Source organism: Photinus pyralis, unplaced genomic scaffold (assembly GCF_008802855.1).
Source record: "Photinus pyralis isolate 1611_PpyrPB1 unplaced genomic scaffold, Ppyr1.3 Ppyr1.4_LG6, whole genome shotgun sequence".
NCBI classification, from domain to species: domain Eukaryota; kingdom Metazoa; phylum Arthropoda; class Insecta; order Coleoptera; family Lampyridae; genus Photinus; species Photinus pyralis.
The window spans coordinates 5,394,705-5,466,793 of record NW_022170663.1 but is presented as its reverse complement, the minus strand read 5'-3'; the positions used below and the strand labels follow the sequence as shown (position 1 = coordinate 5,466,793).

General features: G+C 34.9%; 1 protein-coding gene across 1 annotated transcript; it reads left to right on the top strand.

Moving 5' to 3' along the window:
- The first annotated feature begins 46,485 nt into the window (after nt 1–46,485).
- On the top strand, nt 46,486–47,736 carry LOC116173506. The gene is made up of 2 exons (XM_031491008.1): nt 46,486–46,674; nt 47,410–47,736. Exons 1-2 carry the CDS (start codon nt 46,486–46,488, stop codon nt 47,734–47,736), a joined length of 516 nt encoding a protein of 171 aa, XP_031346868.1.
- The last annotated feature ends 24,353 nt before the right edge of the window (nt 47,737–72,089 follow it).

Sequence of the window (72,089 nt, the reverse complement as noted above, 5' to 3'; positions counted from 1 at the left end):
TCGCAGAAGGAAAATTCATGTCGTCAAATTTAGTACCTTGTATTGTTGTCTAAACGGAGTACTTCGAAGGGTACCACAGCTATTAGTTTGTAAATATATTATATCTAAAAGGAATTTTCTGTCAGACTTCGACCATTCACCCCTAAAACAAATTTTCGCACATACATACTTGACGAGACGAGACAGCTTGAGGTTGTTCTCTACGAACTGCTAAATGGGTGCACATATAATGATCAATAATTATGCTACCACTAAAACAGATATAAATTACACAACCTCTACATTGCAATTAAAAATTCATGTTTAGCATTAATCTAATCAAATAGAATAATAAAACGATTTACTCTCTCATTCAAGTGTTGAAAGAAAAACCGTAATTAAATTGGAGTTGAATTCTAACCATTTCGCTAATTAATGACCTGAGTTCGCCTCAATTTTTTTACTATTCAACTCTGTGGCAAATTATCTCATTATACCTACATTTTACATAAATAATAACGGTCCTAATTAACGATCCCTCAAGTATAATACAATGTAATTCTTAAGAAGCTCTTGAAATTAAACCCCGATAGACGATCCTACTAGTCGTGGAGAGAGTATGAAATTTCACCCCTTCCGCACCGCGCGCGAATTTATCAGCGCCTGGTATCTCCGATTACTGAAAAACGAAAAATTACCGGGCATTTATCTTATAAATATATAGGAATTGTGTAAACACAAAGGGGAATTTATTAAAGGAGGAAAGTTTGCGCTTCGGTCAATATTGCGAAAGTCAATCTAATGAAACGCCATTTAAGAAACCTTTACGAAATTAAAAACATGTATTGAACTAACTATATCTAGCACAGTATTAGGTTCTTTCGGTGGAAACGTGCGCGGAAAACTTTATAAGCAAAACAAAAACGGGTGTGGTAGAAGCGTGTAAAGGGAAAGATTAAATCCCAACGGAAACTATATTTTCAGCAAATTGCGTTTAATTACGGGGAAATTATGTGACTGTCATATATTAAAAATATATAATATTCTGAATGGATATTGGAAGCAGGCCGAGAACGTGGTCGAATGCAACATCTGCTTGTGTCATTAGTGTAAAGCAAATATTAAATTGGCGTTCAACGTTGAAAGGGCCTAGTACCTTACATGGGAAAATGGAGGCGTACATAATTTATGAGTAGCGAGCACTATGATCGGAGTTCTGTTGAGCATTACTACAAAAGTACAACGTGCATGTTTCTCGTGCCATCTTACAACGATCGTTTTAAACCAAGGAGATATTTATAAATAGTGAATTTCTCAAGTATGGAAGAACTTTTTTCGATCCATTTGTTGGATATTATCCAAGGGAGGTTCAAATGAAGGTCCAAATTAGTAACTAGCGGACGTTTGTATACATTTTTGTGGCACATAAATTAGCTTTTCTGCATCACTACAAGAACAAAGTGAAACACTACAACTTCTTTACATGATGCGAATTCTTACGGAACAAACTTTCTTATGGTGGTGAAAACTGGAAATTAAGGTCTTTAAAATTTTTCTCTTCTAACCAAGCAAGTCAATTATTCTTTGGGGCTATTAGAGTATTGTACAAAATTTACCAATGGCTTTGCAAAGATTTCTTAACCATCCGGTAAAAAAGATGCAAAAATATACGGTTCATAATGACGTATTTTTAACGTACTACTTCCACTCTCAATGGAGCTCTCGCGTTTATTTTTCCGTTGACTTTGTTTGACGTTATACCTATACTGATGTCATCTGGAAAACGCTGAATGCACAACTTCCACGAGAAAGATATGCAATTTTATAGCACCGCCTAGAACACATTTGACACAGAGACCAGGAGCCCACCCACCACATATTTATTAAAATTTGAAGAAAACACACCTTCGTTTAAGTGGATTCTGGGATGCCAACCCTCGACAATTCGACAAATAAAGTTATGGTCATGGATGAAATTTTGCAGCAATGCGATGTTCTCAGAAATGCCAAGAAGCGACATCGTAATAAAGACTCTCATCTGAGCGACTCTGCGATCTCCTAAAATGAATATTTATACCCCTGAAAATAACACATTGTAACGAGAGCGTTAAATTTGGGTTTAATTTTATTTAATTTTTCTGGAAACTTTTAACCTGTAAAAAAGATTCTGCAGTGTCTTCCCAAACAAATAGTGTTCATTATAACGTAGCGAATCTACCTGGGGGATTTATTGTTGATTTGGTCACTGAATTATTTGTCATTTTTACGCAGTTATCAATGCTTTATTTCTTTACTGGTCTCTAATCGTCAGTCGCGCCACAAAATCTGCTAGGTGAGTCAAACTACATACTTTCTATCAGGGATATAACCTTAAATGTGTGAATAAGCATGAGAAAAGGCCACCGTGGAAATTTTTGCTGCGTGAACAGATTTAAATGGTGCAGGATAATTAAATGCCGTTCGGTATGGGTTGAAAAATGGGCACCAACCAATAAGAAATTTAGATATCGCCATTTTAATATTAAACTATTATTTATTAAGTTAAGCATAGCTTAAAATTATGACAAATTGTGACAATTGGTTGTCATACATTTTAAGCCACACCTACATAAGCTAAGCTCAGCTTAAATTTGTCGGTGCAAACAGCCATAATTAAGAATTATAGTAGGGCACATTCATCGTCTGATAGCCAGAGTAAGCCTTATGTAGCCTAGAAGAAAAAATTAGCGTCGTAAATACGACCAAAAAAGCAATAGTTCCGGTGTTTCTCTAAACAATTCGAAAGGAGCGTTTTCCATCTCGATTCAACGAAAATGGGATAAGAGTTGTTAACGTTCGAGTCAAAATATCCTTCGAGTGGGAAAAGTTCCTAAAAAAACTCTTATAATTCAATCGGACCCAATTGTGAATCTAAACCATCCGGGAGGACACAGAGACACATAAAAAAAATTCATGAAAATCAGCCCAGTGGTTTGGGAGGAGTTCTGTCACAAACATACGTACAGAAGAATTTTCTACACCGTGTCCAAGATAAGGATGTCTATCATGGAGATCTCCGAAACCATAGAAGATACGACGATGGTTAAATTAGAGAAAAGATACGCAATTAAAGAGTTATCATCATGCTTTAAAGAAAACCAAAAAATTCCGTTTACTTCCGAAGATATGCTAGAAAAACCGAAATTTTCCGTTTTGGCTGTATTGAAAATCTCTCAACGAAATAGAGCTCAAAAAGTGGCAATAAGAAAGTGTTCTTTTGTATATGTCCTAATAACATCAGAAATATCATCAAATCAGAAAATAAAAACCAAATCGTGAAATTTCGGTTTTTCTAACATACCTTCGGAAGTTTTTGTAATTTTCTGGTTTCCTTTAAAGCATGATGATAGCTCTTTAATTACGCATCTTTTCTCTAATTTCACCATCGTCGTATCTTCTATGCTTTCGGAGATCCCCATGATCGACATCCTTATCTCGGTTGCATTGTATATAAAGATTTAAATTTTTTTGATAAAAAGAATCCACATGATGGTAAAGTAAGAGAGTTCAAAACCCTTCAATAAAATTGGAAAGCCCTGTCCTTCCCCATAAGATGGAAACCTTCGTCAGAGTGTTTTTTACTCTGATAAAGAGGTCCCTAGTTCAATCAGAAAACTTTTGTTTTTGTTTGTTACTTAATAGTTATTAGGTTACTACTAATAATTCATTCATTATCATATCCAATCAAAATGCAAGAATAGGAATGGTATTTTACAACTTATCCCGTGGGTATAGGGTACTCACTGAGCTCCGCCACCCCCATTAAGTTGTCAGCGACCTTTCTTTGTCGGCAGCCTGTGGGCAGATGTGAGATGTATCACGTTCTCCTTTATAGTCTCAATATTAGATATTCATGATAAAAACTAATCATATACGAGTGTTGTCCAGAAAGTAACAGACGTTTTGAACTAAAAAATTTTAAACTTGTAAAGAAAATCTATTATTGTATACATTTGGGGGCTACACTCTTGGGCTATTTATCAACACAAGCGCCATTCAAATTGAGGCACTTATCACAGCGTGGCACAAGTGTTTTGATTCCAACTTTTATAAATCCGCCGCCTGAGATTTTAAGCTGCACCTTACATGTACACTCCTCGACTTTCTACAATCGTTTTTCTACGGGGATATACCATGATGGGGACGCATTTGCCGCCAGCCAGCCGGCCAGACGGCCAAAGTGAGATTAAAAGCTACTTTTTTTTAATTAAATTGGCAAAAACGGGTTAAAAAGGTAGGTGTCAACCGATACAAATCGTCAAGCGACGACGGTACTTGATTTTCATCACCTTAAATACTCCCTTATTAATATCACAGACATGTTTTAATCTGTGTTAATATAGTTACAACCGGCTTTGTCTAATAACAATCGACTCAACCCTATTATATTAAATTAAATGCCATTATTCTCCGACACTCGACCATGCCAACAATCCTCGAAACTGTGTTCGTCCTGTACATCTTCGTAATCTCGGACATACCGTCAGGGCACGAGGCATTATTTATTTCAGTCTAGTCGTATCTGTTAGAAAACTTAAAATTGTTTCACTTTCATGTTTTTTTAATAGTTTCATCTCACGCATATGGCAATGGATGCTACAATTACTTTAATTTCATATTTTTTACCCCTAATTGTATTGACTACAAAGCTCGAAACTGCGGCGTTTTGTTGTTACCCGTACGCATATGAAACATATTCCCTAATTAGTAACTGGAGCTGGAGACTTACCCTTTTATCCATCTCACAGAGGAAGGATCATTAAGAACAGAAGGGAGGAAGCACGCGTTCCACGACTGGGTCGTCCAATCTCCATTGCCCTTCAGCAACTAAAAAGTAAAAAAGCATCGTATATGAGGTATATTGACGATAATTCGTGAATATTGTAAAAATAATTATTGGCAATAAATTGGTATTGAAAAGTTTTTTTTTGGTATTATTCTTTTAAATTTTGAGTAAAATGGGTAAACAAAACATGTAGTTCACGAACTTCATACGTTAACGCAGGAATGGTTAAATTATTTAAACCATTTTGACACTTAAATAATCTAATCAATAAGAACCCTGATTACGTTAGTTTCAGTTTTTGGTTTTTACTTATCTGATCATTTGGTTATTAGTGTAACGGGGGAATTTAGGTTTGGATTGTAAATGTTTGAATTATTCTCGCAAAAATAAGCAAAATAGTATAAGCTGTAAGAAAATGTCAAAGTTCTGCTGTATTCCCAAACAGATTTTGGTCACGATGATTTATCTGTATAATTGCGGTCAACGAAATATGTGTTATTACTACTTATTCATGTTCAATGGATTTTTGTTCCTTAATATTACTTGAGGCGTCAAGATTGCGGCAGTAGAACTTGAATTACATCCTTTTTAGTAGAACGATAGGATTATATTTCTTAGTTATTATGAAATAAATTCACCATGGAAAAATTTGCAGGGTCAGAAAATTGATGAACGTGGAGGAGAAGATTTACGACTCGTTTTAGGATTCGAGAGGAGTGGACGTACCCTAGAAAAATTATAATTATTAAGCGGCAGAGCAAAGCAATGCAAGCTTTATAGAAGAGTCGATGGTGTCCGTCCCTCCGTCACACGCTTGGGCCGATTCGATTCAAACTTTGCACATAGCAATAATGGAACGCTTAAACATTAAAAGTGGTATGATATACAAAACGAAAGTCAATGCATAATAGTATATTGAAAGACAAGTGTTACAATGCGACCTATTGTAATACGACTATATTGTGGCACGAGTGGCGACGCGAAGCGTAGCCACGAGTGTCCGCATGATAGGAGTATTAGGTACAATAAAGCATTGTAACACGCGTTTTTCATACTATTTTTTCTATTTCGGTACTTTAATTTAATTTAAAAAATCATTATCAGAAACTAAATAGGGAACATTAGAACTAACATGTTTTATGTTGGGAACACTTTTTATGCCGTTAAGTTTTAGGTTGGCAGCGTAGTAAGACTGACATTTTGAAGTTCAAACATGGAAGTACCCAACGAAGTACCTACTTGTACTAATTAGTAACTGCCAACTTAAGATATGAGTTACCAAAAAAAACGACTATAATCACTGTCTTTGTACAACTGTTTTCGGTACAAAATCATCATTGTGACACCGAAATAGAAAAAAGCCATTAAACTTCTTCGGCAATACTGATTCAAGATGTAGCCAAACGATTTTTTGAGGCGATTTGTCAATATTAAGAGACATGGATGCACCACCACAAGTCAGAAAGCAAACAGCGATTAATGCAGTGGGTGAAAGCCAGTGGTTCAGCGTCAAAGAAAGAGAAGTTGAGCGCATCTGCCGTAAAGGTCATGCGACATCCTATCCTATTAAATGATTACCTTGAAAAAGGCAGAGCAATGAACAATTATTACCGAATATTAGTCTAATCGTCTTGACTCCCCAGATTTCAACACTCAAAATTCGCGAGAAGATGCCTCGCAAAAAATCATTTTTCATTAGGATAATGAACCTGGTCACAAAAGTGTGTTGGCAAAGGGGAAAACTGTGGGATTTGTAATTGTGGGTTTCATATTTTTCTAATAATAATTATTTTTAATTTTTTCGAAAGTCTCGTTTATACCTCTCTAATGGGTCTTACACGAGGTCTTACCTTCGTGGTAATTTTTGATTTTTGATTAATATTATTTGTTCTTCTGGATCTGTTATCGTACCATTTTTAAACAACGGAATAATTTGAGGCCTTTTTCTGAAAAATTATCTATAAATACTTTACTGAAGTCTTCGTACAATTGCTCTGTATGAAAGTACACGCAGTATGTTTTTCCTGACATAGTGTATTCTTTGAAAGAATCTAAAATAAATCGATGATTGTTTTTAGGCCGGATTTTAATTGCTACTATCTTATGATTTTCGTAATTTGATAGCTAAAAGTGAACATTTGGATATACTCAAATTTGGTTTACTTTGTTAGTGGTTTTGTAATTGTAGCACAATCTTTTATAAATTTCATGTAGTATCCCACAAGACCTAGAAAACTTGTAATCTCTTTTTGGGTATTTGAAATTGGGAATTTTTTGATAACGTCAATTTTGTCTGAGTTTGGATTTAGTCCATTTTTAGTGATTTTGTGTCCTAGATAGCCGACTTCTTGGTGTAAGAATTCTGATTTGAAGTTGTTCTTTAAGGTTTAAGGTTGGATTGTCTACGTTTTTTTGGTATTATCCAGATTGGCCTGGAATAAGGTAATAGTTATTTACATAAAAGTCAGGAAAATGGCACGTTACTGGCGAGGAAATAATGAAGTACAAAGCCCCTTCGGGGCCGAGTATTTTAATTTCCGAGTCAAGTAATGTCATTTTACTAACGAGTTTTGTATTAAATTTTACCCGAAATCGTATTTTAACATAAAATTTCAATTTTCATATAGAACTTTTGATTAATGCCAATCTGCCATTCATGACAGGAGTCATTATAGACATTTAGCAATATGACAGGTGCGGCAGGAAAAGTGACAAGTGCGGCTGGTAAAGTGACAGGCGGCAGGAAACTGCCTCCGTCATGGAAACATTTCCCTGACATAAAGTAGGCATGAAAATGAAGGTTTCATGACGATTTTGGGTACAGTTTTTATTATGCCTTACTCGAGGAGCATTTTTTGAATTTGAGATTTAACTCCCTTTAACTGAATTTCTGGGTATCGGTAACTTTTGGTAAAAATAGGAGTTTCGTCAGTTCAATTTAATTTATGTCTGATTTGAATTGTAAAGTAAACAAAAAGATCAGTAAAATACATCTGTGTACTCGTAGCATAATTTACGAATGGCTTCGTTTTCTTCACGGTTGCAATGATTTAAACGGAGGATTTTTAATTTTTGTTTTTGTAAATTGTCAATATGCTGAATTAATTCAGTATTACTATTTGCTGTTTCTTATAGATACTTTAACTACTTGTTTTGTTCTACTGGATAATATATAATAATCAGTTTTATTTTTATTTGACAGTGTCGATGTTTACATTTAGAATTTGTTCGTCTTCAAAATGATAGGTATCTTAACGCATGGTACAAGTATTTTTGGATTGATATCTACATTTGTTTTAAGTTGGTTCAAAGATCCATACCAATTATACCATCGTATTTATTACTAAAGTTGAACAGATAATATTTATGTGTTTCTTTTAAACTGAAAATTTTTAAGATCGGTATTTTCCTTACTTCGGTATGATAGGAGACTTGTTATAGTCTCTGGTTATGATACGCTATGATGTGGGCGGTTTGAAGTTTTGAACAATGAAACCTTCGTTATAAATAAATCTACGATAAAAGATGTAAGCTAATTTTGAATTTATCATATACTTCTCGAACTGCCCGTATCTATTAGAAAATTTGCATTTGGTCGATTATAGTTTTATTTAAATAAGGGTTTCTCTTTTAGTGAGTCTGTGTAGGAAACGAATTGTTTTGTTTCCAATTCATTTGAGTGTTTATAGGGCGTTTCGGTGTAGTGGTTTGTAAATTATTCTGTCTTGGCACATTTTGGAAATTTTGGTGTGGTTGAAATGAACTTGTAGGGGGTCTACAATCATTATTAGTGTGTGCTACATAGCTAGTATTGTTCTTAAAGGGTGATTTATAAGATTGATTCGAGGGCGTTAAATACGTTGTGTTGGTTTTAATATGCTATGCGTATTTAAAAGGTTACCTCTATTTTGGCTGTATAAAAAGTTTTCTTCTGCAATAAATAGGACTATTGCTTTTTTTAGGTCATCGGGAATCCTAAGCCTAACGTTATTCTGAATTTGGTCACTTAATCCAGGGATAAAAGTTTTTGAAGCTAATTCGTCAATACGAAATAAACTCAACTGAATACAATAAAAAAAGTGCATACAAATTTTTTGGGTCATTTTGGGACGCACTATATGTAGTTAAATGTAGTAAACATACCTACTGAAAAAAACAGTGCGAGATATACACACGTGACAGACAAGGCAATTATTATTGTATCTTAGGCCCAATATAATAAATAATATTCTTTGGGACACATTTTATTTTAACAATACAATGCGAACTGTCACAAATTGTAGAATGCAACAACCGAGGCAGAAAACAACTTGCAAAATTATTTGTGGAAATGATTTGGAATATCTAAAGAAATACTTATTGATGGAGCTATTGGATTCCATATTGCATTTAATACTACAGTACACACAGAAACACGATTTAGTTCTTATGAATTAGTGTTCGGAAAACATTGCAATTTATACCTTCCTCGTTAATAACCAAAATACAATCATGTTGTTATTTTGAAGATTACCCATTAAAATGAAAATAAGATGAGTGCCACACAAAATGAAGTAAGAAATATTTTAAAGTAGGCGATACGATTTTATTGTATTAGCAGGTAAAAAATTAAGAGGAGTAATAGTCAAACTGAATAGCTACTAATCCAAGAAAGAAATGTGGTGTGAAACCTCTATTTACACCGTACTTTTGACTGATTGAGGTAAACACGCACATGAAAAAATTTATTGCAACTAACATTTAGGAAATTAAAGGGTGGTATCTGCAAGCATTGTTTCTGCAAGTAAACCGAATCAAATCAATGTTAAATATTTGGAAAACTCTCTACCCCTTCCACTGTAAATACTCATGATTTCAAAATGCAGAAGCTTGCTGCGACCTACAATTCGATGGTTTCAAATATAAAGGTAATTTAAGGAATAATGATACGGCCCAATCTGCAACGTTAATGACAATTATTTCAATGGAGTCATAACCCCAGATTACTATACTACAGCGTTTCGTATTCACATACCTCCGTGCTAATCTAATGGCGTATGTACGTAACTAGGTTCATTTTAAATTCCACAACGTTCTAAAGCCCTCTCCAATCCAAAATGGGGTATACGGGTTAGTGTTGTCTGCCGAAGCTCATATTTTGCATAAATAAATAACAGACTCCTGCATCTGTGCAAAGTGAAATCTCTGGAAATACAAAAAAAAGCTTCTTTTAGCGTGATTATTGATTTCCAAAGTCCAACCTTGTTTATCCGTCCGTCAAGTAGTTAATGGTTTTACGTTGGATTTGGACAGCTGTTGATGTAGGTTTCGTATTCGTCGTTGCAAATTCCCTAAATGTTTATATACTTTACGAAATCTCAGTCTCCGACTCAGTGTCCAGTCGAACTTGATGATGTGAAAAACATGCCAATACATTCAGACTAATTTACTAAATTTGACATAAACATAATAATTGATGTAAATAATATATAAATTGTTACATGTTGAAATTAAACATGTATAATCAACGGCGGCGTACGTAATTAGGAAATTAATTATTTACGTCACACCGAATTAATACAGCTGAAAGCGTTCGCAGTTCAAAATACTGATGGAAGAGAAGTAGGTCGTGTAAGCAAAAATGAACAATGAAATGACCTAATAAACGAAAATAAACTTATACAAAGGCCCAAATTGTATTCTTTTCGAATGGAATCGGGGAATAAATATGGAATTTCAGTTCAGCGTAGCTTAGAACGAGGTAAGGGTTTTTCACTAACCGTTCAGCACAGTAGCGTATTTTCGATCAAATCAAACGGAAACTGCCGTTGTAATGCAGATGGAAAATTTTTGCTAAATCGTTCTTTCCAATTTGGGGTTACCGTTTTGTATGAGTTAACCATAATAAATTATTTTATGTGACAATCAAATTAAAAATTTTTGCGGAATATTTCTAGTATAGCGGCTTATTAACATGGCATAATATAAATTTGGGAGGAAGCGTTGTGCTCTTCTGTAAAACTTAATCTGCGCAAATAAATCAAAGCAATTTATCCTAATTACACTTTACCAAACATTAACGGAACGAAAAATCAATGAAAATTAACTGTTGGTGCATTACACAGCATCAAAAGGAGTTACATTCAGAATGCAATAGACACAGTAGGTTTTGTAAATGCAGCAGTTGCCACGATGAACTAAAAGGGAAAGGACTGGGTAAACATAAATAAAACAAACCAAGTTGGAAATTGAGAACTAACCAAAGAAAACCAATCTGATAAAGTAATATTATAATTTGTGGCTAGAGTACCCCGACGTAAATACATAATACATTAATAACAGCAGTCGCATGGACTGATTATCGAATAATTGGTTACCTCTAAATGAATCAAAATAAATATGTAAAACATTATTGTAAATTGATTGTTATCATCAAGGCAGTGATTTTATGCAAATGCATGTTTTAAATTAATAATATGCCATGTGTGTATTTTTGGATCTGGGCTGATCAACTTGAATAGAGTTCAAATAACCCAATTAATTTTTGCATATTTTGCATATTTCAGTGTCCTTGTGCATAAAATATTATCAAGAGCATATTCAAGCATTTTTGATCCCTGTGTAGTTATTTCTAAAGAATTTTTGCCTCTGGCCTATTATAAAATTGCAAATCAAGAAACTTTTGCGCTTTCTTGTTCATAAGTCGACGCCACGGGTTTTGTGTATCTTAGTGAGTCATAAATTCCGACGATTGCATAAAAAGCTTGGAGTTTTTACGGCTGCATTTGTAAGTGGCTGCCGTAATTATTAGTTTTTTTTTGGAGTTTTACGAAGCAGTACCTACTTAGTAGCATGTTCCTTCTCGTTGGTATCAAAGGGTAGTGTAAGTTGAAATTAATTAGTTTTTAGTTATATTTTGTGCATTTTTTTTTTTAAATTATACTATGAAGTTGTTGTAACCTGTTGTTTTAAATACTTGGTGCATAATTATCACTATTTTTGTGCATATATATGCGCATATTTCTACATGTTGAAGTGCATATTATTCCTTGCCTTGGTTATAATGAATCGGTGCAGTTTGGATACTTGGTTTGTCAGTCCAAATACTCTCAACCCACAAGAATTTAGAATCATTAGAATTTTTCAAAGTTCCAGAAAATCGTAGCTACATCCACAATTCTTTCAATATAATTCAAAATCTATCGTTTAAATTGCTTACAGCGCTATTGGTTATTATACCCCTTAGGATTTAATGATATTTAAATGTATTGTGCCATCTCTAAAGTGATGAATTCAGCCACACCTCCGCTTAATGGGCAAATTTCAGGGGAGCGCTATGTTTAAGAAATAAGGTGTAGGCCGTCTTATTATATTGGTTTATTTTGATGTTGGGAATTTGAGTAATTTAAGCATCATCGAATACCGGTTGTCAAAATGTAGAGATTCGAAATTATTTTCCAGATAAATAGTGGTGCAACGAAGGTGTATTTGTATCTACGTTTTATTTTTCTATAGGGTCTGTTTCTTAATTACTTTAGAAAGCTGATGCAGTCTGGGGTTTATACCATATTTTAGTTTTTTAATTAGTACTCTTAACAATTATAACTTGGTGAATAGCGATTTGTAAAATCAGCAAATTTGAGAAATGAGTTATTGCCTTAGCTCATTGCTGACTGGGAGAGCGGGACTTGACTAACGAATGAACGATTAAATGTGTTCAACTTTGGCTACCAAAAAGCCATTTTGTAGATGTGGTTAACTAATAAGGAATAGTGGAGCTTGAAAAATTTTGAGCTTAAGTTTTAGTCCAGGCGACAAGTTGTTTGAGATAGCAAGAAGTCGGAAGTTAATGAAACTGTGGGATGTTGTTCAGAGATGGTTATTTAATATTTTCTAAACGTTTCGACATTGAGGACCCTATGCGAAAAGGGGAGGGAGAGGGGCTGCAACGTTTTTCTCTATAACTTTTTCTGGTACATCCGACAACAACAGCATCTATATACTTTTTTTGTAAAGCATTAAATTTCCAAAAATTTTCATAAATATGTTTGTACGGCAATTCGTACGCTTCGAAGAACGTCATTTTTCAAAATTCACAAAAATATCTAAAAAAAATCAATCAAAAGAGTGGGTACACATAGTCTTATCCACACATCCATCAGTATTTATTAAAATTCAACACTCCACAGTATAGAAAAGCTTTTTCCGTAAGACGCAAGGGAAACCAGTTATTGACGAAAAACTGCAGGACGGTCAAAAATCCCCCTCCTATTTTCGCACAGGGTCCTCGATGTTGAAAACTTGAGAAAATGTTAAATATCCATCCATAAACAATATCCCCAAGTTTCATTAACTTCCGACATGTTTCCACCTAACTGCACTAGTTTTTCCAACCTGTCGACTGGACTATACAGTGCGTTCGAAATAAGAGGGTCAAATCGATATCTCTTTTATTTGACAAGATATGAAAAATTTGTCAAAAATAGTTTTATATGTGACATTAATCCGATCGCATATTCCTAAACTTCCGGCATCACTTCCGATTTAACCCGAAGTCGATGCAACTTTTGTTTTTCAATTGCAATGCCTATGTAAAAAACATATATAATTTTAAACACTTTTTTTGTGACAAAGTTAGTCCGACCTTTCACATACAGCGTGGTAACTTGAGGAGAGCACCATAGAGACTCCAACGTAAAGTTTGATGATATGCCATGATTGGCTTCTCGAATTAGTTTTGAAACGTTTTATTCGTAGACTGTCTATTTACAGTACTACTTCTTCATTTTTCTGATTATAAGGGCTGAAACTAGTAGAACTGTCGTTTTACGCTGAAATTGTATGAGAAATTCAATTCCATTATAGCATATATACAATTTGTAACAAAATTTGGAATGAAAATAGCAAATACTTAGTTTTTCTGATGTATAATATGCCAAGAATTTTTCATGGGGGTCACCACCCTACATACACTTAACATTTACAGTACAGTGAACGAATTTTAATTACCTAGATAAAGAAGCAATTTCTAATATGTAATGCAGAGAACGTTTAATTAGCGGTGCCTTAGGTAATAATCAAACTATGTGTTGATTCATAACTCTTGGCAAGTGTTTAATTAAAACAACAAACTTCAATATAAGCTTCAGATTAAATGATAAACCTCTATCAGTGATTGCCTGAAATCGTTTTAACGCTTTATTGATTCGAACAATATGTCTCCCTATTCAACAAGTGGAAATGGAATTAATCTAGCAAGTAAAATCGCACAAGAACTTGGAGCGTAATATATGGGGCGTAGTAAAACCGCCAATGTGCGTTTCCTTGGCAACATCAACAGACACATGAAATTAATAGCTTCATTTAGGGGCATTGAAAGTAACTTTTCGACAGACGTTAAACTTTATTAAACATTAATATGAGCCTAACTAACACAAAACCCTAAGAAATTTCCTTGGACATAAAATTCTAATTGAAACATTCGCTAAATTAATCGCTTCGTCTTATGCGGGTTGTTTAAAAATATAGGCGTCTAGAATGTTAAAACACATGAAAACTGCTAGTACAAATCAATGCAAGGGCACATTTTTATTTAATCAATGTAATCTTGCACATCACCCGTAGTTTAAAAGTTGTTAACTCTAGGCAAAGAAAAAAAAAGCTTTAAGATAAATAATAGAAACCCAACAAATGTTTCTGTGTAATTTTGGGACTTTTAGAAAAGTTTTAGTGAAGTTAAAACGTTTGGATTGAACATCGGCCATAATGCATGTAGATGTCTAAAGTTTACTGCTAAATTGACTCGCGGAACTTTCCCAACTTGAAATTACCATCAAATAGTTTCAATACCAAGTCTAACGTGTGCGATCTTCTTTGTCGCGCGTTCTAAGGGCGAAGTAATCCGCTAGTTAATTATATTAAAGATCCTCATACGTTCTTCACGCTTGTTTTGATACTACGTTCCGACGATTATTAAATGTTAAAAGTACCTTAAAAAACGACAGAGAAGAGAATTTGTCAATAATCAGAAGATGATGGCAATTATGGCGACATTGCCAACAAGCAGTCTACGTGTAAAGAAGAGGTAGAATAGAGGAAAGATTGAAATTAGTGAAAGTAGTCAAAATGCTTGAATCTAAGAATGAACCTAAACGGCATCCAGCTTGCTACCGTACACGGCACATAAGAAGGCGCAAGATCACGCATACTCACTATTCATATTCTATTAATGTTCCTATCCAAAATGTATAGAGACAGAACCCAACGACGATCAGTGTACTAAGTGGTATTTAAAGAAATGACGGACAAGGCTACTGGGTATAATGACTTTTGTACTTTTCTTTTATGTTAAGGACAGGAAATAAAAATGCAGGTAAAATTGCCGCAAAGTTCTCTAAAGTGCAGGCAGGTGATTATCACATCTCGACTGAAAGCTAAAATCAAAAGGTTAATAAAACTCAATTCAAAAGCAATTACTTTTCAGAAACGTTGGTATTTCGTATGACAGCTCAATTGTCTCTTTGGTTCTGGACTACAATGAGAGAAATCTCATCTCCACTGATTAGATTATTGTTTCTATTACCATTTTCATGTACATTTACTTATTATTTTCTTAATTTCTCAGTAAAGTTTAATGTAGGACCATTCTTTATTAAACAACGATAAGACCGTCAATATTCGATCAGCGGTCATAAATAGATGTCCGTTAGAACTCATTTTAATTTTAAAAGACATTTAACGGAAATTGGTAAATATCTGGATAATTAGAAATATCACAGTTATATTCGGAAAGATGTGGGGGAGTAACCATTTTAGTCTACCAAAATTTACCCTTTATCTCTGTCACAATTGTTTTAATAAATGCCAGTTGCGGTGCAACTAAGCGCTTAACTCGGCTTTACAAACCCCCCTAATATGTACATATCTGAGGATTAATATACAAACCCATTTTACCCATTTGATTCGAACTATAATATGGGATATCAATGCGCATAACTTAGTCGTCGAATCATCCATTAACTACAATACTGGCAACATTTTGATGTAGTCATTAATAGCTTAGATTGTACTTTTTGGAACGACGGGTCACCAGTGTCTTTGTTTTTTTAGTAGTCTCTAATGGCCGAGGGCGCCTCGAAGTAGACGAACGGATAGGGTTACAGTCTGTTTAATAGAGGTATAAAGTCACAGTCCTTAGTTCATCATAAAGATAAACTAATCGTTGAAACGTTCTGGGAAAAAAATGGCATTGGCTAAAGACCTTACTACTAGTTCGGGATCGGTTAAAAAATGAGGCTTAACCAATGGAAATTAATTAATGATTGTCTTGATTAACACTCTGCCATTTTGAGTGGGTTTAATAATCTAAAAATTCAGTAGGAACGAGTTTTTAGATAGCCCAGAAGGGGTGTTGAGAGTGAACGGTTTCGGTTCCGAAAAATAAAAAAAATTTGTCGAGTTAATTACCAAAAGCGGACATTTCTCGCCATAAAAAGCAATTTTCTCAGTTGAATTATTTAAGTCAGGTGCTTTCTGTAGAAAAAATTAGTGCGATATACAGTGTGCCCCCAATCGCGTGGGTTTGCATGGGCAACTTTCTTATTATTAAAGATAGAGAATTGGTTAAATGGCGCGAAGCCGTTCTAAAGGCGTGTTACTTATAGCATCAATGGTAACACGTTGCCTAAAGTAAACTGTCTTGAAGTGTGTTTCACTAACAATGTCCAGTATTTTAAACATCTGATGTAATTATTTTCATTGTTTTGTTGCCTCGAATAGATTTTGTTTTGTTTTTTTAAATTTTCATAGGCTACTTGATTAAAATATAATAGGCACCTCTAAAAAGCATTATGCGGATCACTCTGTAATTGGGCGTAAGTCTGTCGAGGGCCTAAAACAAGAGGGACAATAAATAAATAAAATAAATAAATATAAAAACCGTTGATATAACTCGTATCTTATTTGCAATCTTATGCTATGATAGCTCGGTGAAAAGGGAATTAAAAATTCTATTAAGTAATCTAGAAATCCAATATGGCGCCTATTTAACTTTAGGAAGTTGGTAAATGTTCCTCAAAAGTATAGCCATCTTGAATTTTGTTTGACATCAATTCTAAATTAAGAGTAGCAAAGACAGTAACTCTTATATAAAATATAGACGTAGAGAAAAATGGATGCTCAAAAAGTTTTTTTTGAGTATCAATTTTTCTCTACGTGTATAATTAATTACTCAAACATAGTATGGGTAATTTGTTTTATTTTTAAATATGACAATTAGTGTAAATACAGTAATGTATTTTTAGCACAAATATATATTATTATTATTATTATTATTATGGAGTTCTTCATCAATAAAATTTTATATAAAGCTTTTTTTATATCTCTTATACTTTCGATGATATAAGACATCCAAGGAAATGCGCAATTTTAGTTTTTTTAAAATTTACGTCGAACCTACTCGACATTTTGAACTTCCACAAGCAAATTTTAAATAAGCATCTAAAACTGCAAAACGTTGTCCATTTAACCAATTCTCTATCTTTAATAATAAGACAGTTTACCCGTGCAATTCCACGCGATCTGCAGGGACACACTGTATAAAAGGATTGTAGGTACTACAAGGTTAGTTTCTACTTATTTTTTTAATATTTCAAACAGATAGATATCTTTAAAGGAGAGAGAGATAGTAAGAGAGTTAATTGCCAGTGCAATTCAACAAAACAAATTTAAAGTAGAATTTATATTGGAGGATCTACCGAACTTTAGAGATTGGGTTAATGCAAATTGTCATTTTTAACAACTAATGAATTTGGACTATCTACATAATTTCGGTTTCATTTTCATGATTTGATTCTAAACGTTTCAGAAATAATTTACCACATTCTTGAGTCTTTTGTAATAATTACTTGTCATGTAAATTATAATTAAAAATTAATTCAAATGTGTATCGCTAGGGTTACAATTGCTAAGAAGGATTTTGTTTAATAAAGATTTTGTTTAATAAAAGTGACTACGATTAGTTGTCTAGTTGCAATTTTTTGCTTTAATATAAAAAAAACAATTATGATGAATTTCATGTGTAACACTAAACAATAAACATTCTAGATGAAACAGCAGGAATTAAAATCAAAATTTGTCTAGAGGCATAACTAAAGGTAGTAATCAAAATTGCAATTGGGACACAAGTCAAAAAATACTACATCTGTTCATATTTTTAGTTATAATTTTCCATTTTTCAAAACCGTAGAAATCGACAAAATAAAAAATTACATTTTTATAAATCAGTGATGCTTTGGAATCTTTTAACAATAACAAGCGCATCGCATCTAAATTATGGTTGTTTGACGTTGAACGATTTTCATATTTTATTCTGTTACAACTATCCGATGCAAGAAAAAGCGGCAATTGGGTAATGTTTTTTTAGAGAATGTATGCTGCATCTGCATCAGATACTATTTGTTTATCAGAGAGAATTAGAGTACCTACATAATCGAAGAAAAAAAACTGATTTGAAGCAGATTTGTTCATAAACTTATATTCACATTTTCCGCTACTGCAGCCAAAACGTTGAATGTATTGTCGTTTTCCTGATGGTTTTGACGGACATTATGAACGTTATTGCGCTTGCAGTTCTTTAACTAATTTACAAACAAGTATAAATTTAATATACGTCAAAGGCAAATAATGAAACGTGGTCGCTGTTTTTTTAGGTAATTCCAAGGCATATTTGATTTATTGAAAAATGAACCTTTTTATTTTGTCGATTTCTACGGTTTTGAAAAACGGAAAATTATGAGTAATAGCATGAACAGATTCAGTATTTTTTTCTCTAAAAAAAACTTAGACTTTTGCTCTAAAATAATTAGGGGAGCTAGTAATTGACTATAAAGAAACTACCATTGAAATCCCTATGCTGCGTCGCGCTAGGCACCACCCGGTAGACACGGGAGAGCCTATGTAAACGGTAAACCCACAACACGGCTATTTTTCATTATCACAAAAGGCAAATGTATGTATTTACATGTTCGAAAAGTAAACAGTGGGCCATAGAAGCCATCAAAAGAAGAAAAGCGAACTCAAAGTAACATTGCGTAACAAATTAGTAGGTAATTAGTAATTAGCGATTATGAACAATCTGCAAATTTTTAATAAGCATTTTAATACAATTTCAATACGTAAAACGTCTCACACGGCATTTGTATTTTCCAACCCGATGGAATAAAACACTAATCAAATTAAGTACCTTTAAGGCCTCAGTGGGGCATTTCTTTAAGTGAAAGAATAAACACACCACCTACGTATATAGAGAAAGAACAATTAATATCGATACATCTGCGGTTGTACAATGTACGTGATAAACGCATGTTATAAGGACTTTAGTTTTACTAACGCAAATACATGCACAAAAATCATAAATCCTACCTCTCTCTGCAAGGAAGTATCATCATTTCACCATCATATTCCACCCTCGCCAAAAAAAAGCCAAAACTTCAAATGCTGCGACAAACACACACAAACGCGTACGCGAAATAACTGCCAATAAAGCGAATTCAACATTTGGCCTTATCAGTTACCTACAAGTAAATCGGGTTTTTCCATTTAGACGTGTCAAGGTATGACGTCTGGTTTAATCACGCTTTAACATTCCAAAATTTTAGAATATGAATACGCAATCGTTATCCCACTTTAACTTTTATTCTGGGCAACGTATTTTTGACCGAAGGTTGCATTTTTTTACCCACAAATTATCGACAAAATAAAATTGCTTGGCATCTGTAGCTACAGAAGTTGAGGAATATAAATTATTACAGAATTGTAGGTATATTTCTATAGATCTTCCCTTTTATTACCGAAAACGACTCAGATCTTGGTTTGGGATTAGCTGCTAAGGTGCGGCATTGGAAGCCCATCAAATAACCTAATCCGAAGGCTTCGTGACATATTCCCCTGATAAAGGCTTTTTGCATTTGGCTTCCCGGAAATTTAGTTTCACCAGAGCATTTATACTGTTCAAAATTATTTCGTACCCATCATCGAGAAAGTCAACAAGTGAAGCAAATAGCTTAGCTGTAACATCCATGGTCTGGGTGTTTTTTTAAAGTCTAGGTTAACTTAAAAACACCCTAGATTCGCATTTTAGATTTTTTGAGATTATTCAGTTGCGCTGTGTTGTACCAGGTTGCGGAATACCTGTTCGTAACAGTACTTCAAAAAAGACAATTTATTCAGAAAATTCTCAGATCGACCCGGAAAAAAAATTCTTATAGAATGTGGCCCGTAGAATCCATAATTTCAAGCAGTTCCAAGATTGGGCTACTAGTTCAAAAGTTACAGCCCTTTGAATTTTCTTTCGAAATTGGTTTCTAGTCCATAACTTTTAATTGAGAAGTCCGATCGAAAAAGTACGAATTGTTTTGGATTCTACGCACCAAAATTAATAAGAAAAAGTGTTTTCCCGAGAAATTTTGGTGCAGTCGATTTTTGGTAAAAAAGGAAGGTTTATACACTGCCTTTTTTTGAGCCCCGAAAAAAAAATTGTCTCAGATCGACCCGGAAAAAAAATTTTCTTATAGAATGTGGCCCGTAGAATCCATAATTTCAAACAGTTCCAAGATTGGGCTACTAGTTCAAAAGTTACAGCCCTTTTAATTTTCTTTCGAAATTGGTTTCTAGTCTATAACTTTTGATTGAGAAGTCTGATCGAAAAAGTACGAATTGTTTTGGATTCTACGCACCAAAATTATTAAGAAAAAGTGTTTTCCCGAGAAATTTTGGTGCAGTCGATTTTTGGTAAAAAAGGAAGGTTATACACTGCCTTTTTTTGAGCCCGAAAAAAAAATTGTCTCAGATCGACCCGGAAAAAAATTTTCTTATAGAATGTGGCCTGTAGAATCCATAATTTCAAACAGTTCCAAGATTGGGTTACTAGTTCAAAAGTTACAGCCCTTTGAATTTTTTTTCGAAATTGGTTTCTAGTCTATAACTTTTGATTGAGAAGTCTAATCGAAAAAGTACGAATTGTTTTGGATTCTACGGACCAAAATTAATAAGAAAAAGTGTTTTCCCGAGAAATTTTGGTGCAGTCGATTTTTGGTAAAAAAGGAAGGTTGTACACTGCCTTTTTTTGAAGCCCTCAAAAAAAATTGTCTCAGATCGACCCGGAAAAAAATTTTCTTATAGAATGTGGCCTGTAGAATCCATAATTTCAAACAGTTCCAAAATTGGGCTACTAGTTCAAAAGTTACAGCCCTTTGAATTTTCTTTCAAAATTGGTTTCTAGTCTATAACTTTTGATTGAGAAGTCTGATCGAAAAAGTACGAATTGTTTTAGATTCTACGCACCAAAATTAATAAGAAAAAGTGTTTTCCCCAGAAATTTTGGTGCAGTCGATTTTTGGTAAAAAAGGAAGGTTATACACTGCCTTTTTTTGAGGCCCTCAAAAAAATTGTCTCAGATCGACCCGGGAAAAAATTTTTCTTATAGAATGTGGCCTGTAGAATCCATAATTTCAAACAGTTCCAAGATTGGGCTACTAGTTCAAAAGTTACAGCCCTTTGAATTTTTCTTCGAAATTGGTTTCTAGTCTATAACTTTTGATTGAGAAGTCTGATCGAAAAAGTACGAATTGTTTTGGATTCTACGCACCAAAAATAATAAGAAAAAGTGTTTTCCCGAGAAATTTTGGTGTAGTCGATTTTTGGTAAAAAAGGAAGGTTATACACTGCCTTTTTTGAGCCCCGAAAAAAAAATTGTCTCAGATCGACCCGGAAAAAAAATTTTCTTATAGAATGTGTAGTCCAGTAACTATATACATCAGACCATGCGTCAAATCCGGTAGTTCTGATTTTTTGTGGGATTGCTTATGTTGTTAACCCAATGTATAATTCAAGTTTTCGACCTCGAGCGGCGAACGCAACATAGTCAAATATACTAAAAACCGAGGAATTTTCGTTTTCTTTTCAGATTTTGACGATTTTAACCCTGAAGGACCAGTTTGTCGAAAATAACTAACGAATACGCTTTGAAAGTAGACTAAATTGTTTACAATTTGAGGCTACAACCGTTTCTATAGACGTAATAGTTTACGAGATAATGCTTTTCAAAGTTTATCGATTTTTTCAAAGTCGAAAATTGTTAGCACTATTTTGTTGTTCTGTAATTCTATAAAAGAAAACGAGAGGTGTAAATGATATTCTTAATTAAACTTCAAAACAGTCATTTTATAAAAAGAAATTTTGTTTGACTTCCATCTAAGTATATTCTCCCTTCTTGGACGAGCACGGTTGAGCATCGTCCATTTCCTCACTTGAAAGGTTTGTGGCTGGATTGTCAATATCTTGTGTAACATCTCTCCACAATACATCCTCCACCATTTCTAGATCAGAAAAAAATCAGGGAAAATAAAAAACGGCATCAAAATTATTGTAAAGTAAAAATATCCAGCACTGAACTGAACAGAACTAAATCAAACGATTACACTCTTGGATCTTTGACATTAACAGCTAATGATTGTTCGACAGTTTAGTTGGCAACAGAAACTACCACCTTACAAAATTCATTATTCGTTTTATTTTTCAGCGTAATACCGCCCCACAAAAAAATCAGAACTACCGGATTTGACGCTTGGTACCCCCCATTTTTAGGAACAAAGTTACTGGACTGCAATGGGAAGTTTAAAATCTTTCTTCTAGGAACCGTCCTGGAGTTTTCCACGAATATTCTTAGTATATGCTTACCATGAATGTTCTTAAAATCTTCTTGAGGTCTTTGTAGAATATTCTCAGAACGGACATGCAACCAACTTTAAACCTCTTAAATCTTCTTCAAGTCTCCAAATTTCCCAATCATAGAATTGTAATAATTGGCGAAAACCAGGTTTGACGATATATGATTGAGGTTGCCACAGCGGCGGAAATAGGGGATGCAGAAGAAGCGACTGGAAGAATATCTGTATTGGAAAGCAAAGAAGGTATTAATGAAAATTCTAATCGGTGACTTTTATAATTAGTAGAAGAACATCGAAGTTTAATTCATGATGAAGTAAGAATTGCACAGAGACATGAGTATAGATTAAAGTAGAAAAGGTCGAGTTTCAAGTACCACAAAGGGATTTACAAACAGTATATGATTATTTTCTTATTTCATCGTGCAAAGATAAAAGGAATTAGGGAGATTCCCAGGCCGTTGATATTTAAAAGAAGAAATGAGTACTTACTGCTACCTATGTTAACCACATAATCGAATTTTTGCCAATAATGAACTCCTGATGCCTCGAGACTGTGTCATGGTACTTATTTACAAAGGAAAAGTGGATATCCAGTTATTTAACGTAATATGTCCTTATATAGGTAATGCCAATAAAGTTTATTATTTTCTTTTGAAAGAATGTTTACGGATACTCGTCTCTGGAAATGTAATGGGGAGAGTACTCCAATTTTGATAAATAATTTAATACGCATTCTAATTAATACAATACTCGTTTGATTTAATTAAACTTCAGTAGGTATTGTGAGATTTGTAAAATTAAGAACAGCAACCAGGAGTAAGTACTTAATTAACCTGAAATCGTTTACTGTATAGAATATCTACAGAATTAATTACGGGTTTCTAAAAGAATTTTATAGGAATTTTTGGATGCGAGATTGAAATTATTTTAAATGAAGATTGCAATTTGCAGTACCTAATGTAAGTAATGCTTTACAAAATTAGAGACAACTAGGGACAATGGAAAGTTTAAGTGCGAATTTCGCTTAGAATTTTAATGCCTATGACACTCCCTGTAGTAATAGAAGAATTTTTTAAGGCAGTAACAAACATAACTCAAATTTCTAACGTAACTTAACCGTATTTTATGGTCGCTGGGGTAAAGTTTGTTCAAGTCGCAGTAGAGTAGTTGCGGCATCTCTAACTACTGCCACTGTAATTCCGAGGGCTGTCGTTTTTATTTCCGAGAGCGAAAAGCGAGAAGTTGAAAAAAATTTAATTTGTATTAATATTTACATCCGTTTCAAAACGGCAAACGTCCCTCGTCAAAATAATCTTGGCTATTTGCTTCAGGTTGTTAAACGGCAACCGGCAACTAAATTGAAGTCACTGCGAAATTGCGCAATAAAACATCTGAACTTTTTTCATCGCGTGCAATGTAGTTGTCTTTAGTGGTCATTTGTTTAAATTTTAATTTCCTCAACTAGAAATAGGGATGAGATAATTGCAACCCTCTCCACTTCCATTACCTACCGATGTTTTTGACATTAGAAACACTAATCTGCTTGGCTACCCAAAAAAATTCGCATGAGCTCAAACGTGAAATTACCACTAAAATAAATAGGTTTCCTTTGTATTCTTCCTTCATTGTGAAAAGAGATTGCGTAGGTAATGCCTTTCTTTCGGATAAAATACATCAGTCTTTGCATCAGGTGTCTCCCATGGGACGACCGAAACGCTTTCTATAATGCTCTCAATTGAGTAATTTCACAAACAAAGGTTGTTTAGAAAACTTAATCCCAAAATAGTGCAGACAATCCCTACAACAGTTTCATATTTAAATATGCATCCATTGTTCCGTAATTTACATATAAACAAGCATGCAGTTTCCACATAGTGAAAAATGCAAATTACCAGTAGTACAAAGTACAAATTACTTTAACTAAGTTATATTGAACTGCACTGCTGTAAATTATTTTTATGTGCAATTACATTAATAAATAGTCCTTCCGCTATTGTGTCTGTCCGTCCACATGACGATTTTTGGCGATTTGAATAAATAAATAAAGACTCATTAGAAATTCTAGGTGCACCTGTTTACGAAGAGGCTACAAAATTATTTTTGGATAAGAAAAGAACGAAATTACAGCTGCTCATTGATAGACTAAAGGATGTTAACTCACATGTTGCATACACGTTGCTGAAAAACTGTCTTTTTATACCTAAACTGACATTTTTATTACGGACATGTCCTTTGTGGAAATTTAACAATTTGATAACCACATTTGACTCGCTACTATTAGAATCTTTACAATCAATTCTTAACATTAGACTAAATCAAACTCAATGGATTCAAGCAACGTTACCTATTCACAAGGGAGGACTAGGTATAAGAAGTTTTGGTGACATCTGTCTACCAGCTTTCATTGCTTCTGCTAATGGCGTGCACCCTCTTGTCTCTCAGATTCTCTCATTTATGGACAAAGAGGTATGCATTTTCCAATTTGATGAAGCGATGGAGGTATGGAATACAATCAACAATGATACTTCCACATTACCGAGTGTACAGAAAATTTGGGACAACATCAATACAAATAGAATAATTAATAATCATTTGTCAATGACCGACCCAATAGATAAAGCTAGAATACTGGCGCTAATGGAGAAAGAGTCTGGTGCATGGTTACATTCATTACCATCAACTACCATTGGCACACAAATGAATAATTCAACTTTCCGAACATGTGTTGCATTAAGACTAGGTTGTAAAATATTTGAAATACATCTATGTTCAAATTGTGAAGAAATAGTGAATGAAAAAGGATACCATGGGTTTAGCTGCAGAGTGAACAACAAAGGTCGAATGTCACGACACACAGAGTTAAATCAAATAATTCACCGAGCACTTACTTCCATCAGCGTATCGTCTACTTTGGAACCGGTTGGACTATACCGTTCTGATGGAAAACGACCTGATGGGATAACGCTTACAGCATATGCTAAAGGCCAATCCCTTGCATGGGACTGTACATGCGTGGACACTTTATCCCAAACAAACATTAAAAATACTTCAATAAGGGCCGGAGCTGCAGCAGAAGAGGCATGCTCAAAAAAACACAACAAATATCGAGATTTAAAGAAAGATTATATATTTATGGGACTTGCCTTCGAGACACTTGGACCATGGTGCAAGGAATCACGAGATTTTCTGAATAAAATAGGCAAAAGTTTAATTGCGGAATCCGGCGACAAACGCGCTAAGCAATTTTTATTTCAAAGGATATCCTTGGCCATCCAACGTGGAAATAGTGCATGTATCCTGGGCACTCTCCCAACTGAAAAACAGTTCGACGAAATTTTTTTGTTATAGTTAATTATTGTTTTCTTCTTTGTTACACAATTTTAAATATTTCGTTTAAATAAAAAATTGATTATTGAAAATAAATTCGCATATTTTTAAAGATAAAGCAAAATCATTTCAACTTCCTAATTCATTTGTGCCCTTCCATTTACGGTGATCAAATTATTTTTTTTATTATTACATGTATTGAATTGTAGTGAGCTTTTATCACACGCCAGTTGAGAAAATGAGACCTTCATCAAGAACGGATTTCTTTTTGGGACTTGCTATTAGTTCAAATAAGTACCTCGTGCTTACTAAACTAAACAGCAAGCAAAACATTTTGGTTGTACTTACTTATACGAAAAAATCCTTCGGCAGCTCCTTGGTAGCGGCAATTTCCACCAATTTCTCCAAAGAAGTACTTTCGGATTCCTCACATAGTCGATCGCAGATGGGCAGCTTACGTATGGCACACACGAACTTGTCTCAATTGTTGGGTCGAATTTGTGTATTGGACCAGTTAACGCCATATTAATTTAATCTCTTCGCCAGTGTAATGTTCCGGGTGGTAGGTAACTACAATTAAGTAAGTAATTGATTCCACTGGTTGAAATGCAACTAAACGTACCTATTCCGATCGGAACTTCACGTGGGAATCCAGTTTTCGTCGAGAATTCATTCGAATATCTCTACTCCATGAAGCGTTTGAATGATACGGCATCCTTTGAACCAGATTTACTGGAATCGGGTACCACGGATCAGACTTTATGGGTTAAAGCCATGGAGTCTAGCCATCACCCGCCTAGGATGCTTAGCTTCGTCACAGAAAATGGTGACTACTGAGCCCCACCACCACGACAAGGTGCATCCCACGGGGGGGTTATTTAAAAGTCGGCGTGAGGTTAGGAAAACACTTTCAAATTCGGCCCCCACTATTTCATTGCTCAACCGATGGTACGCGAACATTTGGACCATGCAATTTAAAACAATGGATACGACGAAACGGCAGGCCGGGCCTTAAAGAGAAAATAAGAAGATAAAGAAATGAAAAGACGCAAATACGAAAGGAGATACAATTAAGAATACCAGACGCGGCGGAAGTGTATAGAGGGAGAAAAAAGGAGAGGAAATAGTAGGGAATACAGGAGAAGTGGAGTAATATAAAGGAGAGTATTACAAAAGCAATAATGAGGAGAGAAAAAAGAACGGAGTAGAGTATACAGAGCGAGAAATAGATATAGAAAAATAATGGAGAAAGAAAAGTACATAAGAAAATCTAAAAGAAAAAGATAGAGAAACAGAAAGAGTATGAAGAGCAACTCGGGAAAATAAAAACAGAAAATAATTTTTTTGGAAGGTGACAAAGGAAAATAGGCCAAGTGTAAGGGAAATACAATTTAGAGTAATGAAAATAGCATTCTATCAAGTTACTACAAGGAGAGCAGGAGAAAGAGAAGGCAGTGGAAGAACTAGAAGGAGAGGAGGTTTACGGAGACGAGATAACAAGAGAGGGGATCGATCAGCAATAAAAAATACTGAAGAAAGGGAAAGCTGCAGGGAAAGACGAGATAGGTAATGCGACTTGGTCTTTTGCCATAGACAGGGTCAAGGAAAGGATGAGAAATCTAGTAAACAAGGTATGGAAGGGATGTGGGGATTGTTCGACGAATGGAAAGAAGGGGTAATTGTGCCGATCTTCAAAAGAAGGAACAAAGATTGTAAGGGATATTATAGGGGAATTACTATAATGACTTCGGCGTATAGAATTTATGCAATGATAACGAACGAAAGTCTAGAAAAAGAAATATAAGAGAAGAGGATGTTGGAGCAAAAATGGATTACAGAAAAGTGAGGGGAACGATCGACTGCATATACGTATTACACAGATTGGTGGAAAAAGAATTGGAAAAACGGAACGATGTTCGCGTTTTCCATGGACTTAAAGGCGTTTGACAGAGTGGAAATGGGAAAGTATGGAAGTTGAAAGATGGGAAAATTGACAAGAAGGTAAATGGAGAGGTATGGAGAGGTAAGATTGAGGATAAGAATAGAAAGAAAATAATCTGAATTGTTCTCGATATGTAAAGGACTGAGGCAGGGATTCCCAATTAGCCCAACCCTATTTAATCTCTACCTAAGAGACATGGAAAAAGCATTAAGACCAAGGCCAAGGTGGAGGGATAATAGCGGTATATACGGATGACGCACTGATCATGGCAAAAGAACAAATGAAGGAATATGATCGGAAGAATGGAAAGGTATTGGGAATGGAAAAGAATGGAGTTAAATGTAGAAAAGTGGAAGATGATGACATTTGGGAAGGGGGTGGAAGAAAAAGGAAGAATAATAGAAATGAAGGGAGGAAAGAATGGAAGATGTAAAAGAAATTAAATATTTAGGGTACCAAATACAAAGATTCAATGGGGGAAATACGCAGATAAAAGGATTACGGAAAAAGGGGGTGGAGGTGATGGCACGTGTGTGAGGAATTGGAGAGGGGATTCAAGAAATACAAAGAAGATATTATAAGTGGGTATTAAGGCAAAAAGACACCAAATTGTATGTTAGAGGAAGAAACAAAAATGGAAAAGTAAAGTGCCGGGGCGCAGGGCGGAAGATTCGAGGAAAGGGGCGCTAGGCAAAGCGAATTAATTGGTGGTGAAAGGATGTTTGACAACGAGGGTGAACGTAAGAGTGAGAAAAACAAAGCGGAAGATACTACGAAAGAAACGGAAATAGTAGTTATAAGAGAGTGGGAAGGAAGTAAAAATATTAAAACAATAGCGAGATTCAGACGCATAAATGCAGAGGGAAATAAAAAGAATAAATAGAATTGTGATGGTCGTGAGGGGGGGGGGGGATGAGATGTTTTTATAAGTTTTATTGTTAAAGGTTTTGCCAAGCCGGCGTCTAATAAAGATTGATTGATTGATAACTACTTAAACACAAATCTGATGTTTCGATTACTTACTCATTTGCCGGCCAGAAAGACATGACAATAAAGGATGCCTAAAGATGAGGATAAGTGCTTTCCCTAATTTACACATTTAACGAAAAAGATAAACAAGGATCTTGAGGTTGGGGTCAACACCCGATATAATGGACGCAGTGAAAATCTGAAAAGGCGAGTTTCTTCCAAACTAAATTTTAATTTAGGTAATCTGCGCGTACGGCTTAACAAAGCGGCCGAATCAAAACACACGAAACCGCATTTTTATTTCACAAAACTTCAGCGAAAATAAAACCTGGAAGTTTCTCGTTTAAAATCACCAAGAACTCTTTAATCCGTGCCGCATTTCATAAATTTTGCATTAATTATATGAGTAAAGGGCGTGTCCTTTATTTATGGCGTTCATTAGAGAGCAAGTTTTCACTATAAAATTGTAATTTAGGTTATTTGCGATGTAGATGTAGGCTATTGTAAGGGATTAATCTCGCCGAATTCCCCCAGTAGGTATCTGAGCTCTAAATTTAAACAAATAATCCTTACTCAAATTGAAAAACGAAAGCGCCGCAGGAAATTATGCATACTCGTAACTTGCAGCCACGAATTATACCAAGTTTGCACTGGATAGATTTTTACTGCCCGGAGTAAATCTAAACATGAATTGTGTATTTTTTCGAATTAGAAAGCTCCTAGCTCAGCATTCATATTGTAGAACTCAAACAAGGGAAGGCTGAAGAAGGTAAATATTTGACAGAACTTATATAATATGCGTTTCCCCGTATTCAATGCGAGATAAATCTTTGAGGACGGGTTTCGCGAATTGTTTCTATTCTAACGTCTAACGAATGTGTGTTGGACCAAAAGAAAACGTTCCTGGACAAGCAAATCAGTATCAAACAATTAAAGTAATACACAGCACTTTACTAATTAAATCGGCGGCACAAAAGCCATTGATGGAATCATAACATGAGGTGCGGTATTTTAATTGTCTACCTCTAATATGTTGCAACACGCTATCATTAAATAAAATATGTGCCAGATTTTCATATACCCCTTTTTCTGTTAGGTAGAGTAAACCAATGGCTCTCCTTTAAACTTATCGACCTTCTATTAATTTGAAATCCAAATAGCCCAAAGTTTTACTTCCCAGTGAGTTGTGCCCAAGCACTGTTACCTACATCCCACTGCTGAGAATGAATGGCTTCCCCCTCGGCCTCTCCCTATAAATAAATGCGCATCTTGGGGCAATTCAAAACACTTAGACCCTGCCTGCAACCACTATTGCATGTTTACGTGTCATTCCTTCCCCGACGGATTATTGTACGATTTTGCAACTGAATCCATGTTTTAGATTTGAATTCACACAAATTTCGTGAGAAATAAACAGAAAAATCGGTGCGATTTTCAACGTATTCGATTGGGGAAATTTGTAAGGGATCGATACTTCTTATTTTTTGCATTATTGCGTTTCAGAAGTAAAAGAATGGTATGTTTCAATAAACACCCAATTTGAAAAGTGCGCGAATGGTCATGTTCACGTTGCTTGTGAATTAGCTACTTTTCCTGTGTACAACCGCCCAAATATTGCGATTTAATTTTACGTTGCTAGAACCGGCGGAAAACTTCGTTTGGAAAAGGTGTTTATTGTAAAATTTGTTAATATAATATACCTGTGGCTATTGGGTGTGGATGTTTGGCTTTGACTCAATTACTTTATGTATTTTTTTCTATGATCAATTTTTATTAATGGTTAATGGTTTTGTTTTTTATTTTATTTTGTTCTCTTCATGATGTGTGTTAGAATACATTCTTGTAATTTTTTTTATTAATTAATTATATGTCAATTTGAACCCCAATTTGAGATCCAGGTACAGTTTTATTTTTCTGATTCAGATTTTTCTAATTTATGTTTATCTGAATGTTAATTTCAAGTCAAAATTTGACTAGTGATATCATTGGAATTTTCGGAATTTGATTGAGGCCTCCGCAACTTTTAAGTTTATACAAGAATAAGTGGATGTTAGGGTTTTTGTTTTGTCGCAACCCAGTCGTGCACTGAGATAAATTAAAAAAGTTAAAAGAAATTAAATATGGTAATTTAAGCTAGCTAGCTAGGTGTCTGTTGGGTGGTATTTTTACTGCATACCATTGCTCCATATTGAGAATATCAGTAAAATACAGAATTCCAAAAGCAGTACCATATGCATCATAGTGTGCCAAAGAATATACCAAAAATAATCTTCTTATTTACAGGATGATTATCTAAAGTACTTGTCTGGATAAACGTAACAATATAAGTTGGAAAATCCCCTACCTGAAGGTTGGCGCATTGGTGAAAAGCTTTTTTATATTAACAAATAGATCCCTAATACCGTAATTTTTAAGAAATTAATGTATGTACCAGGCCTAGTACCAAGCGCAGTTAAATGAAACCCGGTCCTCGGTAACTGCTCTTTACTGGCACCTCCATTTCTAGATTTTTATAGATAGATTTTTATCCCATTTCTGAACAAGAATGACTCGTTTCATCAGAAATCCCACGGGCGCGAGGCGATCCAGCACAGACCTCGTCTTGCACCTCTGCGTTCGACATGAAACGGCGACCTACATGGGCCCAAAAACGTGAAATTGGAATTTACCTGAAACTGTTGTTATCATACACAGTAGCCATTCTGCAATGGATCTCGCCCCTTCAGCTGTCAGAGAATTCCTTCGAAACTTCCATGCTGACGCTGTCTTTAAAAACTGTTACACGGGATGACCCAAGAGCCACTATGGAAAACATTTACTAACTGTTCAAGAGCTTTATCATCATATTTTGGCAGACGTCTCTGGAAGACCCACGAAATTATCCCTCTGATCGCAAGATCCAGATTACTTGCTTTACAAAAAAGTACCGGCCAAATTATCTGGTGGAGACGTACACGGTGCGCTTCTTTGATAGCACCAAACAATACTAATACTCTTGAAGCTCTGCGGCAGAAACGTCCTCATCCTTGAAATAAGCTTTCTCTTGTTTCTTCGTTGTCTTTAAATTATTGCCCTGCCGGTTTACTTTCCTAGTCCCACGTAAGGAAGGCTTTATCCGCCTTTCCCAATGGCTCGGCGGGAGGCATGGATGCAACTGGACCACAACATCTCAGAGACCTAACGTTAGATAACCTAGGAGATCCCGCAATTAATTTTATCGCCGCACTATGCTCTATATACAACATCATGTTAACTGGTACTATTCCGGTATCTATTTGTCCTAATCCATACTAATTAATTGTGTACTCGTCCATCACATTCTTCTAGACCCTAGGGAAATACCACTAGGGTCTATAATCGGGTGGTCTTCGGTTGCTGCCGTTGGTCTTGATGGATTCCTCCGCCTTTGGGGGTCATTTTAGAACCCACGGGACAACAGAATTCGCCGCCCTCTACCCGCTCATCTGCTCCCCGAAGGGACCGCAGGCGCTTGGTAAAGGGTTGACTTCTTATTCCGGAAGTCCCTCGGTCGCAAGATCGTATTCAGTGAAAACAGGTTGTTGTATCACGTGAAGGTGAGGTTTGGTATTTGAGTGGGAGAGGCTGTGTAAGACACATTCCACCCCTTACAATCCCAAAAGTTGAATATCACACTTCGAATCCATTTTTTTTAATTCGAGGTTGTTTTTCGAATTTTTTTAGTATAAAATGTACCGATTTTGTTCTTTGACGGTTCCTGGTCCCTCATTTGTTTGTGTTAGGGGCTATTGTTCTGGTCACGGCCATTCCTGATATAACACAGAGGGCGATGCGTTTTCCGTTGTTAAAATATTATGAGATAGTGAAGTATAGCTATAAACGATAGTGGAATATTTATTTATTATCCCTCTCTTGTTCTGTGTCCTCAACACTCAACAGGCTTGCGCCCAATTACAGAGTGACCCGCATAATGTTTTAGAGGTGCAGAAGGTCTTAAGTTCTTCTATACTACTCCGGAATTTACCTTACGAATTAGGAAAACTGTAGCAAAACCTAATTCGGAGTACCCGGCAAAATGTTCGAAACTGGTCTAAGGTAATACCACAGTTTACTTACTATCCAGCTCCGCAACTCTCGAGCGGCGCCTTTGATCTGGCGGTCTACAACCAAGCGAGATGGAATGGTGCCCACTTTCTCGCGCTTGGGATAAAAGTCGGGGCCGGATTAAACGAATTTTCATCGCGCGGTCGCTTCACAGTACCGTAGTAGGTGATTTTTGTGCTGTATTGTAATGTGAACTTTTAGAATTTGCTGTACAATATTACGTATAATATTGCAATGAAAGTAGGATTAGGTGTTTAATAAATTTTATTGCCTAATTGGATAGAATTCGGGACAATGGCCAACGTGGCAACACTGGGCTTGATTGCACGCCAAACAGGCAATGCAGTCTTTTACCCCAAGAGACGGGGCATAAGCGCTGCGCGCGTAAATCGGCGCAAACCGCTCCCGCCAAGAGAGTTGTGCAGCTGGATAGTAAGTAAGCTGTGGTAATACCCATCTCTGCCACAGATGAAAAATTCACCTCAACCCAGGTTCGAACACCCGACCTCCTGATTTATAGCCCAACGCTCTACCATTGAACCACAAAGTCAATGATCATAGGAATCACCTCTCGACATTTTAGTGACTGCGTCTACCTCCCTTAATTGCATTATTAGTCTCGAATTTCGGAAATTCGAGCCTTTTTTAACGCATTTTCCATCGACGATGGGTGCGCTATTGCAGCCACTTTCTCTGTCCGTCCGTCTGCCCGTCTGTACCAGGCCTTAACTACTCCTACAGTTTTCAAGATATTTAGTTCGTTTTTTTTTGCATTCGGTAGCGTATAGCACCTGAGCCAAGAAATATGTTGACGATTAAACTGCGCATGCGCAGAATGCGTATTGTCAACTTTTTTAATTATTAATATACTTTGTCGGAATTTTAACCACAGATACTTCTAGTAAATACAAACATATCGCATATAGTAGCGCAGGATGCGCAATATCAACTCTCTTGTTTATCGAGATATCTCTTTGAGATTTTAATCATAGATGCTTCCGTTAAAGGCAAACATATCTGATATTGCAAACATTAGATGTGCGCATGCGCAGTCAGTGCCAACTTCATTATTTATGAAGATATTTCTTTGAAATTGTAACCATAGATGCTTCTAGTACAGAAAAGCACATCACATGTAGTAAAAATCGAAAACTACAAATGTCTGTAGCAAAGTTAAAATATCGCACATAGTAAAAATCAAATGAGCAGACTGCAAAATCCCAACTTTTTTACTTGATGAAGATCTTTTAGTAAAAACACACATATATGCCTCTAGTAAAGAAAAACATAGCTCATATACCTATGGAAAATGCACTGTAGTTACTCGTCTTAGGGCGAAAACCTTTTTTCTTGTTTTTCATTTAACGCAACGTTTGAGCGAGAAAGTTTTTTTATGGATTGTGTCTCCTGGAATAATTTTAGTAATGTAAGTACACCACTATCCTACACTTCAGTTTTCTTCATATATACGATTTTGATTGACCTAAAAGAAAATATACCTACTGTGGTATGGCCAGGAATGTTTTATGGAGACATAAAATAACTACTAAAAATGGCTATAAAGTATACAGCGGAAGCTATTAAGAGCAGCTGACCGTTTTGTTGAAAGGGAATCTAATTTTTACTTTGGCGGTACCCGACATTGCAGGATGAGAATAATTTCCAAAGACTAATGGCTATTCCGAACAACAAAATGTTTGCGTAAGTGTATGGGCGTGATTAGTCTAAAAGCGCCAGAGGAAGCTCGAAATGGAAGGCGGTGATTTGCGACGTGTATTGGATGAAGAATGATGCACTCGAGCAGCTCCGGCAGTAATTCTGCATTTCAAATAAACACTCTGTGTACACTGCGAGTTTAACATTAAATAAATTACGTGAGGGATTATTTTATGAAGGTTTTATAAACGTTATACATCATTTTATTGTTGGGATGTTTACTTTACATAATGTTTCGTTAATGCTTTTTAAAATTGCATTTCAGTTTTTTATCTCCCGGCCCAACCGAGGGAGAGTAAGAAGGAACGTAAGATCATAAACTTTTTTTTTAATATTAAGAAATAATACAGGTTTCGGATTATTAAAAGCCTGCCACCCATGCCTTCAGCTAAGACTTGATTTTAATTACCTACACCTAGAAAACTGCTAACTGAAATAAGGGTGGTTTAGAATCGAAAATAGAAATGAGTTGCCGTTGATGTGCTTGGAATTGAATTTAACGCGGTTTGCAAACCCTCTCCAGAGCAGACCGCACTTAAACGCTTTTCGAAATCTCATCTGGATCTGATTTCATTACGTTTAGTGCTTTTTATATCCAGCTTTAGTAATGCATCATGAAAAAATATATAGCAAAAGTGTACGCGTTCATGCGTTTATTATTTATCCCAATGAGCAGTCCAAAAGGTTTCCCATCGGATTTATATAAATGTTTGTACAGTCGCCAAAACGAAATTTGCCCGTTATTTAATAGATTAAATTTTCCAGAGCGACGAAATATAAGTGATACCTGCCTTGGGTTTACAGATTTTTTTACAGAAATAAAATTTTAAGGACACCCGAGAGTTAAATTCATTACCTGGTAACTTTAACCGACCACTATAAATAAATTAATATTAATGTGGCACGGCGGTATAGCAACTATCACATTTCTTGTTCAGTAAACGACACCCACATTCTGTAAAAATAGCGTCTTTCATGGCATGCTAATTAGGTGCCGATTTCACTTCCCAATTAAGAACGCTAACGACTGACACCCTTAGGTTTATTTGAGCAGTTGAGCTAATTACAAACTAATTCAATACGCAAATTAAACGTTTATTTCTCTTTTTATATTAGGCATGATATATTCTGGTAGATCAGCAGAACACTACTCCAGTCAATTAAAAAAGTATTTCGATTTTTTAAGAAGACCATCATTATCTCAAAAAGTTGACAGAGTAAGAATTGATGTCATTAATTTAAGGGTTAATTAAACAGTTAGTTTCTCAATTAAAATGCTAAAAACGCCAGAATAATTTCCCATTTCAAATGTAACAGCATGCCACTCTTTCAATAGACCACACTATCCTAAAAATGTGTCCCATTTATTCATGTATTGCTTCAACTGTATCCCGCAGATCAAGTGCGTATTCTATACTTGATAAATAGGTTGCTACGATATGCAGACTTTTGTCAGTAAATTATTGACTTAGAAAATATGTTGATTACTTAAGATCTACGACTAAAAACGGATCGCGACTATTCCAAAACGTTACCAGCACAAATATTATAGTGCCTTCATTTGTGAACTAATTAAAAGTCATATTTAAACTAAACATTTATTGCCCTTCAATTCTGCTAGCTTTGTATTTAATTTCAAGTTTCGGTGTTAGGTCGGGAAAACAACAATTCCGTATAAAATACCAATAGTATATTATATACCAAGGGAATAAAGTGTGTGTTTTAATCCTGAGGGTGCATCAGATTGTTGCCCGAAGGATTAGGACGCACTTTAATCCTGTGGTATATACAATATTTTTTGTATTCCGGTAATCAGCTACAGCAATTTCAGGGTACGTTCCACTTAACGCCCACAACGATCACGACCGCGACCGCGGTTTTATCGTTCCACTAGCTTAGAGGCGTTGTGGGCGAACCCTTAAGTGGAACGCTTTTGAGTGCGGTGTGACGTCACGCGTGAGTGAACAGTTTTCCAACATGGACGCCGTTGAGGAAATCGTAATGCGTAAAGGATACAAAGTGGGGTGGATTATGAAAAGTCACATTAAGTTAGTAAATATTTTTTTATTTTTCAGTACCTTCGCTTTACACAAGATATTGCTTCTTGTTAATAAAATATTGAAGACGACTTTTGAATTTCTATCATAAATGCTGCGGCCATACTTAATACGATGATAATGAACACTTCTCCCCAGAATTTCTTCTAGGAATGCTGCTTCGAAAACAATTTCTCTTCTTCATTCAAAACTAACATGCATTTTCATTAATCGTTGCATTACCATTTATACGAGTCTCATTCGCATTCCCTGGTAAAGCACTTTGCAGCAAACTAGTTGCAAATCTAAGATCTACAATAAAGAAAATTGTGTTAGAGCAGAATTTTCCTTAACAAATAACTAACATTCACGAATCAGCATATATACTTACCAGTTTGTGCATGTAGAACATATAGTGTAATGTCCACCACAAGGTTACGTTCTGAAACACGTAATTATATTTTCTCCATAGCGAAAACGAAAAATTTGTAACGCATGCGTGTTCAAACAATCAGTGTCTGACAGTTAAATGTCTCTAGAAATGTCTCCTGTCAAGAATGTAAGGTTATAAAATTAGAACGCCCGCGCTGACCCAGGTACGATAGGCGAGCGCCGTGGGCTCGTTGCGGTCGCTAGTAATGACGTCATATCTGACGTCGCGATTGCGACCATAACGACTGTGGAACGGCAGCCGAGCGTCGTGGTCGTTGCGGGCGTTAAGTGGAACGTACCCCTTCTACCCAAGCGTTTCTATAGCGATCATTTGTTGGTATAGCAACCCGAACTTAGTTTTGTTTAGTAGATAAACAAATTTGCGGTGACAAATTTTGGTGTTTTACAATTGCAAAATTGCTACGTCCCTTAAACATGTCTTCTGACGCTAATAAAGTCTCCAAATTTATTTTACGTGCCTTGAAAGATCAAAAGAATCACTCGTCGACGAATGTTGGTGTATCTGAAGAGCAATTGCGGAACATTCTCACGGACAAATACCGTTTCGAACGCAAGTACGTAGCTTACATTCGCCCAATGCTACAAAGTGGAATACAGTTTGGCGTTATACGCAGAGCCGGGGACAAATATTATTTGGGGGATGTTTCGCTAGACATTGTTGAGGGTCGTCGCCGTAGGAAGACGGGCGGTTCGTCTAGGAGCCGGTCACACGGAAAATCCAAACGGGGAAAAGGTCGAAGAAGGAAGCGAAGTGCTTCTTCCTCAAGTCGTTCCTCTTCCCGTGGAAGAAGCCGTAGCAGAAGACGCAGGGGGCGATCGTGTAATTAGACCTATATGTTTGTGGAAATTATACGATTTCATTATCATTGTAAATCTTTTGCGCTTATAAAATGTACATCTGTAAATAAATTCACTAGCTTTTCGTCGCGGTGAATTATTCAAATTAGTGTAACCCGCTTTGTCTACCGGATTTACTTGCTGCACTTATGCAAAATGGATCGAGTTAATACCTTAATGCAATTCGAGACTCAAGTGTGATTATTTTGCTATAATTTTTCTTTGCAGGGTGTTGTGAGAGGTACGGGAATGGTGACCAAACCAGGGTCGCACCTTTGAATAAGGATATACCAACTAAGCAATTTCCTATAAGGATTATAGGAAAAAATATAGGAACCCTAAAAGGACAGCAATCGTTACAGCTGCCGAGTTCAAATTCACCAAACTTATTTTCCAACTTAACTTTAGGTACCTACAATTGTTTTCTTTGGGGAAGGTGGGAAAATTTAGATCGGGATTTCTTCTGGGAGTTGAACTGAAACCATCTGGCAATACGAAATACTTTTGATTTTGAAGTCATTACGAAAACTTTATAACAAATTTTATAGAAACGGAAAGGACCACTTATTACTATAGGTACCATTTCAGAAATTTACTTTAGGCGCGTTCTTTTTATTTTCGCTAGCAAACATTTATTCGCGTTAGTTTTCTAAATTATTTACCAAACTCGTCGTTATTATGTTATTATTATTATTATTATTATTATGTTTAATACAAATTTGAAAGAAAAAGTTTGTTTAATTGTAGGATCAATATATCTTGTAATGTCAAATTGTGACCGTATATAATGATAAATGTCAGTTTGATTTAAAGATACTAGTGTAAAGCTACGGCGTAGAAATGATCGTTTAAAACTCTGAAGAACAACTATAAGGAAACCTACTGTCTCCTAAATTCAAAAAGATATATGGAAAATGGTATAATAAGTTTAAAATATGGTGAAAGAATAAAAATGTACACATAAAATCATTAAATTGTGTTTGACAATTGAGTGTGTACTGTCACTTTTTGTCCCGCGTCGCGTTTTTCTCCCTCCGGAAGAAAAGGTGACACTTTAGTCCCTTAAATGAATGACAAAACACGTTGATTTAAACCACGGAGTACAAAATATACTTAACAAACGGTTGGTGGGTAAACACTACCGCAATTTCTTGTGTATAATGGGAAGTATTCATTATGAGAATGTGCTACATCATATATTAAATCAAAAAAACAATTACATAGCAGATGTTGAATGTAGAAAACTCCCTTCAAAAACTGAGTGATCTACCAACCTTTCCAAACGGTCTATTCCAAACTAAAGAGGATCGGGGGTGTGAGCAAAACGAACAAATTTTCTGATTGTCTGCTTTACGAGTACATACATTTAGTAGTTGTTGAAATTGCTTTCAGTCCAGGTTTCAACTAACATTTTTATTATTCCCAACTAAGAATGACATTACCCAAGGCACCTAGTGCATTGTTTTTTAATGTATCTACTCCCATTAGTCAAAAAATTAGTCAAATACGAACAGGTAATTGGATTTTAGTCCAATGCGGTCCTATGCGTTTAAGTAAGTGTTCTGTTTTTGAAGCAGTTTCGTATAACCTTGTCTTACTTAATACTTGCAAATTGATGAAATCTTGCCAAGAACCCCATATTTTCCCGTATGAACTTAATACTTATACGGTTTGTGAGTATTTGTGATTCAACAACAAAAAAATATTTGGCAAACAAAAAAGCTAAGGAAGCATAAGACGATTTAAAATTTTGAGTCATTAATTTTTGTACCACGATTTCAGTGCTCAAAAGCAGGCCATTAACTAGAATTAAAATGGAGATAAAAAGAAAATTTATATTGGAAAGTAAAATAAACATAACAATATAATGTGAAAATAGCGTTCCTTCACTGTACCTTGAAAATGTGCAATGCACGCCAGGGATTTAGAGTAATCCAATTAGGATCTCCTTCAAGGACTTCCCCTTTGAAAAGAGATTTGAATATATACCCAAACAGGCAATTCTTTATTATTTCATACAAAGTTATGTTTTAACATAGTCAGTCAGTCGACGTCCCTCGCCGATTTTCTGTTTACATAGTATTTGCGAGAAACGTGTGATTCGAAAGTTTAATGTTAGGTATTTGTCAGCGTTATACACATAGGTACTTAGATTTAAAAAGTTTCTATTTACAAAACGTTATTGCGTGACAGCTTGAAGGAAACGAAGCATTAGTTGAAAACGGAGGGGCGCAAAGTTGACGTTAACCCGAAGACTTAAAAGCACCATGTCAACTGTTTTACCACCCTGTCAGATACGTACAGGGTTTTTTTAAACCGCAACGTCTTATTTTTCTTCTTATGTTGTCAAGGTAATTTTTCAATTTTACGATAGAGATTGAAACGGTATATTTCTATTACGTTTTCACTAAAATTCTTAATTATCCCAATTTTAAGGGAGTGTGTTGGAAACATAGACGGCGTAATCTGTATACTACCTTATTAAATGTATGATACGCTTGAAATTTAAATAATTATTGAGGTCGTTTATTTTTTTGCGTCTTTGTTCAAGCCAGTTTCCATACATTTTGTTAGATATGTAGATTTTCTAAGTTGTGAGAAAAGTGTCGGATGGCGCAAATGTAGCGACTTCGTGGGACCAAAGACCATCGATCCCAAATAAAACAAAAAAGTGCACTTAAAGCTCCCCTTTACCATGAAAAGTACGCTACTGATCACAAATTTGAAGTACGTACATAGATTGGTAGCAAACTTTTTATTATTTTGGATACCATCAAAAGTTTCTTTAAAACAGTTATTTATTATTATTATTTATTATTACCTACACTATATAGTGTTTCAGAGAAAATCTTCACCCTCTAGAGTCACACATACACTAAAAATTAATTTGAAACTTGCCTTGGGTACTTTTATGTTTTTTTACAAAAGATCTAAAGAATTTGTTTCTTCGGCACACCGTTTACGCTGAATTTGCATGTTGTGCTACCCCTTCGCATAATTAGAATCGCGATCACCAGTTTGACAGGCGGCCCAGGACGACACTGCCATAGTATAGCATTATTTTTAGTTGCTCCACGTATACCTTCCTCATTTTTTATTCGATTTATTTAACTTTAGTTTGTCCCCTTTGTACGTACTCGTGACTGCTTTCAGTAGCTAGTTCGTGTCTTTGATGCGTGAGCAAAGGCACTTACTTACTCTTACTCTTTGAATACACGAGCGAGCGGAGCAAGCGAGTATTTCATCAAGAGCGAGGGATTTATTACATTGTATTGAGATTTTGTTTCAATAATTTGGTGCACGTGTGAGAAAATATAATAATTAATGAGATAGGATGTGCTTTAAATAAAATGAAAAATTGGATACGCTTAATATTAAATAAAGACTGTAACAGTCAATAATAACTATTGTTGCACACTAAAGATAACAAAATAATTTATTGTCATTGGAAGAAGTCGCAAAAAAATTGACAAAATCATGTTTTCCCATACCAATTAAAAGATTGAATTAATTTTTTAATATAGGTACTTTCATTTGCAACATCAAACAATCACAGTAACGATTCTGCACCTAGCAGCAGAAAAACTTGCCCGTTCACATTATTTCTTAACCTGCTAGGCTAAAACTGAAGTTTAAATTTACTATAAGTTCGTTTAATGGCAGAAATTAGCATAAGCTTTGTGAAACTTGATTTGCTTTTGTGGTTATAGTTTCCTTTATAGACGCGCCAATGTTTTCCAATAAATTCCACTTGACACAAATTGCAGTTGAAATTTGAAGTATATTTTGTACGGTATACCACAAATATTCGATTTTCGTAGTAATGCAACAATCCTTTGAAAAAAATGTGGTAGAATGGGAGTTTTATTACACGGCATACCTGGCAACATGTTTGTGTAATAGCAGAAAAGGAATATTATCAACAGAAACAGAAATGTCCTGCAGCAATGTGGTCTAATGTGTCGCAGGGACCGCCAATGTCCGGACTATTTTACAAACAGGAAATTACATTGCATGAACTGTGGAATTTCTGCGAGTTTAACTATTTTGCTCTACGGACTCGTTTTGTAATTGATTTCAGTAATAAAATCCCCAGGGCCATTTTGAATTTCTTTTTATACGCGATTATAACGTTCAATTAATCAAAGTGAAAGTGAAGTAAGTGTTCCATAACTAAATTGCAACCATTTTTTACGTACCCTTCAAAGTATTTGAACAAAAACGGATAGAAACATTAATCCATCTTATTCATCGCTTCAATTTCAGGTTATTAATGTTTTGTAAAAGAGCATTGAACAAAGCCTTTGGTAATAAATCAACGCGCATACAGAGCAATAGTCTTAAAGCCGTATCCAACATTTACAATCAAAATCTAATGAATTGAATTTAATATACGACATCCACTAAATCTGGGTCCAATACTGATCGTAGAACGGCGGACAATAAAACCAAATCTGGGCGTACAGGATAAAGTTAGTACAGAACCTTTAATTCCCCACTGTGCTGTATTTGGATCATTCATTCTCATTCACAAATTCCCTCGACACTGAAAATTGTTCAGGACTTCATTACGAAGCTCTCCCGCCCCGGAATCCTACAGGAATCGAATATCCTCTAACATCGTCTCCCATATTTGACGTCTAAGGATGCTAGTTTCGCTTCGGTTATATACGAAGTGAAGTTAAACGAAAAAGAGAAATCACCCCGAACGCAAAACGCTGAATGCTCATATTGTTTACTTGTTTGCGAATTTGCCAGTTTCCGCATGATTTGCCGTTTTTTCTTTGTCGTTACGGCTTTTAATCTTTATGATAATTAGGCGGGGTGCCTATTATTTGAAAGACAATAAATCACGGGGGAACTGACAAAATTGTGCGCACACAGCTTCATTAGGTTTACGTCGAAAATCCTATTCAGTGTGACAGGCGATGATTGCAAAGATTAAAGTTTAAACCCAGAAACATGGGATGATTTATTTATCGATGGAAGTGAAAGATTACATTTTCCAATTACTTTCAAGACCGTTTCCAACAGAAAATTTTGCGACTATACTATTTCCCTTTTCAGTTTTGCCGTAAGACTCGCATAAAATGCCAAATTTGTGGTAACGTCTTTATGTTCCTCAAGTTTTTATACGTTTAAAACGCGACTGTGTTTAATTGTTTGTAACTATCTTACTTTATTAGTTTTTGCATGCGCAGTTTCACTTTTATTTTCGTAGCCGGCGATGTTGATTTATTTATCGGATAAAATCTGGGAAATGAATTTTTTAACTTGGTCTGCAGAATTTTACTACAGGGAAATGTTTCTAAGATATTTTTTCATATTTCCCTAAAATATGATGTAGGGGAATAGGGAATTTGTGTATGATATTTGATAAAAAATCTACGGTTTGGGTTAAAAAATTGCTTCAGGCAGATCCTTGTGTTTATCCACAAATTCAAATTCTATTCCCCAATTAAACACAGCGTTCAACTTGGTTTATTTCATATGATGCAGTTTTCGAGACTTTTGAGCTATTAATAAAAGTGTTAGAAACAACACACGTAAATATAAAGTCAGAATTATGTAACATGTTTAACCAAAGGGTTGTCTCATTTTCCAAAAGCGTTTTTGTTGGGACTGAAATGTATTACTGTAATTCTATTGCTATCTTCAGAGTCGAAACTTATCTAGATATAGTGCTGTTATTGCTAATTTCATGAAAATAGCAGTAGGATCAAGCCGAAGAAAAATGGGGGGCACCGAAATGGACGTTCCCGTGGAAATGAATCGAGTACAAAAAAAAACATTTTGGTCATCAACATTAGAAAATGTTGTTTCGGAAATCAAGATATCAAGATATCAATGGCACACGACCTATGGAAGAAAAAGTACAAGCAAAAACGATGTAAAATTGGCAGTAAATACCGACGTATCCGATGTCGCGATATAGGCGGAGTAATTCAGCAGAAGGATAATAACGAATGACCAACCCCTCGCTTTCTTCTCACAGAAATTATCAACCGACGAAAGAAAATATGGAGCATACGATCGATAACTCCTCGCAATATACAAGATGATCAAGCAGGATCGACATATGCTAGAGGGACGAACATTTACTATACAGGGCAGGGGGTAAACACCAGGGGAAGTAATTGTACAGAATGGAGGAAGTTATGAGGAAGTACAGGGAAGTACGGGGAAGTTCGGGGAAGTACTGCAAGTCCAGGGAAGTACGGGGAAGTTCGAGGAAGTAGGGGGAAGTAACGAGGAAGTATAAATATACTCATTTGTTCATATGGTGCGTAATGTGACAGAAGGTGACCGGAGAGGTAAAATCTGGTAAACACTTAAAAAGTAATAAAGTAGTTATTTCTGAGTGCATAAATCCCGCCTCGTTCCAAAAAAGTCAACACTTATGATTGTGATTATCTATATAGATACCTAAAATCAAAACCTGTTGTTTCACTACTAGCGTCTGATAACATAATATTATTAACCTTTTTTCCACTTGTAAAGCAGGCTTTCTCGCCAGTTGTTCAAAGTAGTTAATAATGGTCATTATTAACCAGTAGTCAATAATGAGAACTGTCACGCTGTCAATTTTAGAAATCACAACCTGAAATTTCGCTCAATAAACGTTCAGATAAGTTTTCTAAAATGAATAATTGCCACCATCCGCCATTTCAAGAGAAATTACATACAGTTATCACATTTCGAAAAAATTCGAACGAAACTACTATTTGAAAATATCTCAATAGCAGAAGAAAATACGGCCTCCTTGACTGTTACTTCCACCCACGTAATTGACATATTAAATTAATAAACCAAAAATTCTGTTCAACCGTTCACTTTTTTAACAATATAGATCTGTTAATTTAGAGGACTTCAAGTACTATGCGATCAAAAATGAGTTGATGTCGAGTAGGCTTTGGAATTTTTGTTTACATGGTAAATCGTACTTAACTTGAATTTCCAAAGGCGATTCGATAGTAACTCATTTTTGATCGCCCGTTACTAGTAGTGGAAGAAGTAGTATACAGGATGTCTTAAATTGAGTAGATATCTTACATGGCCATCTTTGTTATTATTATACTTACAGATTTGGTTAAATTGGAACAGTTGTATAGTTTTTGATGCTAATGGATATTCCGATTCCGATGCGAGATTTTGAAATAAAATAAATGGTTTCGTAGGTAATTGATAAAAAATGAAAAATCGCCATTTTTAAAAAATTCAAATATTTTAGTAACAAACAGAGCTATCGAAAAAAGTTTCAAATAAAAGTTGCAAGATTCGATGGGATAAATTCAATGAGTGTAGAAAAAAATTTCAAAATGCCGGATTTCCAGATATTGACATCAACTTCCTTATTTTAAATGGACGCCATATTTGACTTTTACGTCACTCGATAGAGACAAAAATACAAAACCAGCTAGCGAGACAAATAACGAACGAATTTGGTTTCAAACACAATCGGCCATGGAATTATTGCCATAAGAAATACATTGTAAACTTCGAGGCAAAAATGCAAGGTTGATACCCAAATGAAATACTAAGTGTTTAGTATCACTGGTTTTGTAATTTTTTCTCTATGGAGTGACTTAAAAATCCAATATGGCGTCCATTCAAAACAAGGAAGTTGATGTCAATATCTCGAAAACCGCCATTTTGAAAAAAAATTCTATTGAATATCCGTTGAATTTATCCGATCGAATCTTGCAACTTTTATTTGAAACGATTTTGACATTTTTCCAATTATCTACTACGAAACGAATTATTTTTTTCAAAATATCGCATCGGAATATGCATCAACATCAAAGACTACACGTAAACTTTGCCAATTTAACGGAATTTGTAAGTATAATAATATCAAAGATAGCCATGTTATCCTACTCATTTTAAAACACCCTGCATACAGCACGATAGAGAGGTCTGTTACGCATCTACATTCCTCGGCGCTTCCTCAGGGTGTAATCTTTGTGCTTAGATAATAATACTAGACTTTTCTACTTTGGTATATACCTAATGTACTATTACATAGAATCACATAAAATATCAATAATATCAACCCCTAACCTTATAATGACAAACAGAAGTTTTGAAAAAATTTTGAATAGCTTGAAAACTTTTGAAATACAATATAGTGTGTTCTATTTAAAATAGGAAAGTTGCTATCCACATCCGGTAAAACTGGAACTGACACAATGATGATAATATTTTCTTTCTATATATCATGGAAAACGAGGAAAACTATGTTAGTACCTATGCACATATTCAGATTTCAATTATTAATGGGAGTCCGAATACTTTTAGATGACGGTTTGCGTGATTACCGATAAATTAGTATTGTTAAGTATCCATCTATGAATATTATTATTGTCCCGTATATATTAATTATAAAATTTAGCAATAAATGCCGGCAGGACAATTATTTATGTCTTAATTTCTTTCATATTAAAAATTCTTTCAAACCTCATGTAAATACAAAGGTACATATTAAATAGGTAAGTGTGAAAATAAATAATGATTAACACTTATCTAATTTTTCATTTCATGTATAGTGTGCATTTCACATCCATTCGCATTTCGCATGTAATGTATTTTCGTGGACTCGTTATAAGCGTTACTATGTATAACACTCAAGAAGCAAGTCTAAAGTCTATATCAATGTCTACTTACAGTAGAATTTCGGGAAAGTACAAGGGAAGTTTGGGGGAAGTACTGGGAAGTACGGGGAAGTATGAGGAAGTAAAGGGAAGTACGGGGAAGTATAGGGAAGTTAAGAGGAAGTACTGGAGGACTTCCCCCGAAGGGGAAGTATTGTACAAATTTTAGGTCTGGTGTTTACCCCCTGATACAGGGTGTTACATATCAGTATGTAAAAAAAAATTGGGCGGTAAAGGGGGATCAAAACAAGCACTTTTTCCAAATAAACAGAGGCTCCAAGTGTTTCGTTTTGGAGTTACCGCCAAAAAAATGGTGAAATTTGCATGTCTTGCTTAATCTTTTTCTCAGTAACCATACGAGTTACGAAGACACGTTTTTGAATAAGTTTTTCAAAATTCCTGCCACGAAAGGGCGCACCCCTAAATGGGGTTGCGAGAAAAATTCTGATTTCGACGAAATTTGGTATTTGGAAGTTTTTGAACATGAAAATCACTAAACTGAAACTAGTTTTTGAAAATTTAAAAAAAACAAGGACAAGGAAAATGTAGAGAATTCCACGAAATTTGTTGTGTACATGCTTGATGAGTTACGGAACAAAATTGTCAAACAGTAAGAGCTAAATATACCTACCTTGGGATCTGCGCCAAGGGAAGAAAATGTGTTTGTTAAATCCCTGTACGACGTTACCCTTAAACGTTGATGACATTTTGGTCGCTTTTCGGAACCGTGAAAAATAGCTGAGCTTAAACGTGGATTGGGCGAACACTTCAAGATTAAGGATTTGGGTACTGTGAAGAATTGTCTTGGTATACAATTTGAGAAATCAGTTCAAGGGATACAAATGTGTCAATCCGGATATATTTAAATTTTACTGGAACAATTCAGGATGACGACATGCAATCCAGTAGCAACTTCAAGTTAAAGAAAAAGTTTCCGTATCGTGAGTTGGTCGGAGTTCTTACTACTCGACTTGATATTTGGTTTCCGGTGAATTACCTGGGGCAATTTAACAACTGTTATGGCATCAATCACTGGACAGTATCGAAGCGACTGTTACGGTATCTGAAGGGAACCATTGACGTAGGATTTATTTTAGGTTCAAATTCAGTAGCGATTGCTGGATTTATCGATTCAAATTGGAGCAACAATTCCGACAATAGGAGACGTTTCTTTGGGTACATATTTATACTCAACAGAGGCCCTCTGTCGTAGAAATCAAGAAAGCACCGTATAGTAGCTATGTCAACTACAGAGGCAGAGTATATGAGTATGACATATTGATATAAACCACTTAAGGTTTACTCAAGATTTATCAAGGAGGAAAACATTTGATTGTACATACGATAAAGGTTACAACTCCTGAAACTGAATGAACTATGTAGTTTGAACGTATTTTCAAAATTTCAAAACGTATAAATACTTTAAAAATAATAACATTTTAAATTTTACAATGGAAAAGGAGTCTATTTTTAGGTGACAATTGAAGTGCTGTTTTCAAATTGGATTATTTTCTGCAATTGCTGAAATAAAGGTGAGTCCTCTAATAAGGGTACCAACAATTCCTTAAAAAAACACCCTTTATAGCTTTAGGGTTATAAATCCTAATGCATCCCCAACCAAATTTTACACAATATAAAATTTGGAAGAATTATTCATTAATGGAGCACAAGTTTTGCTTGTCGGTTCGTGAGACTACTAGTCTATACCAGCGGTGTGCTGCCAGGGTTCCTGGAGGGATTTCCTGTAAGTTGGTTCTTGTATCCACGGCAGTGCTCGGCTGATGAGCTTGTTTATGTCGTCCTTTAACCTACAAAGGGCGAAGAGACGGTCTTTCGGGCATCTGTATAGGTACTGTATTAGTAGGGGAGCTAACACGAAATCCACTGAACGAGAATGATCAAAATTTTAACCGATGGTGTTCCATTTTGCCCTATCAGAGTATGCTAAAATCGATCGTCTGCCGCCTCAGGTCATACGACTTAAGGCGCTGCGGGTACTTCTTGTGGTATCAATTCTGAAAGGTTGTTTTTCGAAAAAATAAGTTATATACCAAATGAAAACGTTGATAATAGCTCTTAAAAAAATATTTAAAAAAATCCCGCGCATTTGATAACTCCGTAAAAAAACAATTCTTAGTCGGTTTTTCACGAACTTTCTACGGATATAACTAGGTTACGGTGGGACGAATGAAGCTGATTTTTTTTACAGACTCATGATAGGTACTACTAATGACTTAACGGTGTTTCGTTTTTAAATTTTGTCTCTAATTACAAGATTATCTTATTAGCTTAACATTATAAGATATCTTATAATTAGAGAAAAAATTTACAAAAGAAACACTCTCATAGTCATTGGCTGTACCTATCATTAGTGGGTAAAAAAAAATCAGCTTCATTCTTCCAACGGTAACCTAGTTATATCCGTAGAAAGTTCGTGAAAAACCGACTAAGAATTGTTTTTTTACGGAGTTATCAAATACGCGGGATTTTTTTAAATATTTTTTTAAGAGCTATTATCAACGTTTTCATTTGGTGTATACTTATTTTCTTGAAAAACAACCTTTCAGAATTGGTACCGCAAGAAGTACCCGCAGCGTCTTAAGTCATATGACCTGAGGCGGCAGACGATCGATTTTAGCATACTCTGATAGGGCAAAATGGAACTCCATCGGTTAAAATTTTGATCATTCTCGTTCAGTTGATTTCGTGCTAGCTCCCCTACTATATGGATTAATTAAAAAAAAAATGCTTGCTTTGGTTCCATTTTCCGCCCATTTATTTTTACACACTGCACAATTGTTTGGGACCCCTACTAATTAAACCTGCTACAACAATTTGTAAATTGAATTCCCAAATAACGTAGTTTATTGAAGAAAATCGTTTTGTTGCTTCAAAGCGAAGGAGGTAGAACAACTGGGATTTCATGGAGAGTTTTTATAAATATAAGACGATTATTTATTATTTTTTAAAGTCGCCCTATGCGAGATTACATATAAATAATAGACTATATAAATACCGAAAATGTATTATGCTATTGTATACAGTTTCCATGCTTCCGTTATTATCAGCTTGTCTTGAAGTAAAACGAAAATGAAGGTAATAATTTAGTGGCGCGGTGTTCGGTGACATTTTAATATAAATACAAAATTTCTTTGTGAAATCAGAAATTCGATTCAAAGAAATCTCAATTACGCCCTCTTTTTAGCCCTTGCTCCAGGATTAGAATTATAAAATATTCTCAAAATTAAAAAGGAAAGTCCCTAACAAAAATTCACATTTGATAAAGCGCAAATATAAAATCTGGCGCTATTATAATCGGAGTGCGCCTATACAACCGCTCCCAAATTCACAGCGAGTTTTCATTAAAGGCAGTCATAATATAAAATATATTAGAAAACTTTGTAAGCTCGGCTTCATTAGCAGTCATTTATTGCTTTCCTTTGGCGTTGTTAAAAAGCACATGGTCTAAATGAATTTCAAATTGACGGTAAATATGATATTAAAGCGGTGCGTTCCACTTAAGTCTTCAGCCTGCCACCACGTTCTCTCTTTTGCTGTTGATTCGTATGTCAACATTGATAGGTGCGTCTTCCTTACACCAAAAATCATCCACGAAGCGAGACCGCGTTTAATTAAAACTGAAGTCGGTATTTACACGAAATTGCAAATCTGAAATCACACGAATCATTTACCCAAGGTAAATTTCCATTACAATTCCATTGTAACTTTCTCAGATTGTTTGATTAATTCCAAACTTAAAAGTTTAAGTTCGCTGTTTGCATTTCAGAACTTCGCAAATAATTTATTATGAGATACATGAAGAATATCCACTTCCAAATAAATTATTCACCATTGTCGTTTGATGGGGAGTCGATCGTTTAGATAGCGACGTTCTACGTTTATTGCCATTTAACGCAATCTTCCCCTTACTTTGGTAGTCGATATCCTTAGAAGTGAAAAATATTAACTATCGGCATGGAGGGGTCCCCATATCTTCGGAACCCTACTAAGGAATAAAATACATAAAGACGCTCCATAAAGGCAGAATTGGGGTTAGCTTAAGGGACGCTTGATTGTTTACTTTAGCTTCACATTCTCATGTACAATATACGCATACGCAGTATTTGATATTAAAGTCTGGGAATAATTTGTGTAACACTTGTTATAAATGGCTAAATGAGTGCAATCTGTGAAAGAGTACGGTACACCATCTATCATTAATTTACGTGAAGTAATTTCCTTACGAAAGGTGTTACGAAATGTATTATTTAGCGACGAATCTACTTTTAATATCAATAACCATGCCGGAAACACTTACGTCAGAAGGTTTCCCGGTGAAGAATTTTTGCCAAAATGTGTTCTTTCAACAATTAAACATCCAATCTCCGTTATGATATGGGGATATGGGGTCGATTACACGTCGTCTCTGGAATGATGAACGCTGCCAAATACATCAATGTACTGCAAGACAAGATGCTACCCAGTGGAAGAGACCTGTTTGGTCAAGTAGAGCCATAGAGCAAAATTGGTTCAATCATGGATGGAGAGGAATAAAATCAATAGGTTGGACTGGCCAGCGCAATCTCCGCACCTTAATCCTATCGAGAATTTGTGGCAAAGGATATCGAATACCATATCCAAAAGAAAACACAAATAAGACAGAATTGATCGAATCTCTAATCCACACCTGGTATCACTGCATTTCATTGGAGGAACTGAAAAAATTGGTAAATTCCATGCCAAAAAGATGTGAACTAGTTATCAAAAACAAGGGCTGGCCAATTAAATATTAAAATTAGTTTAAATTAACCCAATATTATCTAAAATACTGTCTTAATTTACATTACCTCATTTTTTTAATTTTGAATAAAACATTTTTCCAACTGCATTGCTTCATCAATCTCAAAATTTTTTCTGTCATTCTATTTTATTATAATATAAATTGAGTGATTGTTTGATATATAGAGTAATTGGGTGAAAAATATTTGCGGTAAGTGCCTTAAAGTTCTATTTTCAAGAATTTTGTGTGATGCACGACTTTTTAACACCACTGTATAATTTTAGATGTTGAGAAGTTACTTGCGAAGTGGAAAAGAGGAAGGAATTGAAGAGGTACAATTATTACGCAGTCAGCTTAAAGAAATTAGTTGGAAAATTAGAATCACCAATGAAGAGAAAACTTTTTTATCAAGATGGTGTTAGCAATAGAAGATTGATCAGCGATTATGAGGAGAACTTGAAGTAAGATTTGAAGGGCCATTCAAGAAAGGCAAGTTAATTTAAGAATAAGAAGCATAATGAGAGGCAAGATTATAAATTAGAAAAGGAGGAAGAAAAAGAAAAAATGTACCCTGTTTACAATTCCTATAGAACTGAAGTGAAGTTTAAGTCAAGTTTCCTGAAGTTTAGTGAAGTGCAATCAAGTGAACTGATGAAGTTAAGTTAAGAAAGAAGAGTGTATTGAGTTGTTTTTTTACTGTTTCACTGGATAAGATAGTTTTTTTAGGGTTTCGAAATTGGTATTAGGTTAGTTAGTTACTTTCTTGACGCTGCCCTTTTTCTAGGCAGAAGTTTTTAACCTACCCGGCCTATGCGTAAACCAACCCCTTAAATTTGAAGAAATGAATATAAACTAAAGTGTCCTCGTTTATATTTACAACCATTGTTGCTAACGTGTTCTTCTCGAGTGCTCTAGTAAAAAGGGAGTAGCCCATTTTCTGAATTATTCTAAAAGAACCTACCTAATGATGTACTAAATTAGATCAGTTTCATTAATTTATGACGGTGAACGGATGAAACATTTTTTGATACGCAACATAATTGGAAGTTGCAGTTGAATTCCTTTCAGAGTAATTGGTTGGTACAAATTCAAATTCATAACACAATTATGAATAGGAAACTAAAGTACTGCTAACCTAGGTAGTATCAACGGAACACCTACAGGTGGGATAACCAGAGAACCCAAAGCCTGGGTAAATAACGGAGAACAATAAATTTTCACAAACTTTCTAATTTTCTCTCCACCTTACTAAAATCAGACTCATTTTCCACTAGAGAAACGGGTGACAATACAGAATATGACACACCTTGATGGCAACTCAATGACGAATGGACTTAATTTTATTACCCCGTAGCAAAACTACCGAGTGCTGCAATTCAAGATTTTAGAACAAAAATCAGAACCATTACACAAATGACTATCTACACAGAATAACAAAACTAGAGCAAATTAAATTGGAAAAACCTGATTTCGCTCTCTGAAAATACTGAATTCTGCGTATGAGCTCAACAGTAACTACTGAATAGGACACCTTTATTTTGTCAGTCTATAAAATTACTTAAAATAGTCGAGAACTGGGAAAAAAATCTGAAGCTGTACAATACTGATAGGTTATGGTTTCTTATAGAGCTGCATGGTGCATGTATGTGTGTTTTGATTACGGAAATATTTGCTCGCGTAAAACACAAAACCCGCTCAAGGGCTTTTGTAATTTCAGCTGGAATTAGACATAACATTGTAGTTTTGTACTAAAAGCGGACTACCGCTCTACATAAGCGCATATTTCAATGCTATCAATGACGAACAACAGCATCTCTGCTTGCCAACAATGCACAACAACCCCTATATGCATTTGATTGAAACCGCATGCACATGTTATGGATAACGCGCTTATGACATCAAAAGTTTCTCATATAAAAATAAAAAGTTCAGGAGAACCGGTGCCTCATGAATTATTCAGTTATGTTTGGAGTGAAATAAACGCACAAAAAAGGGACTAATCGGATCATTGTGAGGTATAATAAAATATTGACGAATCCCCACGATCGAAAATCTAAAACATTCCGAATATTTTCCTTTCAAACGTTAAAATCTGGAAATTAGGGAGATGATGTATCAATGTTTAGATTCAAATTGACATTCCTCTTCAACATTATAAATTATATCGTAATAACATCGTAAAGGAAAATGTTACGTCGAAGGGAAATAAAAGGAATAAATGTGTAGATATAATAACAAGGGCGTAGAGAATTGTATAAGATAACAAAATTGAGGACGTCCAAAATACAAAGGGCTGAATTTGTGGAATACAAGACCTTAAATTACCCTCACATACGTGCTATTGTGTATTTTTTTCAATTTGCAATCATGCTTTTTATGAAAACCGTTCTCTCTCAACGGGAATTTGAAGCACATGCTATTCAGTTCATTTTTTGTATTGACAACCTTTTTTGTTCTCGTTCTATTAGTCTGTTTCCACCTCGTACTTTTATTTCTATATTCTATGTCAACTATTGCTATATTTATCTTTCGTTCTGTTACTACTCGTATTTCATGGTGTAACGCAACACTTCGGTATTGAGAAATTTAAAATTGCTACAATTTTCTTTTGGCTCCTTTCCCATACAAGTACATGTCTGGTCAAATAACGCGCATTACCACGATATGTCGGCAATAACTCATTTTAGAATGAAATAAAGCTGCGGGCAATTTAGGGGAATGGATTTTTAAGGGGTGCCATACATTTTAATCAGAAGCCCTAGTCCATTTTATACGTAATATAGATGTATGTATCTGAAAATCAAGGAAGTTTAAATACCATCAGTGACTATTATGGTAATTGCCCAAGACTACTACAATTTCCACAAAATCGAAAACAATGCGCGCTTGGGGCCCCACGTGACCCTATTAAATTTTAGTCAAGTACTTTGTGTAAGGCAATTAAACCCAAACTCAATTGTCGTTGTTTAATTTCATTTTATCGGCCCTATAATTTGCGATTTGGAAATAGTGACAGCTTTATAATACGTCTTTGTCATTTCTCTCTCGCAACGATCCACTGAGTATGCCTACAGCACGGACTACCTCACTACTCGCACACAGCTGTTATAGTAATTAAAGCGTTATCGGAAATCCATTATTCCTGGGCCTGTAGGGTACTAAGCTCTAATAAGTACGCAATATTGCACAAATTGTATGAGAATTTTATATCTGACTACTAGCACTTTAAATTAATTAACAGTATAATTCCCAAAATGGACGCGTTGATACTTAATAATATAAGATCAAGTTCTAACTTTACATACACATATGCTTATTACATTGCAGCTAATTAAATAAGTTTGTAGCTGTAATGGAATGAGCTAGGTAATATCTCTGAGCTGGCATTGCCAGACATTAATTTGACACTTTACCCTATGTTTACTGCTTATATTCCTCAGATTTATACGGGAGATTGCACCTGACCACCAAAACTTTCAGGGGCGGACTGGATACTTACGGGCCAGGTGGAATTGCATAGGTTACGGGCCATTAAAGTATTAGTCTAGTAATGAAGGTGGCTCGGGGGGGGGGGGGGGGGGGGGTAGCTCTGAGGTGCACCACAAAAACATTTTAAAGTACTCCTTTCTCGAAAATCAATTACCATACAGTTTTTTTCTTAAATTGCAGCTGATAATTAAAAGTAACATAATATACAATCCAAACGAGGTGCGTCGCCTATCATTGTATTTCAGCACTTTCATGCTACGACAAAAAATGATAAATTCATTGTAAAACACTTCAATTAAAACAGAATTTTTTAACAACCTAACATCAACCCCAATTAGAGAAACGTGTTAATAATTTATTAATAGTGCAAGAAACTAAATACAGCACATACTTATAAAATTCCAACGGGCCATTATGATCTACAGGCCAGGTGGCAATCGCCACCCGCCCCCCCCCTGCCTGTAGAATCCATAATCTCAAACAGTTCCAAGATTGGGCTACTAGTTCAAAAGTTACAGCCCTTTGAATTTTTTTTCGAAATTGGTTTCTAGTCTATAACTTTTGATTGAGAAGTCTGATCGAAAAAGTACAAATTGATTTGGATTCTACGCACCCAAATTAATAAGAAAAAGTGTTTTCCCGAGAAATTTTGGTGCAGTCGATTTTTGGTAAAAAAGGAAAGATATACACTGCCTTTATTTGAGCTCTGAAAAAAAATTGCCCTTTGAATTTTCTTTTGAAATTGGTTTCTAGTCTGTAACTTTTGATTGAGAAGTTTGATCGAAAAAGTACAAATTGATTTGGATTCTACGCACCCAAATTAATAAGAAAAAGTGTTTTCCCGGGAAATTTTGGTGTAGTCGAATTTTGGTAAAAAAAGGAAGGTTATACACTGCCTTTTTTTTGAGGCCCTCAAGAAAAATTTTTGTTCGAATTTTAAATTAAATTCCATTAAGTATTAAAGCATAGAAGATGATCAATCTGTTCTGACTAGAAAAAATTCAGTACAAGCTGCCAATTTTGTGACAATGCGGATTGGTCTGTATTATTGAAAAAGTGTTGTAGACTACATTCCAGCTACGAGTTAATTTCTTACTGTTTAAGCCTTGGATACGAAAGGAAAAATATGACATGAATGCTCTATCCGGGTCCTACAATGAGGTTGAATTAATTAATTGACAAAGACAACAAATCATTTTTAGACATATTAGATGAATAATTAAAACAAAATCCGACAAATAAGATAAGAAAATCTTAAAACTACTTTTCTCGTTTAGAATACGTTTTTTTTTCATAAACTAGACTCAATGACTCGAACTTATCTATTACAATTATTTAAATTTACACAAGCGATACAATTTAAATAAAAAAATAAGCACAAGTTCAAGTAAAGAAACTTCCGTTGCGTAATTTAATACATTTGGACGGTAAAATTAAACGATACTGCAGCGAAATTGAAAACTGTAAAAAATTCCTATCAAGGGATTAGACAAAATCGAAATTACTTTGCCTGCAATTACTCGCTGGAGGAACTTAGTACGGACCTACAGTATCTGTATGAAATCTGCACTGCAATTTCTACTGGACATATTTCTTAAGTTTGTCGCAGAGGGCACCAGAGAAATTAAATCATGCCAGGATGGCTTACCACTGCGAATCGGATCATAACGTATTTATATGTTAGGTATAGAAGTGTATGCTGCAATTGATGGTCTGAGATTAAAAGTAAACATTCTTGTAGATATGGCAGTAGGCATTTTTTTTTTGGAATAATTCACACATCTAAATTCTGACCCCAAGAAATGAAAAACACTATCGATACCATAATTCAAAAAAATGGGTACTTTGCTCGTCCGGAAAACCTGTTGTTAGCTATGCTAGCTGATAGTCAAAACCTAATAGGAAAATTAGGTTTAAGAAGATTGCTAAAATCGCCACTATACAGGGTGTTTTTTTGGGAGCTTTAGTTACACGCTTCTGGTAAAGTGAAATAGGTTTGTTTTTAAAACCTTGTACTTAAGTGTTAATCTGAAGGCCGAATCGATGTAAAATATTTTCAAAATGGTACTACTTCCGGAAATACAGGAAGTAGCTAGTAACCGTAAGTAAGTTGCGTACGATCGCACCTATGGAGATCCAAATTTAAGAAATTTTAGACTAAAAACTCAGTTTTTTTTAAGAAATTACCATTTTCTTACGATTGCATTTGATAGAGAATCAAAATTGGCATATTTTGGTATTACAATGTTCCTATAACTATCTTTAACAGTTTCTCACGTATTCTTATTTCATTGAATTGACATCCTTTTTTCAGATTTTATTTGTAGTAGTTGGCGAGGTAGTTGGTCATGATTTTATGGCAATTGAATTTTAAAGAAATTAAGGAAAGGATTCTTTAATGTAAATAATTAATTAATAAAAAAGGAAACAAAGTGATCAGCTAATTGGAAAACACAAACTTATATTAAAATATTAGAAGTGTGCCAAAATGTTGTGGTCTCGTTTAGTAAAAAAAATAGTTCACATTTAGGTAAATGCATACTTTTTACACCTGATTAGTTCAATTTTAAAACAACATTATTTCCAAGAATTACCGTAAATTCCAAATTCCACAGTGAGATCTTTGGAAGTTTTACCATGAACTATAAATCTATTTCTAAATAACTAGCATGCAACTATGAGATTTTTATTATATTATTTGCACAATGTTACGAAAAACTATCTTAAATAAAATTATATTGCACGCTACAAAAATGTTATATTTGGACGTAAAATAATCTCAGTTGCTTGCACGAAACGATACAGGCGCGATTTTAGTTTTTACTAGCTACTACGTGTAGAAAAGCACCCCTAACGAGCTTTACGTTTACCTCAACTTGAACGATTTACAATTTTCCCGTGGAAATCTAATAAATTACCGTAGATGGAGACGTTACAATTATATTTAGGATCGATCAGGAGAAAAATTATCAACGAAGACAATTAGAGTAAGTCGTGCCAGATCAAAGTTGACTTATAAATTAAACTTTAATGCTTCTCTTTGCATAAATTCAACTTCCAAACGTGGATGGATTATACAACTAAGTTTTGTAATAAATCAAGCGGGTAAGTTTTAAGATTAATCACGTTCTGTGAAATGTCGACTTGTATTTCCAAGCTGAAGGGACATACTTATGATGTGTACTTGTTAAAAAGGGTTAACGACCATGTATTCCTCAAAGCGGCGCGTTGATATGGAAGATATGGAAAGAGGATCGTATAAGAATTTCCTTTTCTTTTTGTGATTGGTACATTTTGATAGAAACTTCCTACCCCGTTATATCACTATTGATTCTGTAAGTACGAGCCTCTTGGTTTTTTCATAAAAAAATCCATTTTCCGGTTTCCGCCTCGCAACGTCATTCACGTTTATTAAAAGCTTTACAAGAATCACGAGTTTTGGTCTAATCTGAAGTGCATTTATAATTGTGTAAGTACTTCAGCAAAACGTTGAGCGGTGGTATAGAATGCCATTTTAATTTCAGCGAATTGTTAATTTTTTTTAGAAGAATAAAACGAACTTTATTTGTATATTCTTAAACAACGTGGAATAAGATTCTGTGGCTGCGTGCCAATCCTTTTTATGAATGCACTGCGAATATGCGATTTCATTTTATAACACCAAAAAGTGAGCATCAGCGCTTCATGCGAACTTTCTTGTTTACTTCCTGTCTAACTTGAACCTAAAAGCAGTCGCCTCGTCGAGTTTTAGAAACCCCTAATGCGTTCTTACGCGTTTTTTTTTAAACGTGACGTCTAAAAGAGAAGTAAAACAGACCGTAGCTATTAAAAACCGAATCAAGGTGCTTTTCAGCATAAAATGTTCCTTTCTTTGACAACCAAAAATCGTTAACAGTTCTCTTACTTTCCTGTCTGTTGCAATTTTTACACGCTTCCCTTTAAACCGTTTTGCCTTCTTTCAACTTTCCCAAGAGTAATTTCCTCTGTCAGTTCCATAACAACCGTCCCTCTGATTTGCAGTTTTAATTATTTTACGGCGTCGTAACCGTCTTGCCGATAATATTGATAAAAAGAAAGCGAAATACTTACGCCCACGACTTTTGCGGATGACGGTAATTAAGGAGTTGAGGAATTCGCGATTTTCGCCCTTACTCGTCAATTCGTTTTTATTAAGATTGGTGATAAAGTTTCTGTTTATTGTTTTCAGATTATTAAGACTTAATTGCGAGTTTTCATATATCAATGCGGTTGAGAGTTTGCCAGCTAATTGCACGGAGGCAATGACAAGAAAAAAGTGATGGCGCTTACTTTTAATTAAGGCCCTTTTTCGGTTGTTGCTCGGCTACTATTTTATTAGCAAACTGTCTCGATGATTCTCTTTTAACTTCATGAAACAAAAGAAAATTCGATGAAACGTTTACTTAGCGGATTCGGTTTCGGAAAAAGGCCAACTCCAATTATTTTCCACGTTAACATTAAAAGAAAAATTATCGATATTCAGCCTTAGGCGTCAATTACTATAATATGGAATCATTTTGTTAATTACGTTATATCCTGCCATAGGTACTGCAATTTGTAGAGATATCAAAAGAAATTTATAGGTATATAGGTATATAGGTATATAGGTCCAAGGCATCTGGTTCTGGTTGGGTTTTACGTGTAAACACAAAGCGAGTGTTGCGTTTCTATTTGTATCCAAGTGGTTCGTTTTTTCGTTGTAAAAGAGTATTCCCTAGAATTGTTAAATGTAGGACAATTTATCGCTTATTTGATTATGTATCCATTTTGCTTTGTTAGATTATTTATGTGACAGTTCTGATTTAATTTATGGGCACTATTTTTATAAAAGGTTGATGCAATTTACACGCGTTTCATTATGACGTTCATAAACATCATTAATAATTATTAATAGTAATCGAAAGCTTATGCAGGGTGTGTAAACGGACCTTGTCACAGTCCATTTTGATTGTTGGTGTACCGTACAAAGGGGGCTTCGATAATAAAGAATGGAATGGACTGTATTTATTGTAAAATGTCTTGTATGATTGGTATGAAAGAACATTGACACGAATGGTAAAAGATTGCAATCTAGCGAATAAATGTTAACTTCCTAATGCATTGTTCTCTGTAGTTAGTAATGTAGCAGTACTAAATGCGACATCGGCTTTACACTAAAGCAAAGCATCGAAGAAGATTCAATTCAATTAAACTTACACCCATTAGCTTAAACCGCACTTGGTCCATGTTCAGGATTAAGAAAGTTTATTAGGCGATTATAACAAATCAACTTCCTTACACTTGACTATCAGTCACTTTATATTTTCATATTTGAAATAGAAACATAAGATAATTTGGGTCGAATAGAGCTGCGTATGAGACACAAATTGTCTAAAATCCACAAAGCGCTAGTGTCACAGCTATAAAGTAATTCATTGTAGATAATTAATACTATTTGCATACGGTTGTAATAAACCATAGCTTCTAGACCTCCACATTGCTTAAATTAATTAACAAAGTAAACAGAGCAGCTTTGTTAAGCTGGCGCGACCCCTTTTACATATCACAGATGAATGTTACCAAATATTTGGATCAGAAGGTGTTATAAATTGCTGATAAGTAGCTAACAAATTTATTACATGTTAGTAATATAATAGGTCTATATATTAGTTATAATAGGACGAGGTATGATATTTTATCAGGAGATTCGGCCCCATACAAATATCTTAGGGTTTCTCGAAATACGTGATCGGAAAGTATAAATGGAATGCAATGTATGCCATCGTACAACCTACACGGTTGTACTCCAAGGCGCTCGGAATTGGTGTCATTGAATTTGAAGGGAAAAGTTTTATTTATACAGCCTTTCGGTAAGACAGACCTTTCGAGAAGCTCGATGTAAATTTATAAGGTTTCGAAGTGCAATATAATACGTTAAAAGGAGTCGTGCTAGCGAACAATACGTTTAGCGCTACTGGCAGCCGTTAGTAGTTCGCTAAAAGATGCAAATGGACCTTTCAGAACCAGTGAAATAACATAATAGCACAATCCGTGCGGCCTCGCCGAAAATATCTGTTTGCGAATTTGCTGAAATTTGAAATTCGTGACCTGCATAAATTTGGAACAATGGTGAGTTTTAGAGTGGTGATTGCAGCGATATTAGTCATGCGTAAAAAAACCATTTGCAGTTTAAAGCTTATCGATCATAGGGCGAGTTCTCCTAAAAGCTTGTAATTGGATGACGTACCTACGTATATCGCGATTAAGCGTGTATTAATTACAAAATCGACATGCAGTTTCTATGACCCTTAAATTTTGGAGTTTTGGAGTGATATTTTTTTATCCCCATCAGCCACATCGTACTCTCGCAAATTAACAAGATTATGCTCGACCCATTTTCAATCGTGTAATTAATTCCGCTCAAGAATTGTGCACGCTTGCAGATACTCGGCTTATTATAGCATTTTTAATTACTTTTCGTAATTGGTAGAAAAAAATTGCGACTGTGTATCGCTTTTTCAAGCTCGTCCGTGTCTTAGGGTGTGTACATTGAATTATTCGCGCATAATCCAACACTTTTGTAGGGTGTGTTTTCGGCATCCAATTAATTTGGATACTATTTCAATCAAATTTATACATTAACAGGTGCGTGATACTTCCTCTTCCTTTGTCTCAAATCTATTCCAGATACACATACGAGTTCTTTCCATATTACATAAACAAAAAGGACGATAACCATTGGCACATTGTAGCCGTACGACAAAGATTTTTGGGGTGGAAATTCTATGTAAAAATAAACGGTTCAGAATATGTTCAGAGCTTATGTATAGCAGGGGGCTAAGGGCAAGAAAAAGGGAAGTTCACTGTTTCTGAGGAGAAAAAAATGTTTAGCAAGATTACAATTACCGATGCCATTCCAGACAACTTTGAACGCGAGAAAATCTATAGTTTGTTATATAAAATGTATAGCTTAACCATCATGGTCTAGTTAATAACGCAAGAATGAATCAAAGGAAAGGATCGGGAAAGTTTGACCTTCCTTTTTTAATGATGAATAAGTTAGTCCTTTCACACACCTATAAAAACACCCTGTAATAAGAAACACTGTTTCAAAATATATGAAGAGTACATGACTAGGAAAATAGAATAAAATACACCAAATAAACGTAACAAGAAAATCTGAAAGGCTAAATTTGCCACTTCAAACAGGATAACTATAAACACTGACCGAAAAGTTTATTGAAAATGATGTTCCTTAAAATATACCCAAAACAATAGGTATAATAGGGTACTTGCGGTGGAACAGAGCAGCTGAGGTTGACATTGGGCAGAAAACCATTCAAACCTGCGTATGGCTTGTTTTACGGTCGAAGTCAATTAGAAATTTTAGTTTGTGAATTAAATTTAGATTGCAAGAGGAAGAAGTTTAAATTTGGTAGCCCATTTATGATGTTGACAATACTTGTAGACGTACTTAGAAAATTTATATCGGATTTTAGAAAGCACCTACTGAAAGATATTACCTACTCAAAAGTTCAGAATTTGGTACTTACTCGTATTTTATTGCAATTATTGTATTATAATGTATTCAATATAGGCAGCAAACAAATTATGTAATAGTACAAACTACTGGTAGGTATATTCTACTATCTGTAACTTCTTCAGACAATAGCAAGTTCCAAAGTATTGTTAAAACATACACTTAATGAAAGTCTAACTAAATGATTTTAGAAATGTATAAACAAACTTGTACTTTTTATACGTATTGTTTGCAATTGTTCTTATTATAGGTGCCAGATCAAGACAATAAATTAATGGCACAGGTGATAAATGAAACAATTACAGAAGCAAGGGTAACCTATCCAAACGATTATATTATAATAGGTGGAAATTGTAACTGTCGTATTATAGGTGTAAGTAATAAATAATTTCACTGGTTCGGAAAATGAATATCTAATAATAATAATAATATATATTTCGTACCCATGAGTAATAACAAACTTGTGCAACCGTCATAATAACAAAGTAACAACATAATATGTTCACAAGATATAATAAACACAAAATAAACTAATAATTTAAGCGCCAATGTAGTTAAAATCATTTTCTAAAAATTCTTCTATACTAAAAAAAGCTTTGACTAAAAAAATTACTTTTTACTGAAGTGGATAGGGAATACATTAAACAATTTGATTGAGTAATGATTATATCTCGCTTCCATTCTTTTTAATTTATAAGCATTTAGGCAAATATTACTCTTATATCGCGGTTAACTTTTATGACAGATAAGAGTTGCTATATATATATGTGTTTGTTTAAGTGACTTTTGTAATTCTTCTCGTTATTATATTGCGCCAAAGATTCAGCAAAAGCTGCAGCTGTCGTTGCAGATGGTCGAAATTGCTACAGTCCTTCGCTGTTTTCTGTAAATTAATACACCCACTTACTCCATTTGCACTATTTTTCTTAATGTTTTAGATGTTTATGAAATTAGAAAAACTATACTAAAATAATTAGAGCATATTTTTTGTCCTCGTAAAGCTGGAAACTTTTATTGCACCTGAATGTATAATATAGGTACGAAAGCCCTAAAGTCTATGAATTAATCCTCAACGTTCGCCCTTTGGCTTAGTCCTCTACTTGAGGGATTAAAATGTCACTTTTTCCGAGATTAAAAGTAAATGAGGGATAAAAACATACATTAAACAACGAAAAATGTCGAACCCAATTTAATAATTGTATATTCTTTTTCTCTGAATTGTATTCTATAGTCATACTGTTTTTCACATGTTTTGTTAGATGCGATAGTTGATAATTGCCACATAGCTTGGGCTACCCTCGCGAACGCCTTCGACGTGATCAAAAGACCAATTAAGATCTTATAATAATGTTTATTGTGATATTTGAGCTTTTATAATCCTAACCTATAACGTTACATATTGACTTGACATACTATAGGTAAATGTATTACTTGCAATTTCCTAATCCCATTGTTTGTACCTATTATTTAAAATTGCAATTTATTTCCCTAGTTAATTATTTCTACATTTCCTAATTACCCCGATTACAAATTAGCGTCCCGCTTCCCGGTTTCTCTGTTTAAAATGATCAATACTACCTCTTTTGGTACATATATTATACTATAATAGTATTATTATAGTAATTTATGGACCGAAATAAAGAAATTAAACTATTGACGGACCATTTGCTTGCAATTCAGCCTGCGTATTATTTTGAGAGGGATTACAAACTGTATACGAGAAATTTAACGAATGAAACCAATAAGAGTAGGAAGAGAAGGGCCATTCTATGGCACCCTGTACCATTGGTTAGTCGCCTTTTACGACATGCAGTGCCTCTGCAGTAGGAAAATTCTACTACCCGTCCCTACACGGGGAAATCAAAAGAGCGTTCAGAAGAAGTACCTACGAAGAAAAATATTTTGAAAATTGCGTAATGGGTGCAAAATAGTATAGGTAATACGTGATAATGTTGTCATAGTGCATATTACAGATGGATAGAATTCTACAAACCTGTAATACGCAAATTACAACCGAATTACGTACCATACTTTTTCTACGACTTCTGTGAATTTCGAAATGAAATCCCAAACGACGTCTGTTAACTTTTTTGACATTTGTAGACAATCATCACTTCTAAACGTACATTATGTATTCTAATATTTTTCATTACGCACGGGTGTGGGTAATGTGTATTATATCATGCCTCATTACATTATGACCCTATTTTCAGGGAGGTCGTAGAAAATAGTACAACATCTGTACAAGTTTTGGAAGTGATATTTTTTTCATGAATTTGCAGTTTCATTAATGAGGGCGAAGCCATCAGAGTCAAAATTCGTGCAAAAAGACACTTTCAGTTGTACACGAAATTTTTTTAAATAATGATCCATAACCCGAATTGAATAATATCATTGACATTCGCGATCTAGTGTCACTCATAAATTGAACTATTGTTCATAGACAGGACTAAACGCCATGGAAACACATAGTAAAAATCGTGAAAAAAAGTATCAAATCCATACGATTTTTTGACAAAAAAGTTCATTAATTTGACTACTAGTTAAAAAAATGTATTTAATAGATTGCATCATTGGGTATTTGCAAAATTGTAAATACCTATACAGGGTAACTGATTCATAAACGTATATTTTGGAGGGTTAATAAAGTTGTCTTAGCCAACCATTGCCTTATATGAATTAAAGGGTTGTTGAGATACTCTAATTTCTGTGTTTTCATAGAAATCCGCCATATTATGGACGTACTAATTTGAAGTTAAAGCAGATTCAACCTTTTTTTCTGCTATGGGAAACTAAATATTCTAAAAAAGATTGTATTTGCTTCTACTTACAAATGGCTTTTACGATATTAACGTGTCCTACGTTATGAACCAGTCACCCTGTACATGAAAAGCTGGAGAAATCGCTTAGAAGTCGCTACTCGGGGTTTTTTAGGAGTCCATAATCTGCCCTCGAAACTGACCGGAGATGCTTAGAGTTTCGGAGTGGCGCTACGGAGTACCGGGTGAAAAATTAAGTGTCCAGTTCATATCTGCCCTTTAAATTGTGCAGGGATGCTCTGCTTAGGGTTTGCGATCCGGGGGATCCGGGGTTAACTTTTGAGTAGAAAATGTCAATTGAGAGAAATAGAATTTTTTTATACACGAAAACCCCCAGCAATTTCTCGGCAGGCTTAATTTTTCGAAGCTAATTTGAATCAAAGATTAAGTACTCTTTGCTTGAATAGAAATTTCATTCCACTTCATAGACTTCTTGCTGACTAGTTATCCAATGAAGATAACTTATATACTTCTGGTTGCAGCTAGTGCCTTACCTATGTATAACTCTCGCCAGGAAAGATTGCCGGTCACAGCACACCTTGTGGCGATCTACAATCTATGTTTTTCTAAAGATGTGAGCGACTTCCGGATTCGGATTGTGCCAATGTTGAACAAAAAGTCTTTTTACTATCCCGGAAGTCGCTCACATCTTTAGAAAAACATAGATTGTAGACCGGGACCAAGTGTTCTGTGACCGCCAATCTTTCCTGGCGAGAGGTTTAAATATTATTTTCAATATATGATCTTGTTATATAAAATATAATTTTTTCGTCCCCACCCGTTTCCATTGGTGGTTTTTCAATTCATTCAAGTCTTTATTTTTTCAAATTTGCCGCGTTGGTTTGTCCTTTCCTCTCAATCTTGTGTTAACTTATACAGCGACAACGGCGTGCGATGTCTATTTCTACTATGACCGTCACGTAGACGAGTCCTTAGAGGTTTTATAGCTGTTAATTGTTAAAATGTATTTATTTTATTTAATTTATCTATGTTTACTGTAGGTATAATGATGATGACTTCTACTATGTTAAATTTTGGACTCTCCTGACTCCTGACTAAGTAAGTTTTTCTGGTTTCATATTTTTCAACCCCAAATCAATTTTTTTTCATTTTACTTGTAGGAGACACTGATGATGGCTTTATGCCGAAAGCGCTCCGCTTTGTAAACTTTTAATTCAATAAATTTTTTGCACGTTATACAAACTTTCCTTCGTCAAATATTTAATTTTTCACCCCACTGCACCCCCAGTAATGCCTCGCCTAAAAGTATCCCCGGACACTAAAGCTGACTTGGCGGGTACGAAAATCTCCGTGTAATGATTTCCAAGTGATTTCTCCGCGACTTTTCATTTATAATGTTTATAATTTTGCAAATAATAATGCAATAATAAATAAATTTTTATGCCCTTACGCAATTTTCGTACGAACTATTTGCAAAAAGTAAAACTTTGCTCCTTATTTCCCTCGTCGAATGGTACTACAAGGTCTTCTATTAGCTTACTTGGCAGTGCAGTAGGGTCGTTACTCGTTATATGATGAAAACAAGTCATACTTAAGAGTGTAATAGTTATTTATTATACAAGACGATAAAGGGATATTTTAATCACTGAGTGAATTAACTTTCACGAGGTACTAAACGAGACACCAAATCGAGCTAGAATGCTAAAAACCAATGTCATTTACTTTTCAAAGATCATAGGGAAGTTTGAAAAATAAATGACATTGTTTTTTTATTTGCGTTTTTATGGTTTGATGAATAGTAAATTTGTTGTGCATAGATTTACTTAGGTAGCAGTGGAGAAAGTTAGGTTTTAATTTTAGATTTAAGGGGTTTGTAATTGTGTTCGAATTTTGTCTCGTCACGAACCCAGTAAATTTAGAGTTTTGTGTCATTTGAGCAAGCCAAGTGTGCGATTTAAAAATTGTTTGCCAAAATAAATGCAATTAAATTTTATTGTAAATTTAGTTCTTGTGTTTGTGTTTGAAGATATTTTTTAAGTGTCCTGAAATTATACATGACACATTTCAGTGTTTTTTTAGTAATGCTAGGCGACCAGGTTGTACACACAACAGTAGGTATGTATAACGAATACATGTAAATGGAATGAGAGAAATTTTTTATTTACTCACATAATATATTTTTAATTATTTTTTGCTATTATTGCTGTGCTGTCTTACTATTAAATAATTAACAATAAATTTATTTATCGATTGAACTCGTTCAATTACGTATTGTGAAAATTTCAAAATTATTACAAACCCGACCAATTAACAGGGTTCCTGTGGTAGGTAATACCATTAACTAATACCCCTAGTCAATAGTAATACCTATTGGGCTAAAGTTAAAAATGGTTAGTACGTTACAACTACGGAAATGGCATCTTAATAATATGTTGTCAGTAAACGAAACTGTACGTCATTTTCGATTAGTTTTCATACTTCAACACTTGAACTTACAGGTAAAGGTGCCCCCGCCTCGTGTAACATTCATCAATATGAAATCCAACGTAAACGTGTTAACGCAGTAAATTAAAAATTAAATTAAAAGCGCTCCATGGCATAAATCTTCACGAAATTCAAACTCAATTTCGCAGAAAAATGAAACCGAGATTAAAAATGGCAAGACATATCAGAATAAAAATTAATCTCTAAATCTGAGATTCGCGTTATTTGAACAGAGAGCTTTAAATTAAAGAAGATTATACCTTCTCGGGATAGAATAAAATTCTATGCACGTTTGAAATACTTTACAACCCCGTAAACTCTGAAAGTTTCTACCGCGAGACACGAATTCGGGGTGGGAAGGTAAACAGTAATATCTTCACAATTTCGAAATTCACCTGATGGATAGAAAATTACATTAACGTTTTATTAAATAGGAGCGTTTCCAATTTTTTACGATCTCGAATTGAAATAAAAGGACTCGGATAGTCAGTCCGGCGGGTTTTTACTTTGGCAAATTTCGCATGCTCGGTTCAGTTGAATAAACTGTTCGCTTTCCAACTTTGTCGATTCAATCTTGAAATGAGATCTTTGTAGCTTGCAGGCAAAGGAATGATGTTGATTGGCTCAAATCACTTTGAGCATGATGGGCGGTGAAATAACAATTTTCCAATCTGTTAGCGTATATTGAGTGGAAATTTGGATCAAATATAATCTACATTTTATGCTTCGACGGCTTCCTCGTAATTCCGCTGTTATCGATTTACAAAAGAAGGTTAATCTCCATTTTATCACCTGAAGGCGTTCGGGGGTGGTTTTGTTGTACCTACGCGTTTACTTTAGTACACTAATGTTGTAATTAACAAAAACGTGAGAAGCATATACCATCAACAAGTGAACTTGGAAGATTAATCAAGTGAATGGAGTAAGAGGAAAGTTAGAGAACAGCTTTAGAGTCGATGACTAGAATTTATGGACTTCGTGAATCCCCAAGGAAAAGTTTTTACGGTTACAGAATTCTTTGTCCCAATTTTGGTGTGGTGTCGCTTTTAAGATTAAGCTGTACATTTATCACTCTCAGCTTTTTATATCAAACAATATAAAAATTCATAACGTGTTTATTGGTCATTTTGTCATAATATCTTTGATAAATTAACACCCAAAAGGAAAAATTAATCGACTTCAATAAATACTCTTAATCCATCAACGCCAGCAATTCTCCACCAAATCAACAAAGTAGCGCAGGATCCTTTGAAATTTTATTGCTCTATTAAAGAAAGGAACACGGCTGTGCAGTATCGAACCCAAATCCGCTGTTATTTAAAAAAAACAATCTAATTTTCCTAGGAAAAGAATGGAACGCGCGCTCGTAAATTTCCTTTGACTTTAATTTTCTTTCAATGTCTATAAAATTTTCTAACATAATAAAGACGCTAGATAGTCAAAAAGTGTGCATAAATCAGGATGCATCGTTCCCGCAAACGTCGATAAATTTAAATTTGATAAACTTTCAGGATGGAGAAGTCGACTTTTTTGCGTTAGAACTGCCTGTCAAACAAAATTAACTGCGAAAAGTAATTACGGGGTATATGTGCAATAAAGGAAATATATGTACTTCCTCAGTGAAAAATATGAAGGGAACGTTTGAAAACTTTGCAATATATATAAAAAGTTTTAGCGTACATTAAAGTGAATGGTGATGTATGATGTAGTAGGTGCTTAAGGTACTTTTCGCCATCTCAAATTTTTTTGATAGAGTAGGTGAGCTAATTTAAAAAAATACGTGGCAAACGTGCCCGAAAAAAATTATTGTTTGAGAAGCCCTGCACTTTCATTAAAAGTTATGTACTTCAACTTCAACGATAGGAGCCTGTGTTAGCACAATTTGATTAAATAATCAAGTTATATAACAAGATAGTAACGAAAAAGTTTGTTAAAAAGTTGTCAAAATAAACAGAATTGAAAAAGTATTTTTTGATTTTTCTCATTCTTTTAACTGGCATTTTTCCCCAGCTTCATCACCACATTTTACGCCTGCTTCTTCATCACCACATTTCAACGGCCTAGCAGAAGCAGGCGTAAAATCAACTAAATTTCATCTAAAACGGGTTTTAGGCGATGCATTACTTACATATGAATATAATATAATAATATAACAGTAATTGTTGAAATAGAATGTTTACTTAACTCGCGCCCTCTTTACCCGCTTTCTTCTTCCCCTAATGACTATCAAGTACTAACTCCTTCTCATTTCCTTATTGGTCGTCGACTTACGGCCATACCGAATACTGACTTCGTGGAGATTCCCACTAATAGATTATCCAGGTGGCAGTATTTATCAAAGCTACAACAACAATTTTGGAATCGCTGGTCAATGGACTACCTTGGAGATCTCCAAATTCGTACAAAATGGAAAACAGCACAAGATAATGTCAAACCAGGGACTATCGTGTTAATTAAAGAAAATAATACACCTCCTGCGCACTGGAAAATTGGACGAGTTATTGAAGTTCATCCCGGTGATGATAACATCATCAGAGTAGCGACTATTAAAACAAAATCTGGACTATATAAGCGGGCAGTACGTAATTTATGTCCATTGCTTAATGAAGATGAATAATTAAACGAATCGTTTAATGCGGCCGGCTATGTTAGCACAATTTGATTAAATAATCAAGTTATATAACAAGATAGTAACGAAAAACTTTGTTAAAAAGTTGTTGTCAAAATAAACAGAATTGAAAAAGTATTTTTTGATTTTTCTCATTCTTAATTGCAAGAAGAAACAGCCTGCAGGTATAGGTATTGTGTATATGTCCAAATGCCTGAGAGAAGACTGAGACTGCGAAAGAAGGAAACCACCTTTTATTGTGACGATGCATTCCTCTCACCAGATTGGCATCTTCCGAATTGTTGCTACTTCTACAAGAAAACCCGCAGCTTTCCATCAAGATGCTTCGGAGCTTGGCGAACCAGGATAAAAGTATTACTTTGCAAAAGCTGTAAACAAATTCATTCTCAGTGTTCCACCTTACATTTTTAGTGGTTCAAAAACGATAATTAAACATAGCCGAGCTTGTAACAAATTTTTCAGGTCTGGTTTCGTGTAATTTGTGTAACTATTTGTGGCGCGACAGGATATATTTCATTGCAAGAGGAAAACAACAACAAATATTTTAGGGAGTAGTTTTGTTATCTACACTAACTTCCCTAGAAAATGCGTAAATTATTCAAGAAGTTTCAATGAACTATGCACAACGTGTTGAACGGTCAACATGAAACAGAATTTTCAACAACTTAAAGGCTTTGCTTTGAGATGACTTGCGAGGTCCATACTCTTTTGCACTAATTTCGAATTACACAAAACCCGATTTCCAGCCGAAGAACGGACGCGCTCCATCGATAAAATTTAGAGCACATTTCGCATTAGGCATCGGAGATCTGTCACGTAAAACGAAACCGCCGCGTCGGAATACACAGATAGCGATTTTAGTACAACATATTTTCCCTTGTTTGCATTATCGGCGCGTCGCAGCCCTTATTTCAATGATCAGATAAAAAAATTGTTCAAACTCACAAGCTCTCGCAAGAAAAGAATCGCTTGATTAGGCAGATTCATGTTTAAAATTAGAACACACAATTTGCTTTTGATTAACTTTTTCCACAATTTCAGAGTTTTAATTGAAAATTGATCTTGCAGTGGAAGGAGACTAGTAGAACTTTGCGTAAGTAATGACTTTATTGGTCTCTAAATCAATTTCGAACGGAGGTTTAGATCGCGTTGAAGCATTTCAAGCATCAGGGAAAGTTCGAACTTTCAAGCAAATAAAGACGCATTGGGCGTTTGGTAAAAAATGGGGATCCTAATTTACATTTATAAAGCGATGTCAGAGCGAACTTGTGAAACATATCATAATCCTTCCCAATGAGGAAATTTCAAAACTTTACAAGTGTAGCCCATCAGTCAGCTGATTAACTTTTGTTAGATTCCGAAATTCCAAAAGCCCCGAATGCAACAATTCAAAAACCATATTCCAAATTATTACAAATAGAAGTGTGTAATTAGTAGCGCACTTAATCCCTATCCTGAAGGATTTATACGGAAAAGCCGAAATTAATTGTGGAAGGTTTATAACCGAATGGAAATGCTTCGTGTTATAAAATAAGCTCTTACAAGCAATAGTTTCGAACCGTAATGGTATAAATACTCGGCGCTTAGATAGAAAACTTTTTTTTAATAGAGTTTGTCCGCTTGCGAAGACTTTTTACATACGTTTGCAATTAACTAATTTCATTGAAATTGGAAGTTGTCAGTCGCAAATTAGATTTTAGGATGCACTTGCAAGTTAGTTAGAGGAGCGGAAATGCGAAATAAAATTAGGATAGTTAAATTAGAAGCAGTATCTACACTCATTAAATTAAAATTCTCGTCAGCAGGCCCGTAGCCAGGAGGTGCCCAAGCAATGGTTAGCCCCACATAGAACGTGGTATTGTCCGTT

Coding starts and splice junctions, on each gene's coding strand:
- LOC116173506 (XM_031491008.1), top strand. CDS start 46,486: ATGTATAACACTCAAGAAGCAAGTCTAAAGTCTATATCAATGTCTACT. Junction 46,675..47,409: donor GGACTTCCCCCGAAGGGGAA/GTATTGTACAAA, acceptor GGAACAATTCAG/GATGACGACATGCAATCCAG.